At 54.9% G+C, this 70215-nt stretch overlaps 5 protein-coding genes across 7 annotated transcripts; 2 read left to right on the forward strand and 3 right to left on the reverse strand.

Annotated features, from left to right (window-relative positions):
• Nucleotides 1–11889: 11889 nt before the first annotated feature.
• Nucleotides 11890–16976, reverse strand: slc52a3 (solute carrier family 52 (riboflavin transporter), member 3). Its single transcript, XM_002944429.4, has 3 exons — nt 15082–16976; nt 13369–13492; nt 11890–12807 (listed from the first exon to the last, which is right to left on the reverse strand). Exons 1-3 carry the CDS (start codon nt 16122–16124, stop codon nt 12595–12597), a joined length of 1380 nt encoding a protein of 459 aa, XP_002944475.1. The 5' UTR covers nt 16125–16976; the 3' UTR covers nt 11890–12594.
• A 3232-nt stretch (nt 16977–20208) lies between these two features.
• On the reverse strand, nt 20209–31028 carry LOC116407984 (actin-binding Rho-activating protein-like). The gene is made up of 2 exons (XM_031894584.1): nt 30689–31028; nt 20209–20785 (listed from the first exon to the last, which is right to left on the reverse strand). The coding sequence occupies exons 1-2, from the start codon at nt 30968–30970 to the stop codon at nt 20351–20353; spliced, it is 717 nt and encodes a 238-aa protein (XP_031750444.1). The 5' UTR covers nt 30971–31028; the 3' UTR covers nt 20209–20350.
• Nucleotides 31029–41205: 10177 nt separating this feature from the next.
• fam110a (family with sequence similarity 110 member A) lies at nt 41206–45136 on the forward strand. 2 transcript variants are annotated; one of them, XM_031894583.1, is made up of 2 exons: nt 41206–41354; nt 42191–45136. In XM_031894583.1, the coding sequence occupies exon 2, from the start codon at nt 42491–42493 to the stop codon at nt 43436–43438; it is 948 nt and encodes a 315-aa protein (XP_031750443.1). In that variant the 5' UTR covers nt 41206–41354; nt 42191–42490; the 3' UTR covers nt 43439–45136. The 2 variants fall into 2 exon arrangements, with proteins under 2 accessions (XP_031750443.1, XP_031750442.1); XM_031894582.1 differs by having other exon boundaries at nt 41206–41331.
• A 3046-nt stretch (nt 45137–48182) lies between these two features.
• psmf1 (proteasome inhibitor subunit 1) lies at nt 48183–57614 on the forward strand. Of its 2 annotated transcripts, none has more exons than XM_031894522.1 (7): nt 48183–48424; nt 49692–49838; nt 49957–50039; nt 56791–56958; nt 57027–57080; nt 57158–57298; nt 57379–57614. In XM_031894522.1, exons 1-7 carry the CDS (start codon nt 48290–48292, stop codon nt 57428–57430), a joined length of 780 nt encoding a protein of 259 aa, XP_031750382.1. In that variant the 5' UTR covers nt 48183–48289; the 3' UTR covers nt 57431–57614. The 2 variants fall into 2 exon arrangements, with proteins under 2 accessions (XP_031750382.1, XP_031750383.1); XM_031894523.1 differs by having other exon boundaries at nt 48360–48424; nt 49643–49838.
• Nucleotides 57615–61438: 3824 nt separating this feature from the next.
• tmem74b (transmembrane protein 74B) lies at nt 61439–67187 on the reverse strand. Its single transcript, XM_031894524.1, has 2 exons — nt 66442–67187; nt 61439–64247 (listed from the first exon to the last, which is right to left on the reverse strand). The coding sequence occupies exon 2, from the start codon at nt 64203–64205 to the stop codon at nt 63555–63557; it is 651 nt and encodes a 216-aa protein (XP_031750384.1). The 5' UTR covers nt 64206–64247; nt 66442–67187; the 3' UTR covers nt 61439–63554.
• Nucleotides 67188–70215: the final 3028 nt, after the last annotated feature.

A 70215-nucleotide genomic window follows, 5' to 3' on the forward strand; every position in this document is an offset into this window, starting at 1 on the left:
GGTGTGAGAGAGTAGAGGAATTGCCCCAGTGGCAGATGGATAGGTGAGAGAGAGTAGAGGAATTGCCCCAGTGGCAGGTGGATAGGTGTGAGAGAGTAGAGGAATTGCCCCAGTGGCAGATGGATAGGTGAGAGAGAGTAGAGGAATTGCCCCAGTGGCAGGTGGATAGGTGAGAGAGAGTAGAGGAATTGCCCCAGTGGCAGGTGGATAGGTGTGAGAGAGTAGAGGAATTGCCCCAGTGGCAGATGGATAGGTGTGAGAGAGTAGAGGAATTGCCCCAGTGGCAGGTGGATAGGTGTGAGAGAGTAGAGGAATTGCCCCAGTGGCAGATGGATAGGTGTGAGAGAGTAGAGGAATTGCCCCAGTGGCAGATGGATAGGTGAGAGAGAGTAGAGGAATTGCCCCAGTGGCAGGTGGATAGGTGAGAGAGAGTAGAGGAATTGCCCCAGTGGCAGGTGGATAGGTGAGAGAGAGTAGAGGAATTGCCCCAGTGGCAGATGGATGGGTGTGAGAGAGTAGAGGAATTGCCCCAGTGGCAGATGGATGGGTATGAGAGAGTAGAGGAATTGCCCCAGTGGCAGGTGGATAGGTGAGAGAAAGTAGAGGAATTGCCCCAGTGGCAGGTGGATGGGTATGAGAGAGTAGAGGAATTGCCCCAGTGGCAGGTGGATAGGTGTGAGAGAGTAGAGGAATTGCCCCAGTGGCAGGTGGATAGGTGAGAGAGAGTAGAGGAATTGCCCCAGTGGCAGGTGGATAGGTGAGAGAGAGTAGAGGAATTGCCCCAGTGGCAGGTGGATAGGTGAGAGAGAGTAGAGGAATTGCCCCAGTGGCAGATGGATAGGTGAGAGAGAGTAGAGGAATTGCCCCAGTGGCAGGTGGATGGGTATGAGAGAGTAGAGGAATTGCCCCAGTGGCAGATGGATGGGTGTGAGAGAGTAGAGGAATTGCCCCAGTGGCAGGTGGATGGGTATGAGAGAGTAGAGGAATTGCCCCAGTGGCAGATGGATAGGTGAGAGTAGAGGAATTGCCCCAGTGGCAGATGGATAGGATTTGCCCAGTGCCCGGCCCTGTCCCCCTGTAACACGGCCCAATCCCCCCGGGGCCCCGGATTTCAGACCCATTTAATTGAGCTCCTGTTATCTCTAATGCAACACGTTGCAGCCACGTCTGGGGGCAGATAAAGCGCTGACTCTGTCGGGGGGGCATGAAAGGATTTATCTCTTGTACTGAAGCAGCTGGAGACCCTATAATGTATCCCCCCCCCCCACTGACCCCTTTATGTGCCCAATATCCAACCCTGTGTAGCCCCCAGTCCTGCCCTTTCCCCTCATCCTTTTGTCATTTCCCAGGCAGCCGCATCCTTGTTATTCATAAAGCCGGAGACAAAGGGCCGTGTGGCCCCCCGAGCATGAGCTGCGGGAGGGGCATAAATATCACTTTGTACTTGGTTGTTCCCACCCACGGATGGGGGAATCACTACACTGCTGTGTCCCACAGATACAGACCCCCCCACCCTTTCTGCTCTATGGAACTGGGAACATTAACGGCATTCCGCTTAATCCGAGGCTACACAATTCCTTGATAACTACAAAACAGATGTACAGATCTTTTGCCCCGGGACTCCTGCACCCCAAACCCACATCCCAAACCCGCACCCCAAACTCACATCCCAAACCCGCACCCCAAACTCACATCCCAAACCCGCACCCCAAACCCACATCCCAAACCCGCACCCCAAACTCACATCCCAAACCCGCACCCCAAACTCACATCCCAAACCCGCACCCCAAACCCACATCCCAAACCGCACCCCAAAACTCACATCCCAAACCCGCACCCCAAACTCACATCCCAAACCCGCACCCCAAACTCACATCCCAAAACCCGCACCCCAAACTCACATCCCAAACCCGCACCCCAAACTCACATCCCAAACCCGCACCCCAAAACCCACATCCCAAACCCGCACCCCAAACCCACATCCCAAACCCGCACCCCAAACTCACATCCCAAACCCGCACCCCAAAACCTACATCCCAACCCGCACCCCAAACCCACATCCCAAACCCGCACCCCAAAATCACATCCCAAACCCGCACCCCAAACCCACATCCCAAACCCGCACCCCAAACTCACATCCCAAACCCGCACCCCAAAATCACATCCCAAACCCGCACCCCAAACCCACATCCCAAACCCGCACCCCAAACCCACATCCCAAACCCGCACCCAAAACTCACATCCCAGATAGGGCAAGATGGAGGCAGTAGGACAAAATGGGGACAGTAGGGCAAGATGGAGACTGTAGGGCAAGATGGAGACAGTAGGGCAAGATGGAGACTGTAGGGCAAGATGGAGACAGTAGGGCAAGATGGAGACAGTAGGGCAAGATGGGGACAGTAGGGCAAGATGGAGACAGTAGGGCAAGATGGAGACAGTAGGGCAAGATGGGGACAGTAGGACAAGATGGGGACAGTAGGGCAAGATGGAGACAGTAGGACAAGATGGAGACAGTAGGGCAAGATGGGGACAGTAGGACAAGATGGGGACAGTAGGGCAAGATGGGGACAGTAGGACAAGATGGGGACAGTAGGGCAAGATGGAGACAGTAGGGCAAGATGGAGACAGTAGGGCAAGATGGGGACAGTAGGACAAGATGGAGACAGTAGGGCAAGATGGGGACAGTAGGGCAAGATGGGGACAGTAGGGCAAGATGGAGACAGTAGGGCAAGATGGAGACAGTAGGACAAGATGGAGACAGTAGGGCAAGATGGAGACAGTAGGGCAAGATGGAGACAGTAGGACAAGATGGAGACAGTAGGACAAAATGGGGACAGTAGGGCAAGATGGAGACAGTAGGACAAAATGGGGACAGTAGGGCAAGATGGGGACAGTAGGACAAGATGGGGACCGTAGGGCAAGATGGAGACTGTAGGGCAAGATGGAGACAGTAGGGCAAGATGGAGACAGTAGGGCAAGATGGAGACAGTAGGGCAAGATGGGGACAGTAGGGCAAGATGGAGACAGTAGGGCAAGATGGAGACAGTAGGGCAAGATGGAGACAGTAGGGCAAGATGGAGACAGTAGGACAAGATGGAGACAGTAGGGCAAGATGGGGGACAGTAGGGCAAGATGGGGACAGTAGGGCAAGATGGAGACAGTAGGACAAGATGGAGACAGTAGGGCAAGATGGGGACAGTAGGACAAGATGGGACAGTAGGGCAAGATGGAGACAGTAGGGCAAGATGGAGACAGTAGGGCAAGATGGGGACAGTAGGACAAGATGGAGACAGTAGGGCAAGATGGAGACAGTAGGGCAAGATGGAGACAGTAGGACAAGATGGAGACAGTAGGACAAAATGGGGACAGTAGGGCGGCAAGATGGAGACAGTAGGACAAAATGGGGACAGTAGGGCAAGATGGGGACAGTAGGACAAGATGGGGACAGTAGGGCAAGATGGAGACAGTAGGACAACATGGGGACAGTAGGGCAAGATGGAGACAGTAGGACAAGATGGAGACAGTAGGACAAGATGGAGACAGTAGGGCAAGATGGAGACAGTAGGGCAAGATGGAGACAGTAGGGCAAGATGGGGACAGTAGGGCAAGATGGGGACAGTAGGGCAAGATGGGGACAGTAGGACAAGATGGGGACAGTAGGGCAAGATGGGGACAGTAGGGCAAGATGGAGACAGTAGGGCAAGATGGAGACAGTAGGGCGAGATGGGGACAGTAGGGCAAGATGAGGACAGTAGGGCAAGATGGGGACAGTAGGGCAAGATGGAGACAGTAGGGCGAGATGGAGACAGTAGGACAAGATGGAGACAGTAGGGCAAGATGGAGACTGTAGGGCAAGATGGAGACAGTAGGGCAAGATGGAGACAGTGGGGCAAGATGGAGACAGTAGGACAAGATGGAGACAGTAGGACAAAATGGGGACAGTAGGGCAAGATGGGGACAGTAGTACAAGATGGGGACAGTAGGGCAAGATGGAGACAGTAGGGCAAGATGGAGACAGTATGGCAAGATCGGGACAGTAGGGCAAGATGGAGACAGTAGGAGAAGATGGAGACAGTAGGACAAAATGGGGACAGTAGGGCAAGATGGGGACAGTAGGACAAAATGGGGACAGTAGGGCAAGATGGGGACAGTAGGGCAAGATGGAGACAGTAGGACAAGATGGAGACAGTAGGACAAAATGGGGACAGTAGGGCAAGATGGGGACAGTAGTACAAGATGGGGACAGTAGGGCAAGATGGAGACAGTAGGGCAAGATAGAGACAGTAGGACAAAATGGGGACAGTAGGGCAAGATGGGGACAGTAGTACAAGATGGAGACAGTAGGGCAAGATGGGGACATTAGGGCAAGATGGAGACAGTAGGGCAAGATGGAGACAGTAGGACAAAATGGGGACAGTAGGGCAAGATGGGGACAGTAGTACAAGATGGAGACAGTAGGGCAAGATGGGGACAGTAGGGCAAGATAGAGACAGTAGGGCAAGATGGAGACAGTAGGGCAAGATGGAGACAGTAGGGCAAGATGGAGACAGTAGGGCAAGATGGAGACAGTAGGACAAGATGGAGACAGTAGGGACAAGATGGAGACAGTAGGACAAGATGGAGACAGTAGGGCAAGATGGAGACAGTAGGGCAAGATGGAGACAGTAGGTCAAGATGGAGACAGTAGGACAAAATGGGGACAGTAGGGCAAGATGGAGAGAGTAGTGTGTTGCTCAGACTGTACAGTACAGTGTAGCTGCACCACTATAGACATTAGACAGTCGGTGAGACCCCCAGTACATCCCAGTGCAGACAGCGGTGCAAGAGGCAGAGAGCAGGGAGCGGAACCCTCTCAATTATCCCATGAGAAGCAGCTCATTGTCTGGTCCTTCAACAAACAAGTCAAGGATCAAATTAACTTTTGCCCACTTCATTATGTGCCCCTCCCCCCGCCCCAAGGGCCGAGCCGTCTGTGCCGCCTGTTTCCCACTTCGGCTTATTGGGCAATTAATCTCAGCACTTTACAAGCCAAGTGGCCTTTGTGCGCCTGTGAATGGCGAAATGATTCGGTGGCTGTGGCTCGGGGTCTGTTCAACCTGATAAGGGCTGAGCTGTGAGGGGCCGGGGGGCTGTGATGGTATCGCTGGCTGCCCATCCCACTTCTGCCAGACCCACCTGTCACGTCTGGTTGAGCCCACTGAGGTGCCAGGACCCTGGGCTGCCCAACTGTCACTCTGTGCCCCCCCCCCCTGCACATTCCCCACCCCGGCTTTATGTGTTGGCATTGGTCACTACTGTGGAACAGCACCCCTAGTGGTCATGAAGGAATGTGCTCTGTATTGTTATTATCAGCTGAGGCAAAAATCCCCCCCCCCCACTCACTTGTAAATAGAAATAAGTAGAGAAGGAGTGCTCTGGGCACACAATGAACCCGGTTGCTTGCCAATACACAGGCTCCTGATTGGCCATCCCTCCCACTCAGAAAGCATGGGAGGGACATGGCCAAAGGTGGTGGCCAATCAAGGGGTCAGGTCTGGGCAGTCAGGTTGAAGTTGTTGAGGAGGGGGCAGGGGGCTGCTATCAACAGGTCAAAAGTGGGGCCACTTTCCTGCACTTTCCTGGGACTCTCCCAATTACCCCAAGATTTCCTAGGAGGTCTGGAGTGGCCTCCCAGAGTGCTTTCCATTCATTATCAACTGGGGCAATTAACTTCTTCCCATCCTCTATCAACTGGGGCAATTAACTTCTTCCCATCCTCTATCAACTGGGGCAATTAAATCCTTCCCTTCCTCTATCAACTGGGCAATTAACTTCTTCCCATCCTCTATCAACTGGGGCAATTAAATCCTTCCCTCCCTCTATCAACTGGGGCAATTAACTTCTTCCCATCCTCTATCAACTGGGGCAATTAAATCCTTCCCTTCCTCTATCAACTGGGCAATTAACTTCTTCCCATCCTCTATCAACTGGGGCAATTAAATCCTTCCCTTCCTCTATCAACTGGGGCAATTAAATCCTTCCCTTCCTCTATCAACTGGGCAATTAACTTCTTTCCATCCTCTATCAACTGGGACAATTAACTTCTTCCCATCCTCTTCAACTGGGGCAATTAACTTCTTCCCATCAACTGGGGAAGTTATCTGCTTCCCATGTTCTATCAAGTGGGGCAATTAATTTCATGCTATTGTCTATCATGAGGGGCAATTCATGGCTTTCCATTCTCAAGCAAATGGGGCAATTAAACACATCTCAGATCCGGCTCCTGGTACTGGTACCAAAGAGGGTGAGAGACCCTTTGAGCCAATGAATAAATCCCTTGAAGCAGGGAAAGGGAGTTGTAGTTGAATGACTGCTGGGGGTGGGCAGGAGGGAGAACTTGGCTCGGTGCAGATAGTCTGGGTCCAGCCGCAGGTACTGAGAGTCCACCTTGGTTCCCCCTGAGGTCAGGATGGGCCCCTGCAGGGAAGGAGCAGAGATTCCCAGACATTTGCCCCCTGCAGGTTCCTGGGAGTTGGGTGAGGGGCAGCAGCCTGGGAGCAGATGGAAGCGCAATCTCCTGTCCAGCCCTCCAGGCAGAACTGGGGGTACACGGGGGCTCTGGGGCCCAGGTGGTGGGACCCTCCCTCAGCAGCTGCAATACCCAGCCCCACTGTCAGGCAGGAAGGATGGAGCAATTCTCCGGCTGCTGCTTTGCATTTCAATGGACCTCGTTCTCGGCACAGAGAGGCAAAATGAGCATTTTATTGTCCTTTAGTTCATTATCTGAGGGCAGAATAATGGGAAGGAGCAGGGGGGTCTCCCTGGAGAATGGAGTATAGACCCCCACAGCCAAATGATTCTCTGACTTTCTCTGCTCATTACCTGTGCTCTGCCCACAGCCTGTGGATAAAACCATATGGCAGCGCAGCCTGATGAACCAGGCCCTCCATTCCCTGGGGGAGGGGGTATCTACTGTGCCAGAATCCCTTTCCCTAATTCTGCTGCTTCAGTCTAATCCCAAACTCCCGCTGGTCCCCGGTGGCCAAAGTGTGAATTGCAGCACATAATGTTACTACAGGGTAACGAGGGGCAACTATTTCCCCATCCTCCCTGAGTTACCCCCATATCATATATGCACATAATGTAGCTGTATAATATATAGGCACAGATATACCCCCCATCTTTCCCCCAGCCCCCCCCCCCCTACTGTCACAGTTTAACCCCCATATCATATATGCACATAATGTAGCTGTATAATATATAGGCACAGATATACCCCCCATCTTTCCCCCAGCCCCCCCCCACTGTCACAGTGTAACCCCCATATCATATATGCACATAATGTAACTGTATAATATATAGGCACAGATATACCCCCCATCTTTCCCCCAGCCCCCCCCCCCCCACTGTCACAGTGTAACCCCCATATCATATATGCACATAATGTAACTGTATAATATATAGGCACAGATATACCCCCCATCTTTCCCCCAGCCCCCCCCCACTGTCACAGTGTAACCCCCATATCATATATGCACATAATGTAACTGTATAATATATAGGCACAGATATACCCCCCATCTTTCCCCCAGCCCCCCCCCCACTGTCACAGTGTAACCCCCATATCATATATGCACATAATGTAACTGTATAATATATAGGCACAGATATACCCCCCATCTTTCCCCCAGCCCCCCCCCCCCACTGTCACAGTGTAACCCCCATATCATATATGCACATAATGTAACTGTATAATATATAGGCACAGATATACCCCCCTTCTTTCCCCCCCCCCACTGTCACAGTGTAACCCCCATATCATATATGCACATAATGTAACTGTATAATATATAGGCACAGATATACCCCCCATCTTTCCCCCAGCCCCCCCCCACTGTCACAGTGTAACCCCCATATCATATATGCACATAATGTAACTGTATAATATATAGGCACAGATATACCCCCCATCTTTCCCCCAGCCCCCCCCCCCCCCCCACTGTCACAGTGTAACCCCCATATCATATATGCACATAATGTAACTGTATAATATATAGGCACAGATATACCCCCCATCTTTCCCCCAGCCCCCCCCCCACTGTCACAGTGTAACCCCCATATCATATATGCACATAATGTAACTGTATAATATATAGGCACAGATATACCCCCCATCTTTCCCCCAGCCCCCCCCCCCCCACTGTCACAGTGTAACCCCCATATCATATATGCACATAATGTAACTGTATAATATATAGGCACAGATATACCCCCCATCTTTCCCCCAGCCCCCCCCCCCACTGTCACAGTGTAACCCCCATATCATATATGCACATAATGTAACTGTATAATATATAGGCACAGATATACCCCCATCTTTCCCCCAGCCCCCCCCCCACTGTCACAGTGTAACCCCCATATCATATATGCACATAATGTAACTGTATAATATATAGGCCCAGATATACCCCCATCTTTCCCCCAGCCCCCCCCCCCCCCACTGTCACAGTGTAACCCCCATATCATATATGCACATAATGTAACTGTATAATATATAGGCACAGATATACCCCCCATCTTTCCCCCCCCCCACTGTCACAGTGTAACCCCCATATCATATATGCACATAATGTAACTGTATAATATATAGGCACAGATATACCCCCCATCTTTCCCCCAGCCCCCCCCCCCCACTGTCACAGTGTAACCCCCATATCATATATGCACATAATGTAACTGTATAATATATAGGCACAGATATACCCCCCATCTTTCCCCAGCCCCCCCCCCACTGTCACAGTGTAACCCCCATATCATATATGCACATAATGTAACTGTATATTATATAGGCACAGATATACCCCCCCATCTTTCCCCCAGCCCCCCCCCCCCCACTGTCACAGTGTAACCCCCATATCATATATGCACATAATGTAACTGTATAATATATAGGCACAGATATACCCCCCATCTTTCCCCCAGCCCCCCCCCCCCACTGTCACAGTGTAACCCCCATATCATATATGCACATAATGTAACTGTATAATATATAGGCACAGATATACCCCCCATCTTCCCCCCAGCCCCCCCCCCCCCCCACTGTCACAGTGTAACCCCCATATCATATATGCACATAATGTAACTGTATAATATATAGGCACAGATATACCCCCCATCTTTCCCCCCCCCCCCCCCCCACTGTCACAGTGTAACCCCCATATCATATATGCACATAATGTAACTGTATAATATATAGGCACAGATATACCCCCCATCTTTCCCCCAGCCCCCCCCCCACTGTCACAGTGTAACCCCCATATCATATATGCACATACTGTAACTGTATAATATATAGGCACAGATATACCCCCATCTTCCCCCCCCCCCCCACTGTCACAGTGTAACCCCCATATCATATATGCACATAATGTAACTGTATAATATATAGGCACAGATATACCCCCCATCTTTCCCCCAGCCCCCCCCCCCACTGTCACAGTGTAACCCCCATATCATATATGCACATAATGTAACTGTATAATATATAGGCACAGATATACCCCCCATCTTTCCCCCAGCCCCCCCCCCCCCCCACTGTCACAGTGTAACCCCCATATCATATATGCACATAATGTAACTGTATAATATATAGGCACAGATATACCCCCCATCTTTCCCCCAGCCCCCCCCCCCCCACTGTCACAGTGTAACCCCCATATCATATATGCACATAATGTAACTGTATAATATATAGGCACAGATATACCCCCCATCTTTCCCCCAGCCCCCCCCCCCCCACTGTCACAGTGTAACCCCCATATCATATATGCACATAATGTAACTGTATAATATATAGGCACAGATATACCCCCCATCTTTCCCCCAGCCCCCCCCCCACTGTCACAGTGTAACCCCCATATCATATATGCACATAATGTAACTGTATAATATATAGGCACAGATATACCCCCCATCTTTCCCCCAGCCCCCCCCCCCACTGTCACAGTGTAACCCCCATATCATATATGCACATAATGTAACTGTATAATATATAGGCACAGATATACCCCCCATCTTTCCCCCAGCCCCCCCCACTGTCACAGTGTAACCCCCATATCATATATGCACATAATGTAACTGTATAATATATAGGCCCAGATATACCCCCATCTTTCCCCCAGCCCCCCCCCCCCCCACTGTCACAGTGTAACCCCCATATCATATATGCACATAATGTAACTGTATAATATATAGGCACAGATATACCCCCCATCTTTCCCCCAGCCCCCCCCCCCACTGTCACAGTGTAACCCCCATATCATATATGCACATAATGTAACTGTATAATATATAGGCACAGATATACCCCCCATCTTTCCCCCAGCCCCCCCCCCCACTGTCACAGTGTAACCCCCATATCATATATGCACATAATGTAACTGTATAATATATAGGCACAGATATACCCCCCATCTTTCCCCCAGCCCCCCCCCCCCACTGTCACAGTGTAACCCCCATATCATTTATGCACATAATGTAACTGTATAATATATAGGCACAGATATACCCCCCATCTTTCCCCCCCCCCACTGTCACAGTGTAACCCCCATATCATATATGCACATAATGTAACTGTATAATATATAGGCACAGATATACCCCCCATCTTTCCCCCAGCCCCCCCCACTGTCACAGTGTAACCCCCATATCATATATGCACATAATGTAACTGTATAATATATAGGCCCAGATATACCCCCATCTTTCCCCCAGCCCCCCCCCCCCCCCACTGTCACAGTGTAACCCCCATATCATATATGCACATAATGTAACTGTATAATATATAGGCACAGATATACCCCCCATCTTTCCCCCCCCCCACTGTCACAGTGTAACCCCCATATCATATATGCACATAATGTAACTGTATAATATATAGGCACAGATATACCCCCCATCTTTCCCCCAGCCCCCCCCCACTGTCACAGTGTAACCCCCATATCATATATGCACATAATGTAACTGTATAATATATAGGCACAGATATACCCCCCATCTTTCCCCCAGCCCCCCCCACTGTCACAGTGTAACCCCCATATCATATATGCACATAATGTAACTGTATAATATATAGGCACAGATATACCCCCCATCTTTCCCCCAGCCCCCCCCCCCCCACTGTCACAGTGTAACCCCCATATCATATATGCACATAATGTAACTGTATAATATATAGGCACAGATATACCCCCCATCTTTCCCCCAGCCCCCCCCCCACTGTCACAGTGTAACCCCCATATCATATATGCACATAATGTAACTGTATAATATATAGGCACAGATATACCCCCCATCTTTCCCCCCCCCCCACTGTCACAGTGTAACCCCCATATCATATATGCACATAATGTAACTGTATAATATATAGGCACAGATATACCCCCCATCTTTCCCCCAGCCCCCCCCCCCACTGTCACAGTGTAACCCCCATATCATATATGCACATAATGTAACTGTATAATATATAGGCACAGATATACCCCCCATCTTTCCCCCAGCCCCCCCCCCCCCACTGTCACAGTGTAACCCCCATATCATATATGCACATAATGTAACTGTATAATATATAGGCACAGATATACCCCCCATCTTTCCCCCAGCCCCCCCCCACTGTCACAGTGTAACCCCCATATCATATATGCACATAATGTAACTGTATAATATATAGGCACAGATATACCCCCCATCTTTCCCCCAGCCCCCCCCACTGTCACAGTGTAACCCCCATATCATATATGCACATACAGTAACTGTATAATATAGCAGTAATGGGGCTGTTCCCGGCATATAATGATGCACATGGGGGTCCCGTGCAGGTAGAACCCCCCTACTTGGCAGATAAGTAGACTGTTAGATAAATAGTTATTTTATTGGCACCATGGCGGCAAGAGAACAGGTAAAATCTGGCATTTGGATTACACACATTTCTAACTGGCAAAACTGGAACTGGAATGGGGGCTCCGTCTGGCTAATAGGGGCCCGGGGGGGGGGGCAGGGATTCAGGAGCCGGACATGGTAATTCTAGCGATGTGAGACGGCCGTTGGCTTGCAAGGGATGCTGGGACTTGTAGTTCTATAACAGCTGTAGGCTGGGGATGAGATATTATACAGTATATGAAACAAGGCAAATCTCCCTGAATTCCTGCCCCGTCTGTAAGCCTTTGTGCCTGGGGGGCAGTCGTGTGAGACGAGGGTAATTATTTCCCCCCCGGGTCCCGGCCCTGGCAGTAATGGAGATGGTGAGGATGCAGCTGATGCTCTGGATTCTGATTGGCTACAAGGTGCAGAGACACCTTCCAGCTGCCCTTGGCGGTGGGACCACCAGTCGCCCCGTCTCCCTAGAGGCCTGTGGGATCATTGCATCTGGGGGCAGAAATGTCTGCTCATCGGCCCATTAATGAGCCCAGTGCAGCTGGGGCATCGGGGGTAGGGTTACCTCTCAGGGCTCCGGGGGGGGGCTTCTAGATATGTCACTGTATGAGTCTGGGGGCCTGAGAAAGTCATTGGGAAGGACATTGGGCCCTTGGGGCAACAAGGTCAGGGCCACAGCCAGGATCAGCCAATACACTGAGAGTTACACAGATCAGCTGACTGGAAGAAGCCATAAATGTTGACCAATGGAAACATAACGAGGGCCCCAATCATGGATCCCAGCTGTACCACCGCCCCGCACCACAGGAGGGCGCTGTGACTCTGGCTGCGCAGGATGAGTCCAATCATCACTTTAACGTAACTGAGCGATCCAATAAACAGGAGCCATGACATCACCTGGGGGTGGGGGATGCAAAGAACAGACCAATCAGAAGGCAGAAACCAGCAAATGAAACATGTGCAAATGGTCCTTATAGAAATGGCAGCCCCCCCTCCGCAATGTTAATATTTGCCAGTGTCCAACCAATGAGCATTCAGTTATTGTTGCCTGCACTGCTACCGTCCTGCCACTAGGGCCCACCAGAGGGCCTGACAGCAAGGGCTGATGGGTAAGGGCTGATGGGAGCTGGCAGTGTGACACAGGCTGGCAGTGTAAGCCCCATGGAGTCTCTTTTCTGACTGTCTCTATATTGATCCATAAGGGCAGTTATCTGGGCAATTAGGGGGCAATTAGGGCCTATCAGGTATTTATCTACAGAAAGGGACTTTAGCCTGTTCCTATTGGATTAACCTTTCTGCCAGTCCCAGACTGCCTGCACCTTGGCCTATGCCGAAGCCACGCAGCCCTACTGGGAGCGGCACACTCCTCACACCCCCATAACACTGAGCGAGGGAGCTGCCATACTGCTTCCCTTGCACCATTTGTAATAGTGGCTCAGTACCAGTAAGTTTACATACAATTAGGGCGACGCCCCAGTCGGATCCCTGTAGTACGGGACACGGGCTCTGAACAGCTGACACCATATTGTACGTCCCAAATCCAGTCCCAATGACTGACAGCAGCACCAGAGCAAGAAGAGACCTGGAAAGAGAGAGAATTGGATGAAGGACCCAACCCAACAATAACCCAGAAGGCTCCACCCAATCCCCTAACGGCCCAATACAACCCTCCCTTCTGTCAGTCTGGGCATGGGTGGTGTGACCCAACCCAACAATAACCCAGAAGGCTCCACACAATCCCCTAACGGCCCAATACAACCCTCCCTTCTGTCAGTCTGGGCATGGGTGGTGTGACCCAACCCAACAATAACCCAGAAGGCTCCACACAATCCCCTAACGGCCCAATACAACCCTCCCTTCTGTCAGTCTGGGCATGGGTGGTGTGACCCAACCCAACAATAACCCAGAAGGCTCCACACAATCCCTTAACGGCCCAATACAACCCTCCCTTCTGTCAGTCTGGGCATGGGTGGTGTGACCCAGCCCAACAATAACCCAGAAGACTCCTCACAATCCCCTAACGGCCCAATACAACCCTCCCTTCTGTCAGTCTGGGCATGGGTGGTGTGACCCAGCCCAACAATAACCCAGAAGACTCCTCATAATCCCCTAACAGCCCAATACAACCCTCCCTTCTGTCAGTCTGGGCATGGGTGGTGTGACCCAGCCCAACAATAACCCAGAAGACTCCTCACAATCCCCTAACGGCCCAATACAACCCTCCCTTCTGTCAGTCTGGGCATGGGTGGTGTGACCCAGCCCAACAATAACCTAGAAGACTCCTCACAATCCCCTAACGGCCCAATATAACCCTCCCTTCTGTCAGTCTGGGCATGGGTGGTGTGACCCAGCCCAACAATAACCCAGAAGACTCCTCACAATCCCCTAACGGCCCCAATACAACCCTCCCTTCTGTCAGTCTGGGCATGGGTGACCCAACCCAACAATAACCCAGAAGACTCCTCACAATCCCCTAACGGGCCAATACAACCCTCCCTTCTGTCAGTCTGGGCATGGGAGGTGTGACCCAACCCAACAGTAACCCAGGAGACTCCTCACAATCCCCTAACAGCCCAATACAACCCTCCCTTCTGTCAGTCTGGGCATGGGTGGTGTGACCCAGCCCAACAATAACCCAGAAGACTCCTCACAATCCCCTAACGGCCCCAATACAACCCTCCCTTCTGTCAGTCTGGGCATGGGTGGTGTGACCCAGCCCAACAATAACCCAGAAGACTCCTCACAACCCCCTAACGGCCCCAATACAACCCTCCCTTCTGTCAGTCTGGGCATGGGTGGTGTGACCCAGCCCAACAATAACCCAGCAGACTCCTCACAATCCCCTAACAGCCCAATACAACCCTCCCTTCTGTCAGTCTGGGCATGGGTGGTGTGACCCAGCCCAACAGTAACCCAGAAGACTCCTCACAATCCCCTAACGGCCCAATACAACCCTCCCTTCTGTCAGTCTGGGCATGGGAGGTGTGACCCAGCCCAACAATAACCCAGGAGACTCCTCACAATCCCCTAACGGCCCAATACAACCCTCCCTTCTGTCAGTCTGGGCATGGGAGGTGTGACCCAGCCCAACAGTAACCCAGGAGACTCCTCACAATCCCCTAACAGCCCAATACAACCCTCCCTTCTGTGCCCTGGACCAATAATACTTACTGGCACGGTAAGAACATGGCGATGAGACAGGCCAGAGGGTTTGCCATGGAGCCAACAGCTGCTGACAGATGGTAGGCCAGGTTGCCATAGGGCATGCAAGAGTAGGTTTGTACAGAAGGAAGGACCCCATTGGTGAGGGCATTGACCCATGCGGTGAGGAAATAAATTAGAGCATATTGGCCATAAGAAATCTCTTGAGTGTTACATTCTGTTCTGAGAGGATTGTCCATGGTTGGGGCGCTGGTGTCTCCTTGTTTAGATTCAGTTAATTCCAGGGTTCCTGGGGGGGTTCCAGGAGGATTTGTGCTGTTAATGGTGGAACTGGAATGGAAGAGAGTGGTCGAGCTCTGAAGGAGGAGCTGCTTGGAGCTGATCCTCGTTAGTGAGTAGAAGGCAACCAGGCAGAAGGCCATCATAGCGCACAGGAGGAAAAGGAAGACTTGCACAGAGTAGTTAGCAGGTAGGTACTGGGTCTCCAGCTGATCTGCCCCATAGGAACTTCTGCTTATGGTTTGGGTTCCATTGTCTGACTGAGTTACATTGACACACGTCACTATGCCAACGCCCTGAATGAGAGAGAGCAAGCCTGGAATGAAGCCGCTTAGGCCTTCACCCACAAAATAGGAGGTCAAGTATTGTGTCTCCAGCTTCATCATGAAGGGAAGGAAAGTCACCGAGGAGGTACAATCCACTAGGGACAAAAAGAAGGTCAACACCAGGAACCCGGTGCTGTGAAGTTCTCCTCCGACCCAAGTAGTCTCTCTCCAGAAAAATGCCAAGAGGAAGGAGGCAACAATACCCAAAACAATGATGGTGTATATGGTGGCAATTTCATTCAGCCAGCCTGGTTTGAACTTGTGCATGAGTGTAACAACAAGAGGTCCAATGTTGGCCAGCTGAATGATGATGGTCAAGTATGAGGGTAAGTACCATCCTTCAGGAAGATCGTTCACAATTAGAGGGAGTTCCACCCAAAGGCCATTGATAGCCACCCAAGCACCAGTGCCAAAAATGCAAGCCAAAATGTGGAGGACCAAAGCCATGGTTTCTGTCGTCCAATTAGCTGTCAGTCCTTGAGCAAAATCTTCTCAGCCCATATAATTCTGTTGTGGTTCTGCTGTTGCTGAGAGGTTGCTCCACTTTCAATTTTCCTCTTTACAGCTCCATAGAATTCCCAAAAACTTCTCTCTCTCTCTGGCAAGTGGAATGTCAAGTAACCGGGATTCTGACTGCCGCCCAACGTTAGGGCACAAATAAAACAAAAAATTCACTTGCTTTGAAATCACAGGAGGTATAAATCCAGACCCAACAGGAGACCCGCCCCAGACCCAACAGGAGACCTGCCCCAGATCCAACAAGAGACCTGCCCCAGATCCAACAAGAGACCTGCCCCAGATCCAAGAGGAGACCTGCCCCAGACCCAACAGGAGACCTGCCCCAGATCCAACAAGAGACCTGCCCCAGATCCAACAAGAGACCTGCCCCAGATCCAACAGGAGACCTGCCCCAGATCCAACAAGAGACCTGCCCCTGACCCAACAAGAGACCTGCCCCAGATCCAACAAGAGACCTGCCCCAGATCCAACAGGAGACCCGCCCCAGACCCAACAGGAGACCTGCCCCAGATCCAACAAGAGACCTGCCCCAGATCCAACAAGAGACCTGCCCCAGATCCAACAGGAGACCTGCCCCAGATCCAACAAGAGACCTGCCCCTGACCCAACAAGAGACCTGCCCCAGAACAACAGGAGACCTGCCCCTGACCCAACAAAAGACCTGCCCCTGACCCAACAAGAGACCTGCCCCAGATCCAACAGGAGACCTGTCCCAGACCCAACAGGAGACCCCCAGACCCTACAGGTGACCCGTTCCAGCCCACAACAGACCTCCAGCAGGGGCTAAAACAGGAACACAAAGTTCCCTGAATCTCCAGTCTGTGCCAGGGGCCCCGCAGGCTCTTTGTATGAGGGCAAAGCACACACACAGGGACACCCCTCCCTCTCAGCCAAAGTCCATGCTCTCCCTCGCCTCGAGTCTGTCTCGGAAGAGACATGGAGGACAAGTATGAGACACGCGTTTAATGTCATGTAGAGACAGTGGACCAGGACCTATTGATCCCCCCACACACTCACAATTCAAACAATGAGTGCACACAGGTGCCGAGCCCCCCGATACAGGAACGGGTGCCCCAGATCAAACAATGAGTGCACACAGGTGCCGAGCCCCCCGATACAGGAACGGGTGCCGAGACCCCCGATACAGGAACGGGTGCCCAGCCCCCCGATACAGGAACGGGTGCCACAGATCAAACAATGAGTGCACACAGGTGCCGAGCCCCCCGATACAGGAATGGGTGCCCCAAGATCAACAATGAATGCACACAGGTGCCGAGCCCCCGATACAGGAACGGGTGCCCCAGATCAAACAATGATGCACAGCAGGTGCCGAGCCCCCCCGATACAGGAATGGGTGCCCCAGATCAAACAATGAATGCACACAGGTGCCGAGCCCCCGATACAGGAACGGGTGCCCCAGATCAAACAATGAGTGCACACAGGTGCGAGCCCCCGATACAGGAATGGGTGCCCCAGATCAAACAATGAATGCACACAGGTGCCGGAGCCCCCCGATACAGGACGGGTGCCCCAGCATCAAACAATGAATGCACACAGGTGCCGCCCGAGCCCCCAACAGAACACCCAGGCAATGGCGTGCCCCAGATCAAACAATGAATGCACACAGGTGCCCGAGCCCCCCCGCGATACAGGAACGGGTGCCCCAGATCAAACAATGAATGCACACAGGTGCCGAGCCCCCCGATACAGGAAACGGGTGCCCCAGATCAAAAAATGAATGCACACAGGTGCCGAGCCCCCGATAAGGCAATGGGTGCCCCAGATCAAACAATGAATGCACACAGGTGCCGAGCCCCCCGATACTGGAACGGGTGCCCCAGATCAAACAATGAATGCACACAGGTGCCGAGCCCCCCGACACAGGAGGAACGGGTGCCCCAGAATCAAACAATGAGTGCACACAGGTGCCGAGCCCCCCGATACAGGAATGGGTTGCCCCAGATCAAACAATGAATGCACACATCGGTGCCGAGCCCCCCGATACAGGAATGGGTGCCCCAGATCAAACAATGAATGCACACAGGTGCCAAGCCCCCCGATACAGGAAGGGGTGCCCCAGATCAAACAATGAATGCACACAGGTGCGAGCCCCCCAATACAGGAATGGGTGCCCCAGATCAAACAATGAATGCACACAGGTGCCGAGCCCCCCGATACAGGAACGGGTGCCCACAGATCAAACAAATGAATGCACACAGGTGCGAGCCCCCCGATAACAGGAACGGTGCCCCAGATCAAACAATGAATGCACACAGGTGCCGCGAGCCCCCCCGATACAGGAACGGGTGCCCCAGATCAAACAATGAATGCACACAGGTGCCGAGCCCCCCGATACAGGAACGCTGCCAACGTCATAACAATGAATATGCACACAGTGACGAGCCAAGGCCCCCCGATACAGGCAACGGGTGCCCACAGATCAAAACAATGAATGCACACAGGTGCCGAGCCCCCGATACAGGAACGGGTGCCACAGATCAAACAATGAATGCACATAGGTGCCCAGCCCCCCGATACAGGTACGGGTGCCCCAGATCATATAATGAGTGCACACAGGTGCCGAGCCCCCCGATACAGGAACGGGTGCCACAGATCAAACAATGAATGCACACAGGTGCCGAGCCCCCCGATACAGGAACGGGTGCCCCAGATCAAACAATGAGTGCACACAGGTGCCGAGCCCCCCGATACAGGAATGGGTGCCCCAGATCAAACAATGAATGCACACAGGTGCCGAGCCCCCCGATACAGGAACGGGTGCCCCAGATCAAACAATGAGTGCACACAGGTGCCGAGCCCCCCGATACAGGAACGGGTGCCCCAGATCATATAATGAGTGCACACAGGTGCCGAGCCCCCCGATACAGGAATGGGTGCCCCAGATCAAACAATGAATGCACACAGGTGCCGAGCCCCCCGATACAGGAATGGGTTTCTGTAATGAGGCTGCACCCCGACTCTCTTCCTCCTAACCGATCGGTGTCCCTACCTTTATGGAAACAGAACCCCCAGTCCCACTTAATGTCGGGGGGCCACAAGGCGCTGTTACTCTCCCTCTACACTAGGGCATATTTATTATAATGCATAACATCACTGGGGATATTGCCAATAGCAACCAATCAGCAATTAGATTTGAACAGTCACCTAGACGCCCTCTATAGTACGGCCCTTATATTGCAGGGACTTTCAATGAAACCCAACCTGCTGCCAGTCTCACAGTAATAACGCGGGGCCCCAAACTGTGCAGAGTTAGGCACCAGGTGACTGCGGTTTAAGGTTAGAAAAAATGGGCGGAGCCACCAACAGCCAATCAAATTTTATTGACTTTCAATGGGGAAATCCAACCTGCTGCCAGTCTCACAGTATTAACACCGGGGTCCCAAAACTCTTCACAGTTGGCCACTGGGAGATTAAGGTTAAAGGTTAGGAAAAGTGGGTGGAGCTACCAACAGCCAATCAGATTTATGTCATTGATTTCAGTGGGGAAATTTTAACAGCAGCCATTCTCACATGTTAAATGCCAGTGTCCCCAAACTTTGCACAGTTGGTCACTGGGGGACTAAGGGTAAAGGGTAGGAAAGGTGGGCGGAGCCACCAACAGCCAATCCGTTTCCACCCATTAGATTTCAGTGGTTTATATTTAAACTGTTACTATTATTTAAGTATTAATTCCAGGTTTGTTAAGCTTTGATAGTTACTCACTGGGTATTTGGGGTTCAAAGTTAGAAAGTGGGTGGAGCCAACAACAGCCAATCACATTTGAAATGTAAAATGCTGTCAGTCCCACAATTTTTATATCAAGGTGCCCAGACTTTGCTTAGTTTGACTTTGACTCAAGGTTAGAAAAAGTGGGTGGAGCCCCCAACCGCCAATCAGATGCCACTCATTGGGGAAACTTAATTGCTGCCATTCAGACACTATTAAAACCAGGGGCCCCCAACTTTACACAGTGGTTTTTATTATATAACTGGGGTCCAAGGTTAGAAGAACTGGGTGGAGCCAACAACAGCCAATCAGATTTCATTCAGTGACTTCACATTTTTCAGACCAACATGAAGTTTGTTCTGAAACGTCCCTTTCTCGTTAGTATTTATTGTTGTATTTGTGTATAATATAGATATATAGTGCCCCCACTAGGCCAGAGTGATAATGACATGGTCATGCACCCCCTGCCACAGCATCTCCCCCTCAAATTCCAGCATTTTGTGCTTCCTGGCTCTCAGCAGGATCCCCACCACTTTATCCGAGATGCGCTCGTACCTCTGGAACAGTCTCCCAAATGTCACCCGCACCCTCCCGTCCCTCCCCTTCACCCCCATCTGCTCTATAACGAGGCACATCTCCTCCATCTCCTTATGGATGTGCCGTAGGGCCCTCCTGCCCCTCTCCTCCGTCCTGCTCCCTTCCTCTGGTCTCCCGTAGCCGCGGTCCCCCTTCCGCAGCCGCACCGCCATGGCGTGAGTGTGATCGAACCCCTCGCTGAATGGGTTCAGCCGCTGTCTCTCTATGTGCCCCTCCGAGCGGCTCTGCCACTGTCTCCTCAGGTCCGACATGGTCACGATCTGTATCTGGGGCAAAACAACCCATTTACTGCACTCATAGGGGGTATATCTGGGCCTATATATTATACAGTTACATTATGTGCATATATGATATGGGGATACACTGTGACATGTGGGGTGGGGGGGGGAAAGATGGGGGGTATATCTGTGCCTATATATTATTATACAGTTACATTATGTGCATATATGATATGGGGGCTTACACTGTGACACAGTGGGGGGGGGCTGGGAAAGTGATGGGGGGTATATCTGTGTGGCTATATATTATACAGTTACATTATGTGCATATATGATATGGGGGTTACACTGTGACAGTGGGGGGGGGGCTGGGGAAAAGATGGGGTATATCTGTGCCTATATATTATACAGTTACATTATGTGCATATATGATATGGGGGTTACACTGTGACAGTGGGGGGGGGTCGGGGGAAGATGGGGGGTATATCTGTGCCTATATATTATACAGTTACATTATTGTGCATATATGATATGCGGGGTTACACTGTGACAGTGGGGGGGGGGGGCTGGGGGAAAGATGGGGGTATATCTGTGCCTATATATTATACAGTTACATTATGTGCATATATGATATGAGGGGTTACACTGTGACAGTGGGGGGGGGGCTGGGGGAAGATGGAGGGGTATATCTGTGCCTATATATTATACAGTTACATTATGTGCATATTATGATATGGGGTTACACTGTGACAGTGGGGGCGGGGGGCTGGGGGAAAGATGCGGGGATATCTGTGGCCTATATATTATACAGTACATTATGGGCATATATGATATTGGGGTTACACTGTGACAGTGTGGGGGGGGCCTGGGGGAAAGATGGAGGGTATATCTGTGCCTATATATTATACAGTTACATATGGGCATATATGATATAGGGTTACACTGTGGACAGTGTGGGGGGCCTGGGGGAAAGATGGGGTATATCTGGGCCTATATATTATACAGTTACATTATGTGCATATATGATATGGGGGTTACACTGTGACAGTGGGGGGGGGGGGCTGGGGAAGATGGGGGGTATATCTGTGCCTATATATTATACAGTTACATTATGTGCATATATGGATATGGGGGTTACACTGTGACAGTGGGGGGGGGGGGAAAGATGGGGGGTATATCTGTGCCTATATATTATACAGTTACATTATGTGCATATATGATATGGGGGTTACACTGTGACAGTGGGGGTGGGGGGCTGGGGGAAGATGGGGGTATATCTGTGCCTATTATATTATACAGTTACATTATGTGCATATATGATATGGGGGTTACACTGTGACCAGTGGGGGGGGGGGCTGGGGGAAAGATGGGGGGTATATCTGTGCCTATATATTATACAGTTACATTATGTGCATATATGATATGGGGCGCTTACACTGTGACAGTGGGGGGGCGGGGGGCTGGGGGAAAGGATGGGGGTATATCTGCTGCCTTATATATTATTACAGTTACATTATGTGCATATATGATATGGGGTTACACTGTGACAGTGGGGGGGGGGGGGGGGAAAGATGGGGGGTATATCTGTGCCTATATATTATACAGTTACAGTTATGTGCATATATGATATGGGGGTTACACTGGACAGTGGGGGGGGGTGGTCGGGGGCTGGGAAAAGATGGGGTATATCTGTGGCCTATTATATTATACAGAAATTACATTATGTGCATATATGAATTATGGGGGTTTACACTGTGACAGTGGGGGGGGGGGTAGATATAGATATGGGGTGTACACTGTGACAGTGGGGGGGTATATATATGATTATGGGGTGACACTGTGACAGATGGGGGTTATATATATATATGGGGCTTACACTGTGACCAGTGGGGGGGGTATATATATATTGATTATGGGGGTTACACTGTGGACAGTGGGGGTTAAATATGTTATTGCGGGTTTACACTGTGACAAGTGGGGGTATATATATGATATGGGGGTTACACTGTGTGACAGTGGGGGGGTATATATTTATGATATGGGGTTACACTGTTGACAGTGAGGGGCGTATATCTATGATATGGGGTTACACTGTGACAGTTGGGGGGTATATGATATGATTTGGGGTTACACTGTTGAACAGTGGTGGGTATATATATATTATGGGGTGTTACCACTGTGCACAGTGGCAGGGGTATATATATGATATAGGGGGTTACACTGTGACAGTTGGGGGGTATATATATTTGATATGGGGTTTACCACTGTGACAGTGAGGGGGGTATATCTATGATATGGGGGTTACACTGTGACAGTGGGGGGATATAATGATTTTGGGGTTACACTGTGACAGTGCGGGCTATATATATGTTAAATTTATGGGGGTTACACTGTGACAGTGGGGGGGGTATATATATGATAGCGGGGTTACACTGTGACAGTGCGGGGGATATATATATGTATGGGGGTTACACTGTGACAGTGGGGGGGTATATATTGATATTGGGGTTACACTGTGAACAGTGGAGGGTATATATATGTTATGGGGGTTACACTGTGACAGTGGGGGGGGGCTGGGGGGAAAGATGGGGGGTATATCTGTGCTATATATTATACAGTTACATTATGTGCATATATGATATGGGGGTTACACTGTGACAGTGGGGGGGGGGGGGGAAAGATGGGGGATATAATCTGTGCCTATATATTATACAGTTACATTATGTGCACATATGATATGGGGGTTACACTTGTGACAGTGGGGGGGGGGGCTGGGGGAAAGATGGGGGGTATATCTGTGCCTTATATATTATACAGTTACATTATGTGCATATATGATATGGGGGTTACACTGTGACAGTGGGGGGGGGGGGCTGGGGGAAAAGATGGGGGGTATATCTGTGCCTATATATTATACAGTTACATTATGTGCATATAATGATATGGGGGTTACACTGTGACAGTGGGGGGGGGGCTGGGGGAAAGATGGGGGGTATATCTGTGCCTATATATTATACAGATACATTATGTGCATATATGATATGGGGGTTACACTGTGACAGTGGGGGGGGGGCTGGGGGAAAGATGGGGGGTATATCTGTGCCTATATATTATACAGATACATTATGTGCATATATGATATGGGGGTTACACTGTGGACAGTGGGGGGGGGGCTGGGGGAAAGATGGGGGGTATATCTGTGCCTATATATTATACAGTTACATTATGTGCATATATGATATGGGGGTTACACTGTGACAGTGGGGGGGGGGGGGCTGGGGAAAGATGGGGGGGTATATCTGTGCCTATATATTATACAGTTACATTATGTGCATATATGATATGGGGGTTACACTGTGACAGTGGGGGGGGGGGGCTGGGGGAAAGATGGGGGGGGTATATCTGTGCCTAATATATTATACAGTTACATTATGTGCATATATGATATGGGGTTACACTGTGACAGTGGGTGGGGGGGCTGGGGGAAGATGGGGGGTATATCTGTGCCTATATATTATACCAGTTACATTATGTGCATATATGATATGGGGGTTACACTGTTGACAGTGGGGGGGGGGAGGCTGGGGAAAGATGGGGGGTATATCTGTGCCTATATATTATACAGTTACATTATGTGCATATATGATATGGGGGTTACACTGTGACAGTGGGGGGGGGGGGGCTGGGGGAAAGATGGGGGTATATCTGTGCCTATATTTATACAGTTTACATTATGTGCATATATGATATGGGGGTTTACACTGTGACAGGGGGGGGGGGGGGGAGATGGGGGGTATTTCTGTGCTATATATTATACAGTTACATTTATGTGCATAAATGATATGGGGGTTACACTGTGACAGTGGGGCGGGGGCTGGGGGAAAGGATGGGGGGTATATCTGTGCCTATATATTATTATACAGTTACATTATGTGCATATATGATATGGGGGTTACACTGTGACAGTGGGGGGGGGGCTGGGGGAAAGATGGGGGGTATATCTGTGCCTATATATTATACAGTTACATTATGTGCATATATGATTATGGGGTTACACTGGGACAGTGGGGGGGGCTGGGGGGAAGATGGGGGGTATATCTGTGCCTATATATTATTACAGTTACATTATGTGCATATATGATATGGGGGTTACCACTGTGACAGTGGGGGGGGTATATATATGATATGGGGGTTACACTGTGACCAGTGGGGGTATATATATGATATGGGGGTTACACTGTGACAGTGGGGGGGTATATATATGATATGGGGCTTACACTGTGACAGTGGGGGGGGGTATATATATATATGATATGGGGGTTACACTGTGACAGTGGGGGCGGTATAAATATGTTATGGGGGTTACACTGTTGACAGTGGGGGGGGAAATATATGTGTTGGGGGTTACACTGTGACTAGTGGGCGTATATATATGTATGGGGCGCGTTACACTGTGGACAGTGGGGGGTATATATATGAGGATGGGGCGTTTACACTTGTGACAGTGGGGTGCGTATATATATGATTATGGGGGTTACACTGTGACAGTGAGGGGTATATCTATGATATGGGGTTACACTGTGACAGTGGGGGGGTTATATATATGATTGGGGGTTACAACTGCTGACAGTGGGGGTATATATAATGATTGGGGGGTTACACTGTACAGTGGGGGGTATATATATGTTATGGGGTTACACTGTGACAGTGGGGGGTATATATATGTTATGGGGGTTACACTGTGACAGTGGGGGGGTATATATATGATATGGGGGTTACACTGTGACAGTGGGGGTTTATATATGATTATGGGGTTACACTGTGACAGTTGGGGGGTATATATATGTTATGGGGGTTACACTGTGACAGTGGGGGTATATATATGTTATGGGGGTTACACTGTGACAGTGGGGGGGTATATATATGATATGGGGGTTACACTGTGACAATATTGCATTACAATGGGATCCCCCCCCCACAAGCTGTACATTTGCCCTTGAAACTCTCTGTCCCAGTGCCGGGGGTATAATTAGCTCAGGTGGAATTTATGGGGGGGTGAGGTTACAGGGAATGTTTGGCGATAGATTAATTAGGGGTTCGGGGCCCTGCTGGTTCCAGGCAGAATTTTTATAGATGAAGTGAGGCTCCTGCAAACTGGGGGTAACAAGTGGTTTGATTTGGAGATAAAGTGGTGCGGATACTGGGTCCCTGTATTACAGTAATGGATCCCTTTGTGGGGGGGGGGGGACTTTTCCTACCTGTGATTCCGCTGAGGTAGAATGGTTGTTTGCCTCTAGGAGGCAGAAAGTGGCAAAGGAATGGGAGAGGTGGCTATGGGATGACTATGGAGGTGGCTATGAAGGTGGCTATGGGATGGCTATGGAGGTGGTTATGGAGGTGGCTATGAAGACGGCTATGGAGGTGGCTATGGAGGTGGCTATGGAATGGAGGTGGCTATGGGATGGCTATGGAGGTGGTTTGGAGGTGGCTATGGAGGTGGTTATGGAGGTGGCTATGAAGACGGCTATGGAGGTGGCTATGGAGGTGGCTATGGGGGTGACTATGGGATGGCTATGGAGGTGGCTATGGAGGTGGCTATGGGATGGCTATGGAGGTGGCTATGGAATGGAGGTGGCTATGGGATGGCTATGGAGGTGGCTATGGAATGGAGGTGGCTATGGAATGGAGGTGGCTATGGGATGGCTATGGAGGTGGCTATGGAATGGAGGTGGCTATGGGATGGCTATGGAGGCGGCTATGGAGGTGGCTATGAAGGCGGCTATGGAATGGAGGTGGCTATGGAATGGCTATGGAGGCGGCTATGGAGGCGGCTATGGAGGTGGGCTATGCAATGGCTATGGAACGTGGCTATGAAAGGTGGCTATGGAGGTGGCTATGGATGGCTATGGAGGTGGCTATGAAGGCGGCTATGGGGGTGGCTATGGAATGGAGGTGGCTATTAAGGCGGCTATGGAGGTGGCTATGGAATGGAGGTTACTATGGAGGTGGCTATAAAGGCGGCTATGGAGGTGGCTATGGAATGGAGGTGGCTATGGAGGTGGCTATGGGATGGCTATGGAGGTGGCTATGAAGGCAGCTATGGAGGTGGCTATGGGATGGCTATGGAGGTGGCTATGAAGGCGGCTATGGAGGTGGCTATGGAATGGAGGTGGCAATGGAATGGAGGTGGCTATGGGATTGCTATGGAGGCGGCAATGATGGCGGCTATGGAGGTGGCTATGGAGGTGGCTATGGGGGTGGCTATGGAATAAAGGTGGCTATGGAGGTGGCTATGGGGTGGCTATGGAATGGAGGTGGCTATGAAGGTGGCTATGGAATGGAGGTGGCTATGGGGGTGGCTATGGAATGGAGGTGGCTATGGAATGGAGGTGGCTATGGAGGTTGCTATGGAGGTTGCTATGGAGGTGGCTATGGGATGGCTATGGAGGTGGTTATGGAGGTCGCTATGTGATGGCTATGGAGGTGGCTATGGAGGTGGCTATGGGGGTGGCTATGGAATAAAGGTGGCTATGGAGGTGGCTATGGGGGTGGCTATGGAATGGAGGTGGCTATGAAGGTGGCTATGGAATGGAGGTGGCTATGGGGGTGGCTATGGAATGGAGGTGGCTATGGAATGGAGGTGGCTATGGAGGTTGCTATGGAGGTTGCTATGGAGGTGGCTATGGGATGGCTATGGAGGTGGTTATGGAGGTCGCTATGTGATGGCTATGGAGGTGGTTATGGAAGTGGCTATGGAGGTGGCTATGGAGGTCGCTATGGGATGGCTATGGAGGTGGCTATGGAGGTGGCTATGGGGGTGGCTATGGGGGTGGCTATGGAGGTGGCTATGGAATGGAGGTGGCTATGGAATGGAGGTGGCTATGGGATGGCTATGGAGGTGGCTATGGAATGGAGGTGGCTATGGGATGGCTATGGAGGCGGCTATGGAGGTGGCTATGAAGGCGGCTATGGAATGGAGGTGGCTATGGAATGGCTATGGAGGCGGCTATGGAGGCAGCTATGGAGGTGGCTATGCAATGGCTATGGAAGTGGCTATGAAGGTGGCTATGGAGGTGGCTATGGGATGGCTATGGAGGTGGCTATGAAGGCGGCTATGGGGTGGCTATGGAATGGAGGTGGCTATTAAGGCGGATATGGAGGTGGCTATGGAATGGAGGTTACTATGGAGGTGGCTATAAAGGCGGCTATGGAGGTGGCTATGGAATGGAGGTGGCTATGGAGGTGGCTATGGGATGGCTATGGAGGTGGCTATGAAGGCAGCTATGGAGGTGGCTATGGGATGGCTATGGAGGTGGCTATGAAGGCGGCTATGGAGGTGGCTATGGAATGGAGGTGGCAATGGAATGGAGGTGGCAATGGAATGGAGGTGGCTATGGGATTGCTATGGAGGCGGCAATGATGGCGGCTATGGAGGTGGCTATGGAGGTGGCTATGGGGGTGGCTATGGAATAAAGGTGGCTATGGAGGTGGCTATGGGGGTGGCTATGGAATGGAGGTGGCTATGAAGGTGGCTATGGAATGGAGGTGGCTATGGGGGTGGCTATGGAATGGAGGTGGCTATGGAATGGAGGTGGCTATGGAGGTTGCTATGGAGGTTGCTATGGAGGTGGCTATGGGATGGCTATGGAGGTGGTTATGGAGGTCGCTATGTGATGGCTATGGAGGTGGTTATGGAAGTGGCTATGGAGGTGGCTATGGAGGTCGCTATGGGATGGCTATGGAGGTGGCTACGGAGGTGGCTATGGGGGTGGCTATGGGGGTGGCTATGGGATGACTATGGAGGTGGATATGGAGGTGGCTATGGGATGACTATGGAGGTGGCTATGGAGGTGGTTATGGAGGTGGCTATGGAGGTGGCTATGGAGGTGGCTATGGGATGACTATGGAGGTGGCTATGGAGGTGGCTATGGAGGTGGCTATGGGATGACTATGGAGGTGGCTATGGAGGTGGTTATGGAGGTGGCTATGGGGGTGGCTATGGTATGACTATGGAGGTGGCTATGGAGGTGGCTATGGAGGTGGCTATGGATGACTATGATCGGTGGCTATGGAGGTGGTTATGGAGCGTGGCTATGGAGGTGGCTATGGAGGTGGCTATGGGAATGGACTATGGAGGTGGCTTATGGAGGTGGTTATGGCGGTGGCTATGGAGGTGGCTATAGAGGTGGCTATGGGATGACTATGGAGGTGGCTATGGAAGGGGTTGTGGAGGTGGCTATGCGAGCTGGCTATGGAGGTGGCTATGGAGGTGGCTATGGAGGTGGCTATGGGATGACTATGGAGGTGGCTATGGAGGTGGTTATGGAGGTGGCTATGGAGGTGGCTATGGAGGTGGCTATGGGATGACTATGGAGGTGGCTATGGAGGTGGTTATGGAGGTGGCTATGGGGGTGGCTATGGGATGACTTTGGAGGTGGCTATGGAGGTGGCTATGGGATGACTATGGAGGTGGCTATGGAGGTGCTGAGAAAGAGCCCTGAGACTGCTGCAATGGCCCAGGTTGGAGCAATGCACCTGTGTGATTAGGGAAAGACAGCTGCCAGCAACGGCACTGGGAAACCCGAGACTGTGGGCTCAGCTGGGCCCAATCAGAACCAAATAATCAGGGCTCTGAGAGACATTAATATTCCGGAGGAGAAAATGATGCTTTTCTGTTTCTGAAATGTTTATATTTTTACTTTCAATAAAATCCCTACCCATATGTATAAATACAAATATACAGAGAAGGAATGTTCTGGGCACACAATAAGCTGTACCCCCATACTGTACTGTCTAAGGGAAACACTATGGCACCCCCTACCCATATGTATAAATACAAATATACAGAGAAGGAATGTTCTGGGCACACAATAAGCTGTACCCCCATACTGTACTGTCTAAGGGAAACACTATGGCACCCCCTACCCATATGTATAAATACAAATATACAGAGAAGGAATGTTCTGGGCACACAATAAGCTGTACCCCCATACTGTACTGTCTAAGGGAAACACTATGGCACCTCCTACCATATGTATAAATACAAATATACAGAGAAGGAATGTTCTGGGCACACAATAAGCTGTACCCCCATACTGTACTGTCTAAGGGAAACACTATGGCACCCCCTACCCATATGTATAAATACAAATATACAGAGAGGGAATGTTCTGGGCACACAATAAGCTGTACCCCCCATACTGTACTGTCTAAGGGAAACACTATGGCACCCCCTACCCATATGTATAAATACAAATATACAGAGAGGGAATGTTCTGGGCACACAATAAGCTGTACCCCCATACTGTACTGTCTAAGGGAAACACTATGGCACCCCCTACCCATATGTATAAATACAAATATACAGAGAAGGAATGCTCTGGGCACACAATCAGCTGTACCCTCATACTGTACTGTCTAAGGGAAACACTATGGCACCCCCTACCCATATGTATAAATACAAATATACAGAGAGGGAATGTTCTGGGCACACAATAAGCTGTACCCCCATACTGTACTGTCTAAGGGAAACACTATGGCACCCCCTACCCATATGTATAAATACAAATATACAGAGAGGGAATGTTCTGGGCACACAATAAGCTGTACCCCCATACTGTACTGTCTAAGGGAAACACTATGGCACCCCCTACCCATATGTATAAATACAAATATACAGAGAAGGAATGCTCTGGGCACACAATCAGCTGTACCCCCATACTGTACTGTCTAAGGGAAACACTATGGCACCCCCTACCCATATGTATAAATACAAATATACAGAGAGGGAATGTTCTGGGCACACAATAAGCTGTACCCCCATACTGTACTGTCTAAGGGAAACACTATGGCACCTCCTACCCATATGTATAAATACAAATATACAGAGAAGGAATGCTCTGGGCACACAATCAGCTGTACCCCCATACTGTATAGGGCCCAGATTGGTACCTTGGACAGAAGTTCCTTTCTCCGATTTTCAGCCTCGCTGGTTGGATCCGGGGGGGCCACGTTTGTGACTTTTATAAGAGTTTCCTTATTACCCCCACTGAGGCCAAGGGCTGGATTGCAGGCTCTGGGGGTTCTTTCTTGCTCCATATCAATGAGTGGGACAGAGGCCAATGGTGTGAGGGAAGCAGTGAGTGTGAGTGAGGCTGAGGCACTAGTGCTCACTAGGACCCTTCCTGCCTGAGCCCCCGTGGCTGCTCGTGATCCCGCAGGAATGAGAGGCATCTGCTCGTGGCTCTATACTTACACTCACACGTGGGAATCCCTGCCACGTGCGGAGCCGGGACCCCACTCACACTCACTTGTGTCTGTCACACACACACAGCAGCTGCAAATAGACCAACGGCCGGCGGGTCTGCCTGAGATTTAAATACTCTCTGCCTTCTGACTTGGAATGGTCTATATAGAAGATTTAAAGGACAAGTCAACCCCAAAAATAATATTTTGCCTAACAAAAGAAAACATAATTCCAAGCAACTTTACAATATAAATGTATTAAAGGTTCTGTGTAAATGTAATCACTATTGAAAGCAGCATTTGCTGTACTCCTGGTTATTTAAACAATGTTGCAAAGGTCAGTCTCCCCCAGCGAGTCAGGTCTGTCAGGCTGCTGCCTTGTGTTACAGTGTTTCAGGGGTCAGTCTCCCCCAGCGAGTCAGGGTCTGTCAGGCTGCTGCCTTGTGTTACACTGTTTCAGGGGTCAGTCTTCCCCCAGTGAGTCAGGTCTGCTCAGCTGCTGCTTGTGTTACAGTGTTTCAGGGGTCAGTCTCCCCCAGTGAGTCAGGTCTGTCAGGCTGCTGCCTTGTGTTACATTGTTTCAGGGGTCAGTCGCCCCAGTGAGTCAGGTCTGTCAGGCTGCTTGCCTTGTGTTACAGTGATCAGGGGTCAGTCTCCACCAGCGAGTCAGGTCTGTCAGGCTGCTGCCTTGTGTTACAGTGTTTCAGGGGTCAGTCTCCCCCAGCGAGTCAGGTCTGTCAGGCTGCTGCCTTGTGTTACATTGTTTCAGGGGTCAGTCTCCCCCAGTGAGTCAGGTCTGTCAGGCTGCTGCCTTGTGTTACAGTGAATCAGGGGTTCAGTCTCCCCAGCGAGTCAGGTCTGTCAGGCTGCTGCCTTGTGTTACAAGTGATCAGGGGTCAGTCTCCCCCAGCGAGTCAGGTCTGTCAGGCTGCTGCCTTGTGTTACCAGTGTTTCAGGGTCAGTCTCCACCCCAGCGAGTCAGGTCTGTCAGGCTGCTGCCTTGTGTTACAGTGATCAGGGGTCAGTCTCCCCAGCGAGTCAGGTCTGTCAGGCTGCTGCCTTGTGTTACAGTGTTTCAGGGGTCAGTCTCCCCCAGCGAGTCAGGTCTGTCAGGCTGCTGCCTTGTGTTACAGTGTTTCAGGGTCAACTGTCTTCCCCCAGCGAGTCAGGTCTGTCAGGCTGCTGCCTTGTGTTACCACTGTTTCAGGGGTCAGTCTCCCCCAGCGAGTCAGGTCTGTCAGGCTGCTAGCCCTGTGTTACACTGTTTCAGGGGTCAGTCTCCCCCAGCGAGTCAGGTCTGTCAGGCTGCTGCCTTGTGTTACACTGTTTCAGGGGTCAGTCTCCCCCAGCGAGTCAGGTCTGTCAGGCTGCTGCCTTGTGTTACACTGTTTCAGGGGTCAGTCTCCCCCAGTGAGTCAGGTCTGTCAGGCTGCTGCCTTGTGTTACAGTGTTTCAGGCGGTCAGTCTCGCCCAGCGAGTCAGGTCTGTCAGGCTGCCGCCTTGTGTTACATTGTTTCAGGTCAGTCTCCCCCAGTGAGTCAGGTCTGTCAGGCTGCTGCCTTGTGTTACATTGTTTCAGGTCCAGTCTCCCCCAGCGAGTCAGGTCTGTCAGGCTGCCGCCTTGTGTTACACTGTTTCAGGGGTCAGTCTCCCCAGTGAGTCAGGTCTGTCAGGCTGCTGCCTTGTGTTACAGTGTTTCAGGGGTCAGTCTCCCCAGTGAGTCAGGTCTGTCAGGCTGCTGCCTTGTGTTACACTGTTTCAGGGGTCAGTCTCCCCCAGTGAGTCAGGTCTGTCAGGCTGCTGCCTTGTGTTACAGTGTTTCAGGGTCAGTCTCCCCCAGCGAGTCAGGTCTGTCAGGCTGCTGCCTTGTGTTACAGTGTTTCAGGGGTCAGTCTCCCCCAGTTGCGAGTCAGGTCTGTCAGGCTGCTGCCTTGTGTTACAGTGTTTCAGGGGTCAGTCTCCAGGTCTGTCAGGCTGCTGCCTTGTGTTACAGTGTTTCAGGGGTCAGTCTCCCCCAGCGAGTCAGGTCTGTCAGGCTGCTGCCTTGTGTTACAGTGTTTCAGGGGGTCAGTCTCCCCCCAGCGAGTCAGGTCTGTCAGGCTTGCTGCCCTGTGTTACAGTGTTTTCAGGGTCAGTCTCCCCCAGCGAGTCAGGTCTGTCAGGCTGCTGCCTTGTGTTACACTGTTTCAGGGGGTCAGCTCCCCCAGCGAGTCAGGTCTGTCAGGCTGCTGCCTTGTGTTACACTGTTTCAGGGTCAGTCTCCCCCAGCGAGTCAGGTCTGTCAGGCTGCTGCCTTGTGTTACACTGTTTCAGGGGGTCAGTCTCCCCCAGCGAGGTCAGGTCTGTCAGGCTGCTGCCTTGTGTTACACTGTTTCAGGGGTCAGTCTCCCCCAGGTTGAGTCAGGTCTGTCAGGCTGCTGCCTTGTGTTACATGTTTCAGGGGTCAGTCTCCCCCAGCGAGTCAGGTCTGTCAGGCTGCCGCCTTGTGTTACACTGTTTCAGGGGTCAGTCTCCCCCAGTGAGTCAGGTCTGTCAGGCTGCTGCCTTTTTGTACAGTGTTCAGGGGTCAGTTCTCTCCCAGTGAGTCAGGTCTGTCAGGCTGCTGCCTTGTGTTACACTGTTTCAGGGTCAGTCTCCCCCAGTGAGTCAGGTCTGTCAGGCTGCTGCCCTGTGTTACAGTGTTCAGGGGTCAGTCTCCCCCAGCGAGTCAGGTCTGTCAGGCTGCTGCCTTGTGTTACAGTGTTTCAGGGGTCAGTCTCCCCAGTGAGTCAGGTCTGTCAGGCTGCTGCCTTGTGTTACAGTGTTTCAGGGGTCAGTCCTCCCCCCAGCGAGTCAGGTCTGTCAGGCTGCTGCCTTGTGTTACAGTGTTTCAGGGGTCAGTCTCCCCCAGTGAGTCAGGTCTGTCAGGCTGCTGCCTTGTGTTACACTGTTTCAGGGGTCAGTCTCCCCCAGCGAGTCAGGTCTGTCAGGCTGCTGCCTTGTGTTACACTGTTCAGGGGTCAGTCTCCCCCAGCGAGTCAGGTCTGTCAGGCTGCTGCCTTGTGTTACAGTGTTTCAGGGGTCAGTCTCCCCCAGTGAGTCAGGTCTGTCAGGCTGCTGCCTTGTGTTACAGTGTTTCAGGGGTCAGTCTCCCCCAGCGAGTCAGGTCTGTCAGGCTGCTGCCTTGTGTTACAGTGTTTCAGGGGTAAGTCTCCCCAGTGAGTCAGGTCTGTCAGGCTGCTGCCTTGTGTTACAGTGTTTCAGGGGTCAGTCTCCCCCAGCGAGTCAGGTCTGTCAGGCTGCTGCCTTGTGTTACAGTGTTTCAGGGGTCAGTCTCCCCCAGTGAGTCAGGTCTGTCAGGCTGCTGCCTTGTGTTACAGTGTTTCAGGGGTCAGTCTCCCCCAGCGAGTCAGGTCTGTCAGGCTGCTGCCTTGTGTTACAGTGTTTCAGGGGTAAGTCTCCCCAGTGAGTCAGGTCTGTCAGGCTGCTGCCTGTGTTACAGGTTTCAGGGGTCAGTCTCCCCCAGCGAGTCAGGTCTGTCAGGCTGCTGCCCTGTGTTACAGTGTTTCAGGGGTCAGTCTCCCCAGCGAGTCAGGTCTGTCAGGCTGCTGCCCTGGTTACAGTGTTTCAGGGTCAGTCTCCCCAGCGGGTCAGGTCTGTCAGGCGCTGCCTTTGTTACATGTTCAGGGGTCAGTCTCCCCCAGCGAGTCAGGTCTGTCAGGCTGCTGCCTTTGTGTTACAACTGTTTCAGGGGTCAGTCTCCCCCCAGCGAGTCAGGTCTGTCAGGCTTGCTGCCTTGTGTTACACTGTTTCAGGGGTCAGTCTCCCCCAGCGAGTCAGGTCTGTCAGGCTGCTGCCTTGTGTTACACTGTTTCAGGGGTCAGTCTCCCCCAGCGAGTCAGGTCTGTCAGGCTGCTGCCTTGGTGTTACACTGTTTCAGGGGTCAGTCTCCCCCAGCGAGTCAGGTCTGTCAGGCTGCTGCCTTTGTGTTTACAGTGTTTCAGGGGTCAGTCTCCCCCAGTGAGTCAGGGTCTGTCAGGCTGCTGCCTTGTGTTACACTGTTTCAGGGGTCAGTCTCCCCCAGCGAGCTCAGGTCTGTCAGGCTGCTGCCTTGTGTTACACTGTTTCAGGGGTCAGTCTCCCCCAGCGAGTCAGGTCTGTCAGGCTGCTGCCTTGTGTTACACTGTTTCAGGGTCAGTCTCCCCAGTGAGTCAGGTCTGTCAGGCTGCTGCCTTGTGTTTACACTGTTTCAGGTGTCAGTCTCCCCCAGCGAGTCAGGTCTGTCAGGCTGCTGCCTTGTGTTACAGTGTTTCAGGGTCAGTCTCCCCCAGCGAGTCAGGTCTGTCAGGCTGCTGCCTTGTGTTACAGTGTTTCAGGGTCAGTCTCCCCCAGCGAGTCAGGTCTGTCAGGCTGCTGCCTTGTGTTACAGTGTTTCAGGGTCAGTCTCCCCAGTGAGTCAGGGTCTGTCAGGCTGCTGCCTTGTGTTAACGTTTTCAGGGTCAGTCTCCCCCAGCGAGTCAGGGTCTGTCAGGTGCTGCCTTGTGTTACCCTGTTTCAGGGGTCAGTCTTCCCCAGGCGAGTCAGGTCTTGTCAGGCTGCTGCCTTGTGTTACAGTGTTTCAGGGGTCAGTCTCCCCCAGTGAGTCAGGTCTGTCAGCTGCTGCCTTGTGTTTACACTGTTCAGGGGTCAGTCTCCCCCAGCGAGTCAGGTCTGTCAGGCTGCTGCCTTGTGTTACACTGTTTCAGGGGTCAGTCTCCCCCAGCGAGTCAGGTCTGTCAGGCGCTCCTTGTGTTACACTGTTTCAGGGTCAGTCTCCCCCAGCGAGTCAGGTCTGTCAGGCTGCTGCCTTGTGTTACAGTGTTTTCAGGGGTCAGTCTCCCCCAGCGAGTTCAGGTCTGTCAGGCTGCTGCCTTGTGTTACACTGTTTCAGGGGTCAGTCTCCCCCAGCGAGTCAGGTCTGTCAGGCTGCTGCCTTGTGTTTACAGTGTTTCAGGGGTCAGTCTCCCCCAGCGAGTCAGGTCTGTCAGGCTGCTGCCTTGTGTTACAGTGGTTTCAGGGTTCAGTCTCCCCCCAGCGAGTCAGGTCTGTCAGGCTGCTGCCTTGTGTTACACTGTTTCAGGGGTCAGTCTCCCCCAGTGAGTCAGGTCTGTCAGGCTGCTGCCTTGTGTTACACTGTTTCAGGGGTCAGTCTCCCCCAGTGAGTCAGGTCTGTCAGGCTGCTGCCCTGTGTTACACTGTTTCAGGCTCCTGAGGGCTGTATCTCTGTGTATATCCGTATGTGTGTGTGTGCCTGTGTGTGTGTATCCGTAGGTGTTGGTGCCTGATTGGCTCATTGCTCAGGGTGTTGTTCCGTTTCTAGCAGCAGAATGTTCAGAGCTCCCAGCTGTCCGGCCCAACAGTGTGACCCCCCCCCCCCCGCTCTTAAAATGGGCCTTGGGGGGGTGATAAAAAGTTTAAAAGCGCTATTTTGGGCGGTCCCAGGGGGGTAACTGCAGGGCTCATTGACAGGGCACAAGTGTAACCCAGGAGCTAGTGGGAGTCTCACACTAACTGGCGCCTGAAGCACTGGGCCCCCGTTCTGGGAGTCTCACACTAACTGGCGCCTGAAGCATTGGGCCCCCGTGCTGGGAGTCTCACACTAACTGGCGCCTGAAGCATTGGGCCCCCGTGCCCCCGCAGTGCTGGGAGTCTCACCACTAACTGGCGCCTGAAGCATTGGGCCCCCGTGCTGGGAGTCTCACACTAACTGGCGCCTGAAGCATTGGGCCCCCGTGCCCTCGCAGTGCTGGGAGTCTCACCACTAACTGGCGCCTGAAGCATTGGGCCCTCGTGCCCTCACGGTGCTGGGAGTCTCACCACTAACTGGCGCCTGAAGCATTGGGCCCCTGTGCCCTCACGGTGCTGGGAGTCTCACCACTAACTGGCGCCTGAAGCATTGGGCCCCCGTGCCCTCACGGTGCTGGGAGTCTCACCACTAACTGGCGCCTGAAGCATTGGGCCCCCGTGCCCCCGCAGTGCTGGGAGTCTCACCACTAACGGGCCTGAAGCATGGCCCCCGTGCTGGGAGTCTCACCACTAACTGGCGCCTGAAGCATTGGGCCCCGTGCTGGAGTCTCACCACTAACTGGCGCCTGAAGCATTGGGCCCCCGTGCTGGGAGTCTCACCACTAACTGGCGCCTGAAGCATTGGGCCCCCGTGCTGGGAGTCTCACCACTAACTGGCGCCTGAAGCATTGGGCCCCCGTGCCCTCACGGTGCTGGGAGTCTCACCACTAACTGGCGCCTGAAGCATTGGGCCCCCGTGCCCTCACGGTGCTGGGAGTCTCACCACTAACTGGCGCCTGAAGCATTGGGCCCCCGTGCCCTCACGGTGCTGGGAGTCTCACCAGTAACTGGCGCCTGAAGCATTGGGCCCCCGTGCCCTCACGGTGCTGGGAGTCTCACCAGTAACTGGCGCCTGAAGCATTGGGCCCCTGTGCCCTCACGGTGCTGGGAGTCTCACCAGTAACTGGCGCCTGAAGCATTTGGGCCCCCGTGCCCTCACGGTGCGGTTCTGGCCGGGAGTCTCACCACTAACTGGCGCCTGAAGCATTGGCGCCCCTGCTGCCCTCACGGTGCTGGAGTCTCACCAGTAACTCGGCGCCTGAAGCATTGGGCCCCTGTGCCCGTCACGCGTGCTGAGGAGTCTCACCACTTAACTTGGCGCCCTGAAGCATTGGCCCCTGTTGCCCTCACGGTGCTGGGAGTCTCACCAGTAACTGGCGCCTGAAGCACTGGGCCATTAGCAACAACACTAGCCCCCCCCCCACCCCGGGAAATAGTTCACATGGTATTTTCCCCAGGCTGGAGATCCTGTTAGTCATGAACCGCCCCCGCCTGGGGCAGTAGGACGGCCCAGGGGTTATTATTGCTGCCATGCTGAGTTTGATGCCACCCAGGAACCTGTATGTTCTCCCCATGTCTGTGTGGGTTTCCTCCCCCCCCCCCATTATATCCGGGCCCTGCTCCTAGTGGGTGTAAATGTAATCTGATGGGAATGGGATAGGGACCTTAGATTGTAAGCTCACTGGGACAGGGACTGATGGGAATGGGATAGGGACCTTAGATTGTAAGCTCACTGGGGCAGGGGCTGATGGGAATGGGATAGGGACCTTAGATTGTAAGCTCACTGGGGCAGGGACTGATGGGAATGGGTAGGGGACCTTAGAGTGTGAGCTCACTGGGGCAGGGGCTGATGGGAATGGGATAGGGACCTTAGATTGTAAGCTCACTGGGGCAGGGACTGATGGGAATGGGATAGGGGACCTTAGATTGTAAGCTCACTGGGGCAGGGACTGATGGGAATGTGATAGGGACCTTAGACTGTAAGCTCACTGGGGCAGGGACTGATGGGAATGTGATAGGGACCTTAGACTGTAAGCTCACTGAGGCAGGGACTGATGGGAATGGGGATAGGGACCTTAGATTGTAAGCTCACTGGGGCAGGGGCTGATGGATGGTGGGAACCTGGGGGGGTGATGGAGGAGGGACCTTAGATTGTAAGCTCACTGGGGCAGGGGCTGATGGGAATGTGATAGGGACCTAGATTGTAAGCTCACTGGGGCAGGGACTGATGGGAATGGGATAGGGACCTTAGATTGTAAGCTCACTGGGGCAGGGACTGATGGGAATGGGATAGGGACCTTAGATTGTAAGATCACTGGGGCAGGGCTGATGGGAATGGGATAGGGACCTTAGATTGTAAGCTCACTGGGGCAGGGACTGATGGGAATGTGATAGGGACCTTAGATTGTAAGCTCACTGGGGCAGGGGCTGATGGGAATGCGGATAGGGACCTTAGATTGTAAGCTCACTGGGGCAGGGGCTGATGGGAATGGGATAGGGACCTTAGATTGTAAGCTCACTGGGGCAGGGACTGATGGCATGGATAGGGACCTTAGATTGTAAGCTCACTGGGGCAGGGGCTGATGGGAATGGGATTAGGGACCTTAGATTGTAAGCTCACTGGGACAGGGGCTGATGGGAATGTGATAGGGGACCTTAGATTGTAAGCTCACTGGGGCAGGGGCTGATGGGAATGGGATAGGGACCTTAGATTGTAAGCTCACTGGGGCAGGGACTGATGGGAATGGGATAGGGACCTTAGATTGTAAGCTCACTGGGGCAGGGACTGAATGGGAATGGGATAGGGACCTTAGATTGTAAGCTCACTGGGGCAGGGACTGATGGGAATGGGATAGGGACCTTAGATTGTAAGCTCACTGGGGCAGGGCTTGATGGGAATGGTGATAGGGACTTAGATTGTAAGCTCACTGGGGCAGGGACTGATGGAATGGGATAGGGACCTTAGATTGTAAGCTCCTGGGGCAGGGACTGATGGGCATGGGATAGGGACCTTAGATTGTAAGCTCACTGGGGCAGGGGCTGATGGGATGTGATAGGGACCTAGATTGTAAGCTCACTGGGGCAGGGACTGATGGGAATGGGATAGGGACCTTAGATTTGTAAGCTCACGGGGCAGGGGCTGATGGGAATGGGATAGGGACCTTAGATTGTAAGCTCACTGGGCAGGGACTGATGGGAATGGGATAGGGACCTTAGATTGTAAGCTCACTGGGCAGGGACTGATGGAATGGGATAGGGACCTTAGATTGTAAGCTCTACTGGGGCAGGGGCTGATGGGAATGTGATAGGGACCTTAGATTGTAAGCTCACTGGGGCAGGGGCTGATGGGAATGTGATAGGGACCTTAGATTTGTAAGCTCACTGGGGCAGGGGCTGATGGGAATGTGATAGGGACCTTAGATTGTAAGCTCACATGGGGCAGGGACTGATGGGAATGTGATAGGGACCTTAGATTGTAAGCTCCACTGGGGCAGGGACTGATGGGAATGGGATAGGGACCTTAGATTTGTAAGCTCACTGGGGCAGGGGCTGATGGGAATGTGATAGGGACCTTAGATTGTAAGCTCACTGGGGCAGGGACTGATGGGAATGGGATAGGGACCTTAGATTGTAAGCTCACTGGGGCAGGGACTGATGGGAATGGGATAGGGACCTTAGATTGTAAGCTCACTGGGGCAGGGACTGATGGGCATGGGATAGGGACCTTAGATTGTAAGCTCACTGGGGCAGGGGCTGATGGGAATGTGATAGGGACCTTAGATTGTAAGCTCACTGGGGCAGAGACTGATGGGAATGGGATAGGGACCTTAGATTGTAAGCTCACTGGGGCAGGGGCTGATGGGAATGTGATAGGGACCTTAGATTGTAAGCTCACTGGGGCAGGGACTGATGGGAATGGGATAGGGACCTTAGATTGTAAGCTCACTGGGGCAGGGACTGATGGGAATGGGATAGGGACCTTAGATTGTAAGCTCACTGGGGCAGGGACTGATGGGCATGGGATAGGGACCTTAGATTGTAAGCTCACTGGGGCAGGGGCTGATGGGAATGTGATAGGGACCTTAGATTGTAAGCACACTGGGGCAGGGACTGATGGGCATGGGATAGGGACCTTAGATTGTAAGCTCACTGGGGCAGGGGCTGATGGGAATGGGATAGGGACCTTAGATTGTAAGCTCACTGGGGCAGGGACTGATGGGAATGTGATAGGGACCTTAGAGTGTAAGCTCACTGGGGCAGGGGCTGATGGGAATGGGATAGGGACCTTAGAGTGTAAGCTCACTGGGGCAGGGGCTGATGGGATCATCTCTGTTACACTATTAATGTTACACTATGGGGGGGGGGGGGGGCAGGGGCAAGGCCTCTCTGACACCCTAAAGCAATAGTGATTGGTTCATAGCTGTGTGAGGTTCAGACCCATTGGACTATTTACAGACAGAACCATGGCACAATATGCATCTAGTTGGTATTTTAACCCCTTTAATGCCGCTAGTAATTCCATTCATAGAGGACAAACAACTATTTTTGGTAACATCAGGACAAAATCCCAATAAACTCATTATACATTGGGGGGGGCGACAAGAAACTGTGTAAAATGGGGGAACGTAAAATGGAGTTTCACTGCATAAACTAACAATGGCTGTATCCTGTAGTACAGGGCAGTCCCACTGGGGGTGCTACAGAGGGTTAGTATGCCCCCCCCCCCCCCAGGCTTCACTGTACAACACCCCCTGCAATCAGTTGGGCAGCTCCGCTATAGCCTGACTGCCCTAGTACTGAGAGCTGCAGCTGGGCGAGGGGAGGGAAGGGTTAAGCAGAAGGGGTGGAGTCAGGATAAGTACGGGCGGGGGCAGTTTTGGTGAAAGTGACACTCCCAGGTGCTTCCCAGGTACTGAGCTGTGGGATTGGCCCGGAGGCACCTGAAGGAACAAGAGAGGGGCAACAAGGAACTGGCTTGCAGGGGGGTAAGTATCCCCAGTACCCAGGGGTAAGTAGGAATCACTGGGGTAACTGCTTTCCCCCTAATACTCCCTGAATTATTCCCATGTCTGGTATATGGATCATAGTGCGCCCCCCCCCCCCCCCCCCAGTAATGACCTCTGAGCTGCTCCTGGGGCCCTGGGGGGAGACTATTCCTTCCAGCCTTGCCCCCATCCCCTCACTATAACCCCCATCCCCTCACTGCCCTTCCATCCAACCCCCCATCCCTAACAGCGCGTTAGTGACCCCCCCATCCCTAACAGCGCGTTAGTGACCCCCCCCCCCGTGCGTGTATGGCACATGTATGTCAGTCTGGGTTGAACACGTGGGAGCCAGATGTGTGTTACACGTGTATGTGAGTGTTTGTATTACACGTGTGTGCGGGACGTTGGAAAAGCTTCTCCCCCTCCCTGGGAAAGTGGTTGCCCCCCCCAGTGCAGAGACAATGGGACGCAGAAGGCTGATCCATTCACAGGAGGGGGGGGGCCTGTAGCTGAGAGATTCCCAACAACTAGTTCTTTGTGTTTGGCCTGAGGTGCTGGGGGGGGGTTAGTATATAATTCCTTTACTGAACAAAAACTCCCAGCACCCACTGGTAACGTATCCCTACTGGGCTGCAGTGGGACTGGGGGTCCCAGGCTGGGAGTTGAGGGCCCCTCAGGTGGCCCAGCTGCTGTTACCAGTAACTGCCAATCACATGGGAGGGGACTTCTGATTGGAAGCTGCGGAGCTACTTGGGTTTGGAGAAGGGAGGGGAGGTCGGAGCTGCTGCCATTGTGTGTTTGAATGTGAGCGGCAAATGCTGGGGGGGTCGCTAATTCCTTTTCTCTTCCCCTCCCACAGAAGCGCTGAGCCGGCCGGACCCCGGGAACGATCTCTAGACTCACCGGCCGGACCCCGGAGAACAATCTCTAGACTCACCGGCCGAACCCCCCAGGAACGACCTCTAGACTCACCGGCCGGGCCCCCCGGGAACGATCTCTAGACTCGCCGGCCGAACCCCCGGAATGATCTCTAGACTCACCGGCCGGACCCCGGAGAACGATCTCTAGACTCACCGGCCGGGCCCCCCGGGAACGATCTCTTGACTCACCGGCCGAACCCCCGGAACGATCTCTGGACTCACCGGCCGGGTACCCTGCAATGTCTGTGGGCACCATAAGGCCCTCTGGGGTGGGAGCCCCTCTGCCCCCAGTAATGCCCCTCCGTATCCGCAACAAGGGGCCCGAGTACTTCCGGCGGCCAGCTGGGGGCGCCGGGGGCAAACCGAGCGCAGTGGAGAGGCTGGAGGCCGACAAACTGAAATATGTGAAGAGCAAACAGGTGGCCAGTACCAAACAGGAGCCGGTCCGACCGGCGCTGAGCAAGCAGCCCCTCTTCTCTCCCGGGGTGCAACGGGTGCTGCTCACCCCAAACCGCCGGATGCCCCCAGCCGCCCTGCGCCTCTCCAGCCCCAACAACTCCCTGAACCTGGATGTACTGACCAAGCTGATTAATCTCTGTGACAGCCCATTAAAGTCTCCCCGGGGGGAAGTGGCCCCCTGGCAGGCAAAGAAAGAGCCCCCAAACCCATCAAGTACCCCAAATAGCCCTCGGACCCCCAGCACAGCAGCAGTGCGAAGAGTAGACGTGAAGCCTAGGGAAGCCCTGCCCCCCGCCCCAGGGACCCCTCTGTCTCCTTCCAGCCCCCTCTGCTCCCCCAGTGACTCGGGCAAGAGACGATCCCAGCTGCAGCGCTCTAAGTCTGACCTGAGTGACCGCTTCTCCCGGGTCAGCGCCAACCTTGAGCGCTTCTTCAATTACTGCGGCCTGGACCCCGGGGAGGTGGGCAACATTGGGGCAGAGCACTTTGCCTGTGCCAGCTCCGACATTGCCAAGTTCCACAGCGTCAGTTCCTCTGGGTCTGAGTGTGCCCAGTCGCAGTTCAGCGAGACCGCGGGGGAGGAGACGCCGGCCGCCCGCTTGCCCTATGGCATCTCCGTCATTGAGCGCAATGCCCGGGTCATTAAATGGCTGTACGGACTGAAACAAACCATAGAGAGCCAAAAACTGCCACCGACACCGGGGAAGGAAAGGCCTGTGTTACCCTGAGATACTGGTTGTTTCCAAGCGAGTAGTGTTAGTTATAGTTCTGCACTTGTGCCACTCCTGCACCCCATTATGTACCTGTGTGGGACTGTGCCACTCCTGCACCCCATTATGTACCTGTATGGGACTGTGCCACTCCTGCACCCCATTATGTACCTGTATGGGACTGTGTGACTCCTGCACCCCATTATGTACCTGTATGGGACTGTGCCACTCCTGCACCCCATTATGTACCTGTATGGGACTGTGCCACTCCTGCACCCCCCTATGTACCTGTACGGGACTGTGCCACTCCTGCACCCCATTATGTACCTGTATGGGACTGTGCCACTCCTGCACCCCATTATGTACCTGTGTGGGACTGTGCCACTCCTGCACCCCATTATGTACCTGTGTGGGACTGTGCCACTCCTGCACCCCATTATGTACCTGTGTGGGACTGTGCCACTCCTGCACCCCATTATGTACCTGTGTGGGACTGTGCCACTCCTGCACCCCATTATGTACCTGTATGGGACTGTGCGACTCCTGCACCCCATTATGTACCTGTATGGGACTGTGCCACTCCTGCACCCCATTATGTACCTGTATGGGACTGTGCCACTCCTGCACCCCATTATGTACCTGTATGGGACTGTGCCACTCCTGCACCCCATTATGTACCTGTATGTGACTGTGCCACTCCTGCACCCCATTATGTACCTGTGTGGGACTGTGCGACTCCTGCACCCCATTATGTACCTGTGTGGGACTGTGCCACTCCTGCACCCCATTATGTACCTGTATGGGACTGTGTGACTCCTGCACCCCATTATGTACCTGTACGGGACTGTGCCACTCCTGCACCCCATTATGTACCTGTACGGGACTGTGCCACTCCTGCACCCCCCTATGTACCTGTATGGGACTGTGCCACTCCTGCACCCCATTATGTACCTGTACGGGACTGTGCCACTCCTGCACCCCCCTATGTACCTGTATGGGACTGTGCCACTCCTGCACCCCATTATGTACCTGTATGGGACTGTGCGACTCCTGCACCCCCCTATGTACCTGTGTGGGACTGTGCGACTCCTGCACCCCATTATGTACCTGTGTGGGACTGTGCGACTCCTGCACCCCATTATGTACCTGTACGGGACTGTGTGACTCCTGCACCCCATTATGTACCTGTATGGGACTGTGCCACTCCTGCACCCCCCTATGTACCTGTATGTGACTGTGCGACTCCTGCACCCCATTATGTACCTGTATGGGACTGTGCCACTCCTGCACCCCATTATGTACCTGTATGGGACTGTGTGACTCCTGCACCCCATTATGTACCTGTATGGGACTGTGCCACTCCTGCACCCCATTATGTACCTGTGTGGGACTGTGCGACTCCTGCACCCCATTATGTACCTGTGTGGGACTGTGCCACTCCTGCACCCCATTATGTACCTGTATGGGACTGTGTGACTCCTGCACCCCATTATGTACCTGTATGGGACTGTGTGACTCCTGCACCCCATTATGTACCTGTATGAGTGTAGGAGTCTGGCTCTGTCTGTTCCTGAATGGGATTGTGGGATGCCATTGCACTGCTCTGACTGAAGGGGGTACATTATAATGGGGGGTACATTGTTATGGGGGTGGTTACACGTGTTGCTGTTAGTAGATTTCTCTGTTGGTTCTGCAATAAATGAGCCCAATGTGGGACACCGGCGCCTCTGTGTAACTGACTGGGGGGAGCTCGGGGGGTAACGGGGGACGTTCCCTGTGGGGCTGTGTAACTGACTGGGGGGAGCTCGGGGGGTAACGGGGGGACGTTCCCCTGTGGGGCTGTGTAACTGACTGGGGGGAGCTCGGGGGGTAACGGGGGACGTTCCCTGTGGGGCTGTGTAACTGACTGGGGGAAGCTCGGGGGGTAACGGGGGACGTTCCCTGTGGGGCTGTGTAACTGACTGGGGGGAGCTCGGGGGGTAACGGGGCGTTTCCCTGTGGGCTGTGTAACTGACTGGGGGAGCTCGGGGGGTAACGGGGGACGTTCCCCTGTGGGGCTGTGTATACTGACTGGGGGGAGCTCGGGGGTAACGGGGGACGTTCCCCTGTGGGCTGTGTAACTGACTGGGGGAGCTCGGGGGTAACGGGGGACGTTCCCTGTGGGGCTGTGTAACTGACTGGGGGGAGCTCGGGGGTAACGGGGACGTTCCCTGTGGGGCTGTGTAACTGACTGGGGGGAGCTCGGGGGTAACGGGGGACGTTCCCCTGTTGGGGCTGGAACTGACTGGGGGGAGCTCGGGGGTAACGGGGGACGTTCCCTGTGGGGCTGTGTAACTGACTGGGCGGGGAGCTCGGGGGTAACGGGGGACGTTCCCCTGTGGGGGCTGTGTAACTGACTGGGGGAGCTCGGGGGGGGTAACGGGGGACGTTCCCCTGTGGGGCTGTGTAACGACTGGGGGAGCTTCGCGGGGGTAACGGGGGTAACCGGGACGTTTCCCCTGCTGGGGCTGTGTAACTGACTGGGGGGAGCTCGCGGGGAAGGGGGGTAACGGGGGGATTCCCCTGTGGGGCTGTGTAACTGAACGGGGGAGCTTCGGGGAGTACGGGGGGTAACGGGGGACGGTTCCCCTGTGGGGCTGTGTAACTTGACTGGGGGGAGCTCGGGGGTAACGGGGGATGTTCCCCTGTGCGGGCTGCTGTAACTGACTGGGGGGAGCTCGGGGAGGGGGTAACGGGGGGAATGTTCCCCTGTGGGGCTGTGTAAACTGACTGGCGCGGGGGCTCGGGGGGTAACGGGGATGTTCCCCTGTGGGGCTGTGGTAACTGACTGGGGAGCTCGGGGGTAACGGGGGATGTTCCCCTGTGGGCTGGGTAACTGACTGGGGAGCTCGGGGGGGTAACGGGGGATGTTCCCCTGTGGGGCTGTGTAACTGACTGGGGGGAGCTCGGGGGGTAACGGGGGATGTTCCCCTGTGGGGCTGTGTAACTGACTGGGGAGCGGGGGTAACGGGGATGTTCCCTGTGGGGCTGTGACTGGGGTACTGACTGGGGGAGCTCGGGGGTTAACGGGGGACGTTCCCTGTGGGGCTGTGTAACTGACTGGGGGGAGCTCGGGGGTAACGGGGGATGTTCCCCTGTGGGGCTGTGTAACTGACTGGGGGGAGCTCGGGGGGTAACGGGGGATGTTCCCCTGTGGGGCTGTGTAACTGACTGGGGGGAGCTCGGGGGGTAACGGGGGATGTTCCCCTGTGGGCTGTGTAACTGACTGGGGGAGCTCGGGGGGGGGTAACGGGGGACGTTCCCCTGTGGGGCTGTGTAACTGACTGGGGGGAGGCTCGGGGGGTAACGGGGGATGTTCCCCTGGGGCTGTGTAACTGATGGGGGAGCTCGGGGGGTAACGGGGATGTTCCCCTGGTGGGGCTGTGTAACTGACTGGGGGGAGCTCGGGGGTAACGGGGGCTAACGGGGACGTTCCCCTGTGGGGCTGTGTAACTGACTGGGGGGAGCTCGGGGGGTAACGGGGGACGTTCCCTGTGGGCTGTGTAACTGACTGGGGGGAGCTCGGGGGTAACGGGGGGTATGTTCCCTGTGGGGCTGTGTAACTGACTGGGGGGAGCTCGGGGGGTAACGGGGGATGTCCCTGTGGGGCTGTGTAACTGACTGGGGGGACTCGGGGTAACGGGGGACGTTCCCTGTGGGGCTGTGTAACTGACTGGGGAGCTCGGGGAAGCCGGGTAACGGGGGACGTTCCTGTGGGGCTGTGTAACTGACTGGGGGGAGCTCGGGGGGAAGCTCGGGGGGGTAACGGGGGACGTTCCCCTGTGGGGCTGTGTAACTGACTGGGGGGAGCTCGGGGGTAACGGGGGACGTTCCCTGTGGGGCTGTGTAACTGACTGGGGACTCGGGGGAAGCTCGGGGGTAACGGGGTTCCCCTGTGGGGCTGTGTAACTGACTGGGGGGAGCTCGGGGGGTAACGGGGGACGTTCCCCTGTGGGGCTGTGTAACTGACTGGGGGAGCTCGGGGGGGGGTAACGGGGGACGTTCCCCTGTGGGGCTGTGTAACTGACTGGGGGGAGCTCGGGGGGTAACGGGGACGTTCCCCTGTGGGGCTGTGTAACTGACTGGGGGGCTCGGGGGTAACGGGGACGTTCCCCTGTGGGCTGTAACTGACTGGGGGAGCTTGGGGGGTAACGGGGGACGTTCCCTGTGGGGCTGTGTAACTGACTGGGGGGAGCTCGGGGGGTAACGGGGGAATCTTTATATCATTTCAGTTGGTTTCTGTGATTTATTTTGTACGGTGGTTGAATTATCGGTGTTTCTATTCCGTCCGTTTCCCACAAGGGTCACTGACCCTATCGACCACTAAACAGAACTCCTCTGATTGTTCCACTTCTATAGTTACGCTACCTGGTTACTAAGGTAATGGAGGCATAGCAACCACAATGCAGCTGCAATTTTTAAGCCTTGAAGTTCCAGATAAAAAAAACAAATCATAAAAACCACAGGTTCTTAGCTGAATGGGGAGTAACCCGAGTGGGGGCCCGACCTGCCCCTGCCCTTACTACCCCAGACTAATATTGCCCCCCCCCCAAGGTTATTAACCCCCACACCCCACACCCCACACTGCAGCCCAACCCACACTGCTCGCCTTGGGGGGTACAAGAGGGTAATTTGCCCCTAGAGCAGGGTAAATAGTGTCGGTTGCTGGGAGTTGTGGGACTATTGGAGGGGGGGGGGGGGCAGGAAGTCCCGCCCCCCATTTATAGCGCCCCCTGGGGCGGAACCTCCAATCACTTCGCTCTGTTCTCCCGGCTGAACGCGGAAGCTGAAAGTGTTGGGACCGGAAGTGAGTATGACGCAGTTCCGATCATGGCGGCCCCGGGAATGGAGCTGCTTTTCTCTCTGGTTTCCGCCGATATTTCCCGCCCGCCGGATCCGCTGATCTGTTTCATCCACTGGGAGTTAATCAGCCGCCGCCTGCGGTGCCTGGGCCGGGGGGAGGAGGTGAGAATAAAGCCCGGCACCCCCTCCCCTGAGTGTGAGTGAGGGCTGAGTGTGAGTGAGGGCTGAGTGTGTGTTACTACACAGTAAGGGGGGCTCGGCCTGTATCCGCTAATGGGGGAGGGGCTGAAACTTTATTATACAGTCTGTGTGTGAGTGTAACAACCCGCCCCCTCTCCTGGTGCCCCGCCCCCTCTCCTGGTGCCCCGCCCCCTCAGCCTGCAGCCTTGTGCCTTTATATGGGGGGCACAGAACCCCTCAGTGACTGCTAATATCCTTATCATTTACAGTAGGGGGCACATTATCCCTTATAATACATGAGTGATACTCAGAGTTCCCTGTATAACTCAGCCTGCAGCCTTGTGCCTTTATATGGGGGGCACAGAACCCCTCAGTGACTGCTAATATCCTTATCATTTACAGTAGGGGGTACATTATCCCTTATAATACATGAGTGATACTCAGAGTTCCCTGTATAACTCAGCCTGCAGCCTTGTGCCTTTATATGGGGGGCACAGAACCCCTCAGTGACTGCTAATATCCTTATCATTTACAGTAGGGGGTACATTATCCCTTATAATACATGAGTGATACTCAGAGTTCCCTGTATAACTCAGCCTGCAGCCTTGTGCCTTTATATGGGGGGCACAGAACCCCTCAGTGACTGCTAATATCCTTATCATTTACAGTAGGGGGTACATTATCCCTTATAATACATGAGTGATACTCAGAGTTCCCTGTATAACTCAGCCTGCAGCCTTGTGCCTTTATATGGGGGGCACAGAACCCCTCAGTGACTGCTAATATCCTTATCATTTACAGTAGGGGGTACATTATCCCTTATAATACATGAGTGATACTCAGAGTTCCCTGTATAACTCAGCCTGCAGCCTTGTGCCTTTATATGGGGGGCACAGAACCCCTCAGTGACTGCTAATATCCTTATCATTTACAGTAGGGGGTACATTATCCCTTATAATACATGAGTGATACTCAGAGTTCCCTGTATAACTCAGCCTGCAGCCTTGTGCCTTTATATGGGGGGCACAGAACCCCTCAGTGACTGCTAATATCCTTATCATTTACAGTAGGGGGTACAGTATCCCTTATAATACATGAGTGATACTCAGAGTTCCCTGTATAACTCAGCCTGCAGCCTTGTGCCTTTATATGGGGGGCACAGAACCCCTCAGTGACTGCTAATATCCTTATCATATACAGTAGGGGGTACATTATCCTTTCGATGCAGACTATGTGTCGCCCCCCGCAGGCAGCAGCGCAGGAGTCGGGGTCGGAGCGCCTCCCGGAGGGATGGGCACACAGTACGGACCTGTACACGCTGCGCTACGGGAGCCCAAACTCACAGTTTTTGCTGAAAGCCCTGACAGTAGAGGGCGCTGTGATTGTGCATCTCATGGTAAGGAGAATGCCCCCGGGGCACTAACCCACTCTGCCAGTACAATGCTGTGCCGGTGTGCCAGCCAATGAAACAGGAGCCCATTGATTCTGAGCAGCTGATTGGCTCTCTCCCACAGGACATGCAGACGGAGAAGGTTGCGGATGTGACGCTGCAAGTGTCCCGGTTCATTGACTCCGCCCACCTGCAGGAATACCCCAGGTCAGAGGCTGGGGGGCCCCGGGGGGGGGGGAGGTTATGGTGGGGTTCCCCTGGCTGCCGTTACATCAGGTAGGCGGGGGGTTATGTGGGGTTCCCCTGGGCTGCCGTTACACAGGCTGGGGGGGGTTATGGTGGGGTTCCCGGCTGGCTGCCGTTACACAGGTAGGGGGGGATATATAGGTGGGGTTCCCCTGGTTCTGCCGTACAGACACAGGTACGGGGGGGGTTATGGCTGGCGCTTCCCCTGGCTGCCCGTTACACAGGTGGGGGGGGTTCATCGGTGGGGTTCCCCTGAGCTGCCGTCTCACACAGGATAGGGGGGGGTTATGGTTGGGGTTACCCCTGGCTGCCGTTACACAGGTAGGGGGGGGTTATGGTGGGGTTCCCCTGGCTGCCGTTACACAGGTAGGGGGGGGTTATGGTGGGGTTCCCCTGGCTGCCGTTACAGCAGGTGGGGGGGTTATGGTGGGTTCCCCTGGCTGCCGTTACACATGTAGGGGGGTTATGGTGGGGTTCCCCTGGCTGCCGTAAATAAGAATAAATACACAGGTGTGGGGGGAGATATGGTGGGGTTCCCCTGGCTGCCGTTACACAGGTGGGGGGGTTATGGTGGGGTTCCCTGGCTGGTAGAACCGTTACACAGGTAGGGTTATGGTGGGGTTCCCCTGGCTGCCGTTACACAGGTGGGTAGGGGGGGGTTATGGTGGGGTTCCCCTGGCTGCCGTTACACAGGTAGGGGGGGGTTATGGTGGGGTTCCCCTGGCTGCCGTTACACAGGTAGGGGGGTTATGGTGGGCGTTACACATTTAGTGGTGGGGTGTCCCTGGCTGCCGTTACACAGGTGGGGGGTTATGGTGGGGTTCCCTGGCTGCCGTTACACAGGTAGGGGGGGGGTTATGGTGGGGTTCCCCTGGCTGCCATTACACAGGTAGGGGGGGTTATGGTGGGGTTCCCCTGGCTGCCGTTACACAGGTAGGGGGGGGTTATGGTGGGGTTCCCCTGGCTGCCGTTACACAGGTAGGGGGGGGTTATGGTGGGGTTCCCCTGGCTGCCGTTACACGAGGGTGGGGGGTTATGGTGGGGTTCCCCTGGCTGCCGTTACACAGGTAGGGGGGGGTTATGGTGGGGTTCCCCTGGCTGCCGTTGACACACAGGTAGGGGGGGGTTATGGTGGGGTTCCCCTGGCTGCCGTTACACAGGTAGGGGGGGGTTATGGGTGGGGTTCCCCTGGCTGCCGTTACACAGGTAGGGGGGGGTTAGGTGGGGTTCCCTGGCTGCCGTTACACAGGTGGGTTCCCCTTGATAGATAGTGGTGGGGGTAATATGGTGGGGTTCCCCTGGCTGGGCCGTTACACAGGTTGGGGGGGTTATGGTGGGGTTCCATAAGTACACAGGTGGGAAGGGGGGTTTATGGTGGGGTTCCGGCTCTGGCTGCCGTTACACAGGTAGGGGGGGTTATGGTGGGGCTGCCGTTACACAGGTAGGGGGGGTTATGGTGGGGTTCCCTGCGCTGGGAACAAGTAGGAAAAGACAGTAGGGGGGTTATGGTGGGGTTTCCCTGGCTGCCGTTACACAGGTGGGGGGGTTATGGTGGACTGGGACACGACGGTTCCCAATACTGGCTGCCGTTACACAGTGGGGGGGGTTATGGTGGGGTTCGCCTGGCTGCCGTTACACAGGTGGTAGGGGGGGGTTATTCCCCTGGCTGCCGTTACACAGGTAGGGGGGGTTATGGTGGGGTTCCTCTGCCGTTAACACAGGTGGGGGGGTTATGGTGGGGTTCCCCTGGCTGCCGTTACACAGGTAGGGGGGGGTTATGTTCCTGGCTGCCGTTACACAGGTGGGTAGGGGGGGTTGTGGGGTTCCCCTGGCTGCCGTTACACAGGTGGGTAGGGGGGGGTTATGGTGGGGTTCCCCTGGCTGCCGTTACACAGGTAGGGGGGGTTATGGTGGGGTTCCCCTGGCTGCCGTTACACAGGTAGGGGGGGGTTATGGTGGGGTTCCCCTGGCTGCCGTTACACAGGTGGGGGGGTTATGGTGGGGTTCCCCTGGCTGCCGTTACACAGGTAGGGGGGGGTTATGGTGGGGTTCCCCTGGCTGCCGTTACACAGGTGGGTAGGGATGGTGGGGTTCCCCTGGCTGCCGTTACACAGGTGGGTAGGGGGGGGGTTATGGTGGGGTTCCCCTGGCTGCCGTTACACAGGTGGGGGGGGTTATGGTGGGGTTCCCCTGGCTGCCGTTACAGCAGGTGTGGGGGGGTTATGGTGGGGTTCCCCTGGCTGCCGTTAACAGGTAGGGGGGGTTATGGTGACCCTGGCTGCCGTTACACAGGTAGGGGGGGGTTATGGTGGGGTTCCCTGCTGTTCCGTTACACAGGTGTGGGGGGGTTATGGTGGGGTTCCCCTGGCTGCCGTTACACAGGTAGGGGGGGTTATGGTGGGGTTACACAGGTAGGGGGGGGTTATGGTGGGGTTCCCCTGGCTGCCGTTACACAGGTAGGGGGGTATGGTGGGGTTTACACAGGTGGGGGGTTTATTGGTGGGGTTCCCCTGGCTGCCGTTACAAGGTAGGGGGGGGTTATGGTGGGGTTCCCCTGGCTGCCGTTACACAGGTGGGTAGGGGGGGGTTATGGTGGGGTTCCCCTGGCTGCCGTTACACAGGTAGGGGGGGGTTATGGTGGGGTTCCCCTGGCTGCGTTACACAGGTAGGGGGGGTTATGGTGGGGTTCCCTGGCTGCCGTTACACAGGTAGGGGGGGGTTATGGTGGGGGGGTTTTTCCTGGCTGCCGTTACACAGGTACAGGGGGAGGTTATGGTGGGGTTCCCCTGGCTGCCGTTACACAGGTAGGGGGGGGTTAATGGTGGGGTTCCCCTGGCTGCCGTTACACAGGTGGGGGGGGTTATGGTGGGTCCCTGGCTGCACGTTACACAGGTAGGGGGGGGATATTATGGTGGGGTTCCTGGCTGCCGTTACACAGGTGGGTAGGGGGGGTTATGGTGGGGTTCCCCTGGCTGCCGTTACACAGGGTAGGGGGGGGTTATGGTGGTCCTGGCTGCCGTTACAACAGGTGGGTAGGGGGGGGTTAGGTGGGGTTCCCCTGGCTGCCGTTACACAGGTAGGGGGGGTTATGGTAGATACCCTGGCTGCCGTTACACAGGTAGAGGGGGGGTTATGGTGGGGTTCCCTGGCTGCCGTTACACAGGTAAGGGGGGGTTATGGTGGGTTCCCCTGGCTGCCGTTACACAGGTAGGGGGGTTATGGTGGGGTTCCCTGGCTGCCGTTACACAGGGGGGGGGGGTTATGGTGGGGTTCCCCTGGCTGCCGTTACAACAGGTAGGGGGGGGGGGTTATGGTGGGGTTCCCCTGGCTGCCGTTACACAGGTAGGGGGGGGTTATGGTGGGGTTCCCCTGGCTGCCGTTACACAGGTAGGGGGGGTTATGGTGGGGTTCCCCTGGCTGCCGTTACACAGGTAGGGGGGGGGTTATGGTGGGGTTCCCCTGGCTGCCGTTACACAGGGGTAGGGGGGCCGTTATGGGTTGGGGGTTCCCCTGGCTGCCGTTACACAGGTAGGGGGGGGTTATGGTGGGGTTCCCTGGCTGCCGTTACAACAGGTAGGGGGGGGGTTATGGTGGGGTTCCCCTGGCTGCCGTTACACAGGTAGGGGGGGGTTATGGTGGGGTTCCCCTGGCTGCCGTTACACAGGTAGGGGGGGGTTATGGTGGGGTTCCCCTGGCTGCCGTTACACAGGTGGGGGGGGTTATGGTGGGTTTCCCCTGGCTGCCGTTACACAGGTGTGGGGGGGTTATGGTGGGGTTCCCCTGGCTGCCGTTACACAGGTGGGGAGGGTTATGGTGGGGTTCCCCTGGCTGCCGTTACACCACGGTGGGTAAGGGGTGGGTTATGGTGGGGTCCCCTGGCTGCCGTTACACAGGTAGGGGGGGCTTATGGTGGGGTTCCCCTGGCTGCCGTTACACAGGAGGGGGGGTTATGGTGGGGTTCCCTGGCTGCCGTTACACAGGTAGGGGGGGGTTATGGTGGGGTTTCCCTGGCTGCCGTTACACAGGTGGGGGGGTTATGGTGGGGTTCCCCTGGCTGCCGGTTCAACAGTGGGGGGGTTATGGTGGGGTTCCCCTGGCTGCCGTTACACAGGTAGGGGGGGGTTATGGTGGGGTTCCCCTGGCTGCCGTTACACAGGTGGGTAGGGGGGTTATGGTGGGGTTCCCCTGCTGCCGTTACACAGGTGGGAAAGATTGTATATGGTGGGGTTCCCCTGGCTGCCGTTACACAGGTAGGGGGGGTTATGGTGGGGTTCCCCTGGCTGCCGTTACACAGGTGGGGGGGTTATGGTGGGTATTCCCCTGGCTGCCGTTACACAGGTGGGTAGGGGGGGTTATGGTGGGGTTCCCCTGGCTGCCGTTACACAGGTAGGGGGGGGTATGGTGGGGTTCCCCTGGCTGCCGTTACACAGGTAGGGGGGGGTTATGGTGGGGTTCCCTGGCTGCCGTTACACAGGTGGGTAGGGGGGGGTTATGGTGGGTTCCCTGGCTGCCGTTACACAGCGGTGGGTAGGGGGGGGTTATGGTGGGGTTCCCCTGGCTGCCGTTACACAGGTAGGGGGGTTATGGTGGGGTTCCCTTGGCTGCCGTTACACAGGTAGGGGGGGTTAATGGTGGGGTTCCCCTGGCTGCCGTTACACAGGTAGGGGAGAGAGGGTTATGGTGGGGTTCCCCTGGCTGCCGTTACACAGGTAGGGGGGGTTATGGTGGGGTTCCCCTGGCTGCCGTTACACAGGTAGGGGGGGTTATGGTGGGGTTCCCCTGGCTGCCGTTACACAGGTGGGTAGGGGGGGGTTATGGTGGGGTTCCTCTGGCTGCCGTTACACAGGTGGGTAGGGGGGGTTATGGTGGGTTCCCTGGACTGCCGTTACACAGGTAGGGGGGGTTATGGTGGGCAGCGTTCCCCTGGCTGCCGTTACACAGGTAGGGGGGGGTTATGGTGGGTTCCCCTGGCTGCCGTTACACAGGTAGGGGGTTATGGTGGGTTCCCCTGGCTGCCGTTACACAGGTGGGTAGGGGGGGGTTATGGTGGGGTTCCCTGGCTGCCGTTACACAGGTGGGTAGGGGGGGTTATGGTGGGGTTACCCTGGCTCCGTTACACAGGTGGGTAGGGGGGGTTATGGTGGGGTTCCCCTGGCTGCCGTTACACAGGTAGGGGGGGTTTATGGTGGGGTTCCCCTGGCTGCCGTTACACAGGTGTGGGGGGGTTATGGTGGGGTTCCCCTGGCTGCCGTTACACAGGTGTGGGGGGTTATGGTGGGGTTCCCTGGCTGCCGTTACACTAGGTAGGGGGGGTTATGGTGGGGTTCCCCTGGCTGCCGTTACACAGGTAGGTGGGGGGGATTATGGTGGGGTTCCCCTGGCTGCCGTTACACAGGTGGGTAGGGGGGGTTACTGGTGGGGTTCCCCTGGCTGCCGTTACACAGGTGTGGGGGGGTTATGGTGGGGTTCCCCTGGCTGCCGTTACACAGGTGTGGGGGGGTTATGGTGGGGTTCCCCTGGCTGCCGTTACACAGGTGGGGGGGGTTATGGTGGGGTTCCCCTGGCTGCCGTTACACAGGTGTGGGCGGGGTTATGGTGGGGTTCCCCTGGCTGCCGTTACACAGGTGGGGGGGGTTATGGTGGGGTTCCCCTTGCTGCCGTTACACAGGTGTGGGGGGTTATGGTGGGTTCCCGCTGGCTGCCGTTACACAGGTGGGGGGGGCTTATGGTGGGGTTCCCCTGGCTGCCGTTACACAGGTGGGGGGGGTTATGGTGGGGTTCCCCTGGCTGCCGTTACACAGGTAGGGGGGGTTATGGTGGGTTGCCCTTGCTGCCGTTACACAGGTGGGGGGGTTAATGGTGGGGTTCCCCTGGCTGCCGTTACACAGGTGGGGGGGGTTATGGTGGGGTTCCCCTTGCTGCCGTTACACAGGTGGGGGGTTAATGGTGGGGTTCCCCTGGCTGCCGTTACACAGGTAGGGGGGGTTATGGTGGGGTTCCCGGCCTGCCGTTACACAGGTAGGGGGGGTTATGGTGGGGTTCCCCCTGCTGCCGTTACACAGGTGGTAGGGGGGGTTATGGTGGGCGTTTCCCTGGCTGCCGTTACACAGGTAGGGGGGGGTTATGGTGGGGTTCCCCTGGCTGCCGTTACACAGGTAGGGGGGGGTATGGTGGGGTTCCCCTGGCTGCGTACCACAGGTAGGGGGGTTATGGGTGGGTTCCCTGGCTGCCGTTACACAGTAGGGGGGTTATGGTGGGGTTCCCCTGGCTGCCGTTACACAGGTGTGGGGGGGTTATGGTGGGGTTCCCCTGGCTGCCGTTACACAGGTAGGGGGGGGTTATGGTGGGGGTTCCCCTGGCTTGCCGTTACACAGGTAGGGGGGGGTTATGGTGGGGTTCCCTGGCTGCCGTTACACAGGTGGGGGGGTTATGGTGGGGTTCCCCTGGCTGCCGTTACACAGGTGGGGGGGTTATGGTGGGGTTCCCCTGGCTGCCGTTACACAGGTTAGGGGGGGGGGGGTTATGGTGGGGTTCCCCTGGCTGCCGTTACACAGGTAGGGGGGGGTTATGGTGGGGTTCCCCTGGCTGCCGTTTACAACAGGTAGGGGGGGGTTATGGTGGGGTTCCCCTGGCTGCCGTTACACAGGTGGGGGGGGGTTATGGTGGGGTTCCCCTGGCTGCCGTTACACAGGTTTTGTTCCCCTTTATTCAGGGTTTATAAGAACGCGGCGGAGCTGAGGGGCCTCCTGGATAAGGAGCTGATCTCGCCCGTATTGGGCTCAGCGAAAGAACCCGGCGCCGTCACCCCAGGGGAGCAAGAACCGCGGCCCGATCCCCTCCGGGTCCCACCCAGGGCCCCCCCAGCCCGGCCCCCCGCCTGGTGCGTAACCTGGAAACCCCCCCCCCCCAATTCTTACTTCCCACTCTCACCCATCTCTCTTTGTGTAGGACTGACCCACTTGGGCACCCCCCCTACGGAGCCGCAGACCTGGATCCCTTGGGGTAAGGTTCTGTTGGACCCATATCGGCTGCTGCTTCTCTGTCTCTACTACTCTCCTAAATCTGCCCTCTTCCTGCAGGGGGCACCCTGGGGGCATGATCTTCGATCCATTCCGGGGCCCACAGCCAAGAATTGACCCCCTACGGGGCCTCCCCCCTGGGGCAGTGCCACCCGGCGCCCGGTTCGACCCATTTGGTCCCATAGGTTCAGGCCGCCCAGGGTGAGTGTGGGGGCAATTGGGTATCTGTGCCTCTTACTGGGCCCCGGGGGTCAGTGACTGAATCTCTTGTCTCTCCGCAGGCCGGACCCCGACCATCTCCCGCCCCCCGGGTACGATGATATGTTCATGTGATCAGTAGCCACGCCTCTTTGCCCCTCTGCCCCGAGACTTTTGCACTATTCTCTTTATTGCCCCAGGACTGTATGTGTGAGATAGCGCCCCCTGTGCCCTTCCCAGAGTATTGCCCCTGCACCTCTGCCCCAGAACTGTATGTGTGAGATAACGCCCCCTGTGCCCTTCCCAGAGTATTGCCCCTGCACCTCTGCCCCAGAACTGTATGTGTGAGATAGCAGCGCCCCCTGTGCCCTTCCCAGAGTATTGCCCCTGCACCTCTGCCCCAGAACTGTATGTGTGAGATAGCGCCCCAGAAACAACTGTGCCCTTCCCAGATATCCCTCTGCCCCAGAACTGTATGTGTGAGATAGCAGCGCCCCTGTGCCCTTCCCAGAGTATTGCCCCTATCCCTCTGCCCCAGAACTGTATGTGTGAGTAGCAGCGCCCCCTGTCCCTTCCCAGGAGTATTGCCCCTATCCCTCTGCCCCAGGAACGTTCATGTGGTGAGATAGCAAGCGCCCCCTGAAGCCTTCCCAGGAGTATTGCCCCTATCCTCTGCCCCAGACTGTATGTGTGAGATAGCAGCGCCCCCTATGCCCTTCCCAGAGTATGCCCTATCTCTGCCCCAGGACTGTATGTGTGAGATAGCAGCGCCCCCTGTGCCCTTCCCAGAGTATTGCCCTATCCCTCTGCCCCAGAACTGTATGTGTGAGATAGCAGCGCCCCTGTGCCCTTCCAGAGTATTGCCCCTGTCCCTCTGCCCCAGAACTGTATGTGTGAGATAGCGCCCCCTGTGCCCTTCCAGAGTATTGCCCCTGCACCTCTGCCCCAGAACTGTATGTGTGAGATAGCAGCGCCCCTGTGCCCTTCCCAGAGTATTGCCCCTATCCCTCTGCCCCAGAACTGTAGTGTGAGATAGCAGCGCACCCTGTGCCCTTCCCAGAGTATGGCCTATCCTCTGGCCCACAGAACTGTATGTGATGAGATAGCAGCGCCCCCTGTTGCCCTTCCCAGAGTATGCCCCTATCCCTCTGCCCAGAACTGTATGTGTGAGGATAGAGCGCCCCCTGTGCCCTCCAAGAGTATTGCCCCTATCCCCTCGTGCCGCCAGAACCTGTATGTGATGAGATAGGCCCCCTTTGACCCTTCCCAGAAGTATGCCCCTATCCCTCTGCCCCAGCAACTGTATGTGTGAAGATAGCGCCGCCCCCTATGCCCCTCCCAGAGTATTGCCCCTATCCCTCTGCCCCCAGAACTGTATGTGTGATGATAGCAGCGCCCCCTGTGCCCTTCCCAGAGTATTGCCCCTATCCCTCTGCCCCAGAACTGTATGTGTGAGATAGCAGCGCCCCCTGTGCCCTTCCCAGAGTATTGCCCCCTATCCCTCTGCCCCAGGACTGTATGTGTGAGATAGCAGCGCCCCCTGTGCCCTTCCCAGAGTATTGCCCCTATCCCTCTGCCCCAGAACTGTATGTGTGAGATAGCAGCGCCCCTGTGCCACTTCCCAGAGTATTGCCCCTTCCTCTGCCCCAGGAACTGTATGTGTGAGATAGCAGCGCCCCCTGTGCCGCTTCCCAGAGTATTGCCCCTATCCCTCTGCCCCAGACTGTATGTGTGAGATAGCAAGCGCCCCCTGTGCCCTTCCAGAGTATTGCCCCTATCCCTCTGCCCCAGAACTGTATGTGAGATAGCAGCGCCCCCTGTGCCCTTCCCAGAGTATTGCCCCTATCCCTCTGCCCCAGAACTGTATGTGTAGATAGCAGCGCCCCCTGTGCCCTTCCCAGAGTATTGCCCCTATCCCTCTGCCCCAGAACTGTATGTGTGAGATAGCGCGCACCCCTGTGCCCTTCCAGAGTATTGCCCCTATCCTTGCCCCAGAACTGTATGTGTGAGATAGCGCCCCCTGTGCCCTTCCCAGAGTATTGCCCCTATCCCTCTGCCCCAGAACTGTATGTGTGAGATAGCAGCGCCCCCTGTGCCCTTCCCAGAGTATTGCCCCTATCCCTCTGCCCCAGAAACTGTATGTGTGAGATAGCAGCGCCCCCTGTGCCCTTCCCAGAGTATTGCCCCTATCCCTCTGCCCCAGAACTGTATGTGTGAGATAGCAGCGCCCCTGTGCCCTTCCCAGAGTATTGCCCCTCACCTCTGCCCCAGAACTGTATGTGTGAGATAGCAGCGCCCCCCTGTGCCCTTCCCAGAAGTATTGCCCCTCATCCTCTGCCCAGAACTGGTATGTGTTGAGATAGCAGCGCCCACCTGTGCCCTTCCCAGAGTATTGCCCCTATCCCTCTGCCCCAGAACTGTATGTGTGAGATAGCAGCGCCCCCTGTGCCCTTCCCAGAGTATTGCCCCTATCCCTCTGCCCCAGGACTGTATGTGTGAGATAGCAGCGCCCCTGTGCCCTTCCCAGAGTATGCCCCTATCCCTCTGCCCCAGGAACTGTATGTGTGAGATAGCAGCCCCCTGTGCCCTTCCAGAGTATTGCCCCTATCCCTCTGCCCCAGAACTGTATGTGTGAGATAGCAGCGCCCCCCCTTCCCAGAGTATTGCCCCTATCCCTCTGCCCCAGAACTGTATGTGTGAGATAGCAGCGCCCCCTGTGCCCTTCCCAGAGTATTGCCCCTATCCCTCTGCCCCAGAACTGTATGTGTGAGATAGCGCCGCCCCGTGCCCTTCCCAGAGTATTGCCCCTATCCCTCTGCCCCAGAACTGTATGTGTGAGATAGCGCCCCCTGTGCCTTCCCAGAGTATTGCCCTATCCCTCTGCCCAGGACTGTATGTGTGAGATAGCAGCGCCCCTGTGCCCTTCCCAGAGTATTGCCCCTGCACCTCTGCCCCAGAACTGTATGTGTGAGATAGCAGCGCCCCCTGTGCCCTTCCCAGAGTATTGCCCCTATCCCTCTGCCCCAGAACTGTATGTGTGAGATAGCAGCGCCCCTTCCCAGAGTATTGCCCCTATCCCTCTGCCCCAGAACTGTATGTGTGAGATAGCAGCGCCCCCTATGCCCTTCCCAGAGTATTGCCCCTATCCCTCTGCCCCAGAACTGTATGTGTGAGATAGCAGCGCCCCCTGTGCCCTTCCCAGAGTATTGCCCCTATCCCTCTGCCCCAGAACTGTATGTGTGAGATAGCGCCCCCTGTGCCCTTCCCAGAGTATTGCCCCTATCCCTCTGCCCCAGAACTGTATGTGTGAGATAGCAGCGCCCCCTGTGCCCTTCCCAGAGTATTGCCCCTATCCCTCTGCCCCAGAACTGTATGTGTGAGATAGCAGCGCCCCCTATGCCCTTCCCAGAGTATTGCCCCTATCCCTCTGCCCCAGAACTGTATGTGTGAGATAGCGCCCCCTGTGCCCTTCCCAGAGTATTGCCCCTATCCCTCTGCCCCAGGACTGTATGTGTGAGATAGCAGCGCCCCCTGTGCCCTTCCCAGAGTATTGCCCCTGCACCTCTGCCCCAGAACTGTATGTGTGAGATAGCAGCGCCCCCTGTGCCCTTCCCAGAGTATTGCCCCTATCCCTCTGCCCCAGAAACTGTATGTGTGAGATAGCAGCGCCCCCTATGCCCTTCCCAGAGTATTGCCCCTATCCCTCTGCCCCAGAACTGTATGTGTGAGATAGCAGCGCCCCCTATGCCCTTCCCAGAGTATTGCCCCTATCCCTCTGCCCCAGAACTGTATGTGTGAGATAGCAGCGCCCCCTATGCCCTTCCCAGAGTATTGCCCCTATCCCTCTGCCCCAGAACTGTATGTGTGAGATAGCAGCGCCCCCTGTGCCCTTCCCAGAGTATTGCCCCTATCCCTCTGCCCCAGAACTGTATGTGTGAGATAGCGCCCCCCTGTGCCCTTCCCAGAGTATTGCCCCTATCCCTCTGCCCCAGAACTGTATGTGTGAGATAGCAGCGCCCCCTGTGCCCTTCCCAGAGTATTGCCCCTATCCCTCTGCCCCAGAACTGTATGTGTGAGATAGCAGCGCCCCCTATGCCCTTCCCAGAGTATTGCCCCTATCCCTCTGCCCCAGAACTGTATGTGTGAGATAGCAGCGCCCCCTATGCCCTTCCCAGAGTATTGCCCCTATCCCTCTGCCCCAGAACTGTATGTGTGAGATATCAGCGCCCCCTGTGCCCTTCCCAGAGCATTGCACCTTGGCCTGTGTGACACTGGACTCGGTTCTGAGTGTGAGCCTTTTGTACAGAAACTCCCAGCACCCAGTTGTGTTCTTTTCCTTTATTATAAATAAATACAGTGAGACACACAGAATCCTTGGCTAATCTCATGGGGGAGCGAGTAGCACCGAGCGCCGAGTTCCTAGGCACCGCCTCCAGCAGGGGGTTACGGGACAGGCACCGCCTCCAGCAGGGGGTTACGGGACAGGCACCGCCTCCGGCGGGGGGTTACGGGACGGGCACCGCCTCCGGCGGGGGGTTACGGGACGGGCACCGCCTCCGGCGGGGGGTTACGGGACGGGCACCGCCTCCGGCGGGGGGTTACGGGACGGGCACCGCCTCCGGCGGGGGGTTACGGGACGGGCACCGCCTCCGGCGGGGGGTTACGGGACGGGCACCGCCTCCGGCGGGGGGTTACGGGACGGGCACCGCCTCCAGCGGGGGGTTACGGGACAGTGGGGCAAATACAAATCCTATGACGGGGCAGAGACACTGGTATAATCAGTCAGAGGGGTTACTTGGCCTTGTCATGGGGGGGGGGGTGACATTTCATTGGTCAGTGCAGTATTAAAGGCAAAGTTAAATGTTAGTACATTATGGGATGCCCAGTTGTTTGCAACTTTTCATTTCTGTTTCCAGATGAGGGTCACTGACCCCGGCACCCAAATCCTTATCTTTCCTCTCATATTTATTCTCACCGCTGCCTGGTTGCAAGGGAAAACTGGACCCTAGCAACCGTATACAGCAGCTGGAATTCCAGCCTGGGACATTATAAAACTGACCAATTGCAAATTGTCTCAGAATATCCCCGGCTGCGCCATAGTAACGGGCGGATCCGATTGGTGCCAGTGGGGCTTATTCTCCTACAGGGCAGCTCCGCGGAACGAGGGGCAGTTTAGTAGCAGAGCAGGGGGTTGGCCGTTTGGGCACATTCCCAGCATCCTTCACTCACACCCCTCCCCCCTTATGTACATTCAGAGAGCACCCTGGGAACAGCCTTTGGGCTACTGCGATTGGCTATAGAGCCCCAATATCCCCCAATAGGAACTAGAATAGCTATTAAAGGGGAAGTTCAGTTCTTGGGTCAGTGCCGTTACTGCTGATGTCACAATGAGCATCGCCCCTATTGGCTGGCAATATGATTAACATTATGTAAACGAGGTAAGAAGGGGCGGGGCAAGTGCAGTTGCCGGAAATATGAAGAAATTCATTGGCAGATTCTGATTTCAGCACCCGGACTGTATAGATGGTTGAACTTCCCCTTTAATAGTGCAGATCCGGTGCAATACTGCCCCCTATGTACGGGGCAAATGTGAGGGTCCGTGGCTACAGTGCCACTGCCTGGGGCAGATCCAGCGCCGGTGCAATACTGCCCCCTATGTACGGGGCAAATGTGAGGGTCTGTGGCTACAGTGCCACTGCCTGGGGCAGATCCAGCGCCGGTGCAATACTGCCCCCTATGTACGGGGCAAATGTGAGGGTCTGTGGCTACAGTGCCACTGCCTGGGGCAGATCCGGTGCAATACTGCCCCCTATGTACGGGGCAAATGTGAGGGTCCGTGGCTACAGTGCCACTGCCTGGGGCAGATCCGGTGCAATACTGCCCCCTATGTACGGGGCAAATGTGAGGGTCCGTGGCTACAGTGCCACTGCCTGGGGCAGATCCAGCGCCGGTGCAATACTGCCCCCTATGTACGGGGCAAATGTGAGGGTCCGTGGCTACAGTGCCACTGCCTGGGGCAGATCCGGTGCAATACTGCCCCCTATGTACGGGGCAAATGTGAGGGTCCGTGGCTACAGTGCCACTGCCTGGGGCAGATCCAGCGCCGGTGCAATACTGCCCCCTATGTACGGGGCAAATGTGAGGGTCCGTGGCTACAGTGCCACTGCCTGGGGCAGATCCAGCCTTAGTAATGCCCCCTGTGGGCACACGTGCCGGACATGTTGGGTAGAAGCAGCCTGCGCCCCGTATCCAGCAGGTACTAAGGTTGGTCTGTTGCCCCGTTGGGGGGCAGAAGCTCGTGCTCCACCAGTACTTGCCCCCCGTCCGACGCCAGGGGCCGCATGCGCAGGTTCAAGGAGCCGTAGGTTTTCCTGGGCCCCCGGGCGGCGGGGAATTGTTTCCGATGGTAAAGTTCCCCTTTGCAGATGGAGACCATGAGCAGCAGGGAGAGCAGGGTGCCCCCCAGGGTGAGCAGCCCCAGGCCGGCAATGATGCACCTATCCAGGTGGGTGCCCAAGCGGGCATAGTAATGCTCCAGCCGCTCCATCTCGCGGGCACTCACAGTCTCGGGGCTCACCCGCACCTCCCGGGGGATCATGTAAGCCACGCCCACTAGGATTATACCACTGACCAATAGGATGAGGGAGCAGATGAACCCATAATCTACAGAATGGGGGGGTGCCGGGGGGGCCTGACTGTCCTCTGAGTGAGGAGATGTATCGCCTGTGCCCAGATGCCCCCTCGGCTCGGGCCGGCTCTCGTGGAGATGCCCCAAATCATCTTCACAGGCGGAGTCTGCGGGTTCCTCGTAGGCGGGGTTCTCGAATCCTCTGCTTTCCTCCCCAGGGGGCGCCCTGATTCCATGCCCGGCGGGCACCGTCCTCAGCTCTAGGGACTCTGCATGATCCATTGGCTGAACATTCTGTGCCCAGGGCAGCACATGGCACGGGAGCTGGGGGCAAACGAGAGAGATAGCGAGTAAGGGACAATGCCAGCTTGTGCCCCCCCTGCCTAATAATAACCCTGAGAGATAGCGGGTAAGGGCCAATGCCAGCTTGTGCCCCCCCTGCCTAATAATAACCCCGAGAGATAGCGGGTAAGGGCCAATGCCAGCTTGTGCCCCCCCCGCCTAATAATAACCCTGAGAGATAGCGGGTAAGGGCCAATGCCAGCTTGTGCCCCCCCTGCCTAATAATAACCCCGAGAGATAGCGGGTAAGGGACAATGCCAGCTTGTGCCCCCCCTGCCTAATAATAACCCTGAGAGATAGCGGGTAAGGGCCAATGCCAGTTTGTGCCCCCCCTGCCTAATAATAACCCTGAGAGATAGCGGGTAAGGGCCAATGCCAGCTTGTGCCCCCCCTGCCTAATAATAACCCCGAGAGATAGCGGGTAAGGGCCAATGCCAGTTAGTGCCCCCCTGCCTAATAATAACCCTGAGAGATAGCGAGTAAGGGACAATGCCAGTTTGTGCCCCCCCTGCCTAATAATAACCCTGAGAGATAGCGGGTAAGGGCCAATGCCAGTTTGTGCCCCCCTGCCTAATAATAACCCTGAGAGATAGCGGGTAAGGGCCAATGCCAGTTTGTGCCCCCCTGCCTAATAATAACCCTGAGAGATAGAGGGTAAGGGCCAATGCCAGCTTGTGCCCCCCTGCCTAATAATAACCCTGAGAGATAGCGGGTAAGGGCCAATGCCAGCTTGTGCCCCCCCTGCCTAATAATAACCCTGAGAGATAGCGGGTAAGGGCCAATGCCAGTTTGTGCCCCCCCACCTAATAATAACCCAGAGAGATAGCGGGTAACGGCCAATGCCAGCTTGTGCCCCCCCCCGCCTAATAACCCTGAGAGATAGCGGGTAAGGGCCAATGCCAGCTTGTGCCCCCCTGCCTAATAATAACCCTGAGAGATAGCGGGTAAGGGACAATGCCAGCTTGTGCCCCCCTGCCTAATAATAACCCTGAGAGATAGCGGGTAAGGGACAATGCCAGTTTGTGCCCCCCCTGCCTAATAATAACCCCGAGAGATAGTGGGTAAGGGCCAATGCCAGCTTGTGCCCCCCCTGCCTAATAATAACCCCGAGAGATAGTGGGTAAGGGACAATGCCAGTTTGTGCCCCCCCCTGCCTAATAATAACCCCGAGAGATAGTGGGTAAGGGCCAATGCCAGCTTGTGCCCCCCCTGCCTAATAATAACCCTGGCATGGCCCCCCACAAGCCTAATGATACCAGTACCTGCCCCCCTATAATAATATCCCTGGTACCTGCCCCCCTATAATAATATCCCCGGTACCTGCCCCCCTATAATAATATCCCCAGTACCTGTCCCCCTATAATAATATCCCCGGTACCTGCCCCCCTATAATAATATCCCCGGTACCTGCCCCCCTATAATAATAACCCCGGTACCTGCCCCCCTATAATAATAACCCCGGTACCTGCCCCCCTATAATAATATCCCCGGTACCTGCCCCCCTATAATAATATCCCCGGTACCTGCCCCCCTATAATAATATCCCCGGTACCTGCCCCCCTATAATAATATCCCCGGTACCTGCCCCCCTATAATAATATCCCCGGTACCTGCCCCCCTATAATAATATCCCCGGTACCTGCCCCCTATAATAATAACCCCGGTACCTGCCCCCCTATAATAATATCCCCGGTACCTGCCCCCCTATAATAATATCCCCGGTACCTGCCCCCCTATAATAATATCCCCGGTACCTGCCCCCCTATAATAATATCCCCGGTACCTGCCCCCCTATAATAATATCCCCGGTACCTGCCCCCCTATAATAATATCCCCGGTACCTGCCCCCCTATAATAATAACCCCGGTACCTGCCCCCTATAATAATATCCCCGGTACCTGCCCCCCTATAATAATATCCCCGGTACCTGCCCCCCTATAATAATATCCCCGGTACCTGCCCCCTATAATAATATCCCCGGTACCTGCCCCCCTATAATAATATCCCCGGTACCTGCCCCCCTATAATAATATCCCCGGTACCTTCCCCCCTATAATAATATCCCCGGTACCTGCCCCCCTATAATAATGGAGACAATAATAACAGAGGGAGGGGTTTGGGCCCCGGTGTAACTGGGGGGGACAAACACAAGAATCACTCACGGACCCCCCAATACCTCACTCTCCTCTCCCTGCGATGCTTTGGGTTTGGCCCGAACCCCAGATCCGCCCGTCCGCACGGAAATCAGCAGCTACCGGGCCGGGACCGTCATCTGTATCGTCTGGGAGTCACTACAGCGCCACCTACCGGCCAATACACATACCTACTGATTCACTGGGAGCGCCACCTACCGGCCAATACACATACCTACTGATTCACTGGGAGCGCAGCGGGGTGTGAGCGCCACCTACCGGCCAATACACATACCTACTGATTCACTGGGAGCGCAGCGGGGTGTGAGCGCCACCTACCGGCCAATACACATACCTACTGATTCACTGGGAGCGCAGCGGGGTGTGAGCGCCACCTACCGGCCAATACACATACCTACTGATTCACTGGGAGCGCAGCAGGGTGTGAGCGCCACCTACCGGCCAATACACATACCTACTGATTCACTGGGAGCGCAGCAGGGTGTGAGCGCCACCTACCGGCCAATACACATACCTACTGATTCACTGGGAGCGCAGCAGGGTGTGAGCGCCACCTACCGGCCAATACACATACCTACTGATTCACTGGGAGCGCAGCAGGGTGTGAGCGCCACCTACCGGCCAATACACATACCTACTGATTCACTGGGAGCGCAGCAGGGTGTGAGCGCCACCTACCGGCCAATACACATACCTACTGATTCACTGGGAGCGCCACCTACCGGCCAATACACATACCTACTGATTCACTGGGAGCGCAGCAGGGTGTGAGCGCCACCTACCGGCTACTGGATGTTCCCACAAGGCAATGAGCCCAAACACAGTGTGAAAGCTACAAAGGCATTTATGGGGGGGGGGGCAGAATACTGTGGCACAGTCACACCCCCCCCCCCCCCGAATATCATGGAAATCTATGGGCTGATTTGCAGCAGTCTGTCCTTGCTCGGCAGCCGTCACATGGAACTGGGGGGAGTCTGTTTGGGCAGTGATTGGGCAGAAATACCCCCATCCAGGGCTATAGGGGGGCCTAGGGGCCACACTGTGTATTTTCTGTTCATCCAATAAACGGCTGAAATCCTGCTGTTCCCATAGGGCAGGGTATATATTAAAGGGGAGGTGCTACTGCGAGAGCCCAGCCAATGAGAAACTGAACCCCAAAGCATTAAGGGGGTTCCCAGACTTTTCCATATGAGCCCGAAGTGCGACCCATTTAGAACTGGGGCAGGGGGCGCCGCTCAGGACTGGGACCCGGACCGGACAGATCACTGTTGGGTTCTGGGTCGGACGGTTCTGCCCCTAAGTTTCATCTCCCCCCCTTAGTCTAGTGATCCAGTCTCAGAACTGGTTCTGGGGGGTCGCTGCCCCAGTTCTGCTAATATAGTATAAATGTTGGGAACATTTAGCAGAACTCGGGTTTGCGGTGCTGCAGCCCAAATGGAACACGACAGAACCAGAAACTTCATTTAAATGAGTATTTACAGCAAGTGTGTCGTCTGGGCCCCCCCAGTAAGGTTACAGGTATATAGAAACATTGGGGTAACAGTCACCCCGCTATAGTTCCAGGGGTACCCAGGGCACAAATAAGCACTCACCCCAAATCCCCCCCTAACTGGCCTTCAGGCTGGGCCCCCTTAGCCCATAACAAGGTTACAGATATATAGAAACATTGGGGTAACAGTCACCCCGCTATAGTTCCAGGGGTACCCAGGGCACAAATAAGCACTCACCCCAAATCCCCCCCTAACTGGCCTTCAGGCTGAGCCCCCTTAGCCCATAACAAGGTTACAGATATATAGAAACATTGGGGTAACAGTCACCCCGCTATAGTTCCAGGGGTACCCAGGGCACAAATAAGCACTCACCCCAAATCCCCCCCTAACTGGCCTTCAGGCTGAGCCCCCTTAGCCCATAACAAGGTTACAGATATATAGAAACATTGGGGTAACAGTCACCCCGCTATAGTTCCAGGGGTACCCAGGGCACAAATAAGCACTCACCCCAAATCCCCCCCTAACTGGCCTTCAGGCTGGGCCCCCTTAGCCCATAACAAGGTTACAGATATATAGAAACATTGGGGTAACAGTCACCCCGCTATAGTTCCAGGGGTACCCAGGGCACAAGCACTCACCCCAAATCCCCCCCCTAACTGGCCTTCAGGCTGGGCCCCCTTAGCCCATAACAAGGTTACAGATATATAGAAACATTGGGGTAACAGTCACCCCGCTATAGTTCCAGGGGTACCCAGGGCACAAATAAGCACCCCAAATCCCCCCTAACTGGCCTTCAGGCTGGGCCCCCTTAGCCCATTACAAGGTTACAGATATATAGAAACATTGGGGTAACAGTCACCCCGCTATAGTTCCAGGGGTACCCAGGGCACAAGCACTCACCCCAAATCCCCCCCTAACTGGCCTTCAGGCTGGGCCCCCTTAGCTCATAACAAGGTTACAGATATATAGAAACATTGGGGTAACAGTCACCCTGCTATAGTTCCAGGGGTACCCAGGGCACAAATAAGCACTCACCCCAAATCCCCCCCTAACTGGCCTTCAGGCTGGGCCCCCCTTAGCCCATAACAAGGTTACAGATATATAGAAACATTGGGGTAACAGTCACCCTGCTATAGTTCCAGGAGTACCCAGGGCACAAATAAGCACCCCAAATCCCCCCCTAACTGGCCTTCAGGCTGGGCCCCCTTAGCTCATAACAAGGTTACAGATATATAGAAACATTGGGGTAACAGTCACCCCGCTATAGTTCCAGGGGTACCCAGGGCACAAATAAGCACTCACCCCAAATCCCCCCTAACTGGCCTTCAGGCTGGGCCCCCTTAGCCCATAACAAGGTTACAGATATATAGAAACATTGGGGTAACAGTCACCCTGCTATAGTTCCAGGGGTACCCAGGGCACAAATAAGCACTCACCCCAAATCCCCCCTAACTGGCCTTCAGGCTGGGCCCCCTTAGCCCATAACAAGGTTACAGATATATAGAAACATTGGGGTAACAGTCACCCTGCTATAGTTCCAGGGGTACCCAGGGCACAAATAAGCACTCACCCCAAATCCCCCCTAACTGGCCTTCAGGCTGGGCCCCCTTAGCCCATAACAAGGTTACAGATATATAGAAACATTGGGGTAACAGTCACCCGCTATAGTTCCAGGGGTACCCAGGGCACAAATACTCACCCCAAATCCCCCCCTAACTGGCCTTCAGGCTGGGCCCCCTTAGCCCATAACAAGGTTACAGATATATAGAAACATTGGGGTAACAGTCACCCCACTATAGTTCCAGGGGTACCCAGGGCACAAATAAGCACTCACCCCAAATCCCCCCTAACTGGCCTTCAGGCTGGGCCCCCTTAGCCCATAACAAGGTTACAGATATATAGAAACATTGGGGTAACAGTCACCCCGCTATAGTTCCAGGGGTACCCAGGGCACAAATAAGCACCCCAAATCCCCCCCTAACTGGCCTTCAGGTTGGGCCCCCTTAGCCCATAACAAGGTTACAGATATATAGAAACATTGGGGTAACAGTCACCCCGCTATAGTTCCAGGGGTACCCAGGGCACAAATAAGCACTCACCCCAAATCCCCCCCTAACTGGCCTTCAGGCTGGGCCCCCTTAGCCCATAACAAGGTTACAGATATATAGAAACATTGGGGTAACAGTCACCCCGCTATAGTTCCAGGGGTACCCAGGGCACAAATAAGCACTCACCCCAAATCCCCCCCTAACTGGCCTTCAGGCTGGGCCCCCTTAGCCCATAACAAGGTTACAGATATATAGAAAC

This window comes from Xenopus tropicalis, chromosome 10, assembly GCF_000004195.4.
Source record: "Xenopus tropicalis strain Nigerian chromosome 10, UCB_Xtro_10.0, whole genome shotgun sequence".
Classification (NCBI taxonomy): domain Eukaryota; kingdom Metazoa; phylum Chordata; class Amphibia; order Anura; family Pipidae; genus Xenopus; species Xenopus tropicalis.

Bases quoted from the DNA above. Each gene is read 5' to 3' on its own strand.
- tmem74b (XM_031894524.1), bottom strand. From the start codon at position 64,205: ATGGATCATGCAGAGTCCCTAGAGCTGAGGACGGTGCCCGCCGGGCAT.
- LOC116407984 (XM_031894584.1), bottom strand. From the start codon at position 30,970: ATGCCTCTCATTCCTGCGGGATCACGAGCAGCCACGGGGGCTCAGGCA. The intron at 20,786-30,688 runs GTACCAATCTGG...GTTTTGCCCCAG, and splicing joins GAAAGGAACTTCTGTCCAAG to ATACAGATCGTGACCATGTC.
- psmf1 (XM_031894522.1), top strand. From the start codon at position 48,290: ATGGCGGCCCCGGGAATGGAGCTGCTTTTCTCTCTGGTTTCCGCCGAT. The intron at 57,081-57,157 runs GTAAGGTTCTGT...CTCTTCCTGCAG, and splicing joins GCAGACCTGGATCCCTTGGG to GGGGCACCCTGGGGGCATGA. The intron at 57,299-57,378 runs GTGAGTGTGGGG...GTCTCTCCGCAG, and splicing joins ATAGGTTCAGGCCGCCCAGG to GCCGGACCCCGACCATCTCC.
- slc52a3 (XM_002944429.4), bottom strand. From the start codon at position 16,124: ATGGCTTTGGTCCTCCACATTTTGGCTTGCATTTTTGGCACTGGTGCT. The intron at 13,493-15,081 runs GTAAGTATTATT...CTCTCTTTCCAG, and splicing joins GCCATGTTCTTACCGTGCCA to GTCTCTTCTTGCTCTGGTGC. The intron at 12,808-13,368 runs GTATGTAAACTT...CCCCACCCCCAG, and splicing joins ACTGGGGCGTCGCCCTAATT to GTGATGTCATGGCTCCTGTT.
- fam110a (XM_031894583.1), top strand. From the start codon at position 42,491: ATGTCTGTGGGCACCATAAGGCCCTCTGGGGTGGGAGCCCCTCTGCCC.